At 33.4% G+C, this 72,089-nt stretch overlaps 1 pseudogene; it reads left to right on the forward strand.

Annotated features, from left to right (window-relative positions):
* Nucleotides 1-13,124: 13,124 nt before the first annotated feature.
* On the forward strand, nucleotides 13,125-40,639 carry LOC149552987 (metal tolerance protein 11-like; annotated as a pseudogene).
* Nucleotides 40,640-72,089: the final 31,450 nt, after the last annotated feature.

Below are 72,089 nucleotides of genomic sequence, written 5' to 3' on the forward strand. Positions count from 1 at the left end.
TTTCGTCCAAAAGTGAAAACCTGGCAAACAGGCGCTTTGGGCAAGTACCATGGTGAGAACCTGGCAAACAGGCGCCATGTGTAATCAGTGTCACTCCTCCATCTATCAGGATTCCATCTCATCTTTTCCCCCTCTATAATTCCTTGATCATATCCTTCATATTACAAGACATCCTTGGTCCCTTATCATGGCTCATGAACTGGTTAATGTCCTTTGTTACCTTGCCTAAGCATCACCAGTCTGCACACACACTCTATCATTGGCCTTTGTACATAGTTTGAATCTTGTCTGGGGGCATATTACCTACATGGTGCATGAGTTTGAATTTGAACTGGGGGCATATCCCTAAGTTCTTTCTATCCATTGGACCTATCACATAACGGATTAGAGCTAACACTTGTATATGCTTATACGATCCTGAAAAAAATCCCTAAAAATCATAAAATTTCTTGAGAAAAATGACTAAAAATCACATAATGTCCTAAAAAAATCCTAAACATTCTTTTACGATCCTGAAAAAATCACTAAAAATTGCATAATGTCCTGAAAAAATCCTAAAAATTCAAATACGATCTTGAAAAAATCACTAAAAATCATAAAATGTCCTAAAAAAACTTAAAAATCATAAAATGTCTTGAAGAAACTAGTCACGCAAAAACATCAAATATCCTCAAAAACCCTAAAAATCAAAAAACTCATCAAAAATTTGCAATAAACCTTGTACATATTCACTGTGGATAACCATCCCTTTTGCGTTCACACTTGCACTTTGCAAATTGAAACTCAAAGCACTACACTTTCAAGAAAATCGCCCTATCTAGACAATGTGAACCAACAATCAATCCAATAGATCACTATGAACTTATCAACTGAATCCACAAACATTGCTATCACATTATCAACCTATTGAACACCATCTAAACACCTAAAACATTAACAAGAACATAATAATGGACAAGGATAGCTGTTGGCTCATGCTATTTAGTGAGTGATTTATTTTTTGCTTTGTTTTTCTTTGATCATGTTCCTATGCCACTCAATGATATAAAACTAATCTATGAGAGTGGCCAAGATGGTTCATGGTCATCTTTTTCTATTTTTGTCTATCACAATGTACCTTTGAGAGTCTGGGGCATGTACATATGCCTTAGGAAGGACAAGGTCATTTTTTGTCTACATCGTGCTTGTTTACGCAAAAGGTTTGCATTTGCGCTTTGGCCCTTTATGCCATGATGCGTTGCATTTCCTTTGCCATATCAAAATAAAAATCCATTTGACATATAGTGCACTTTATAGAAGCAAAAGTCTTTCCATCATATCTCATCATCTCATCTTTCTTCTTCATCTCATTCTCCATCACCATGATCATGTCTTCTAATTCACCAAATCATCTTCATCTTGCATTCATGCATTCTTGCATCATCCTACGCTGTCAATCAACTTTCTATGGCTTTCCACCTGGTTCAACCTTATTCTAACATTTGTCTCATCATATTTGATCAAATACAACCATTTTTGATGATTTCCCTCATGTTATGACATCTTTTCATCATTTTGGACATGCACGCACAGTTTCGGGTCTACACTCTAAGCCTCATAACTTTCACATTTTAGCTCTAATTTTCATTCCATCAATTGCTAAGGTTTTGTCTTCTCATTGTCGATAAATTGACTTATCATATGCTTATCTTAGTCAATTTTTTGAGGGGGCACCCATACATATCATCCCTACTGGGGCATGTTGTAGCTTTCTCATGAGTTATTCTTTGATACAACGCTCTAAATCACATTGTATCAAAGAGGGGCAAAATGTAGACGCTCAAAAATGGTTCACATCTATGACCTCATCAATTCTTCATACTAATTTGTTCCATTTTCTCATTCTAATAACTTTGATCATTTGGCCAGATTGACCATATTTTGTCATTTGTATCCCCTTTTGTACCAATTTCATATCAACTCAGAATCAAATCAAATCAACTTGGAATCATATCAAATCAAGTCGAAATCACCCCAAATCAACTCGAAATCATATCAAATCAACTCAGAATCATATCAAATCAACTCAAAATTGGTCCTAATCAACCCAAAACATATCATACATCTCAAATCAATCATCATTTATTCGCTCCTAGGCATTGTTCTGGCTTTCAGTGCCTTGGAAACCTATCAATCTTATCAATTTGACCTTAGTACTGTCGTGGCTCTCAGTGCTAGGTCAAAATATCATTCATGTCATCCAATATTTGACATTGTTGAGGCTTTCAATGTCAGATAATGGCATCATCAACCATTTTAATAATATTGACAGTGTCTTTCAATGTTATTATGATCAAACTTTATCAATCAATTTCAATCCTGTAGCATTTACAATGTCGGTTAAATATTACATATCAATTTATTCATGTCATGTGTCCTTGGCATGTTATCAATTTTGATCTATCAATTAATTTGACCATGGTTTTGGTCTACCTTTTTATCATCTTATTCAATATCCATCATCATCACATTTTCATCAAAAGATACGGTCGCATTCATTTAATCAATTTGGCCAATCATCTACTAATTTTCTCTATAGGATTAAATAACCCATAATTTAATTCTATTATTCTCACTAATTATTCTTCCTGATTATCATCCTCAATTAATTAATTTTATTAATTATTTGATTCATTATCTGCAAACCATGGAAATTTACAATTTCCTAAGTTCTATTTTTCATCATTAATTCCATTTTCTACTAATTCTTATTTTGTGGAATAAGAGGATTTTTAATTCAAATATTCCATCATCATGACACTTGGATGTGACACCTCATGGATTCTCCTTTGACACTTGGCTGAGATTTGTCATAATCAAATATTCTTATCTCTTACGCATGTCCCTATTTGGCTTATTTGTCATAGATTCTTGGCTTTAAGTGGGTTGAGGTGTCTTATGATGTGTCATAGATTCTCTTCCAAATTTGACTCTCGTGTGTCATAGAATCTTAATTTTGGCATATTCTGTCATATGCGTCATAGGAATTATTATTACCTCTTACGCATGTCTCTATTTGGCTTCTTTGTCATAGATTCTTGGCTTTAAGTGGGTTGAGGTGTCTTATGACGCGTCATAGATTCTCTTCCACATTTAGCCAAGTTTGACTTGCATGTGTCATAGAATCTCACAATTGGCATATTCTGTCATATGTGTCAATCTCTTTCCACATCGCATATCTATGGGTGACAAATCCAATGCTCTCACTTTGAGTGTTGATTATAAAATGAACACTCTTTCTCTCATTTTGGAGTCTCTTGATCCTAGAATGCTGAAGTCTTGAGTCTCTAATTTGCATTTTGCATTCTCTCTCGCACATAAAATCACACTTCAAGTATTCTCATGGCATTATCACTATCATAGGCTTTTGATTCAATTTTGTGTGCACTATAAGCAACTTTGGAGCTACAATCATTTGGAGAAGAAAGAAGGACATGCGAGCTACAAACGAAAAAGGGAGTTTTTGATTATGTTTGCTTTCTTTTGTTTAGTTTGGCTTTCATGGTAGACTAGTGGGTGCTAACACATGATTATTGAGTTTTGTGATTTTCTCATAGTGTGTTATGCATTTAACCCGTTTTGCTAGTCCTACACAAAGGTTTGGGTTGAGGAGATATTTATTAAAATATTTTTAATAAACATGAGGATTAATATTTAATCTTAATTAAATATTTTGAGTTGGGATTAGGGGTAGGAAATGATGGGATTAGACTTTAATCGAAATTAAAGAAGGATTAGAAGATTTTGGAAGAGGTTAGTGGTTTTAAGGAAATTGGCCAAGTTTTGGGTAAAAAAAATTTTAAATTTTTTTTTGAGTTTTTTGGTCAATTTATTAATTAAATAATTAATAAATAAGGAAATAATGTTTAAATACGATTTAAACATTTTTGGGAGGGATTCCTTAATTAAATATTTTTAATTAAGATAAAGGGATTCAATGGCATAAAAATAAATAAATAAATTAAATAAATAATTAATTAATAAATGATGATGTCATCAGGAATTTTTTCAGAAAATAAAAGTACTTTATTTTCTATAGGATTTAGGTGTCTACAAATACCAAGTTAAAGATATGACAAAGATAATTTCAATTCTATGCAATGCTTGTATGGATAATACATGAAGCCCCTAGGCTAACTCATTTTTGTGGTATGTTATATTGTTAAGGTCACATATTTTTTGTCTATTATAGTGCTTACTCATTATTGTTGTATGCTTAAGTTGCACATGATAATTGTACATGATCCAATTGTCAAATGAAAAGAAAATCAAATTGAATAATTGAGAAATTTCTTTTTTGGTGTTAGTTTTGAACATAAATTGACTGCATAACATTTCACTATAGCCTTCATATCCTATTACATAACATACTCATGATAAAGGCCATGATGTGCATTATAGTGGTGGAGGTATTAATTTAGAATTTGTAATTAATTATGCACTTATGAATACAATTTAACATCTTCAATTGCAATTTGACGTGTAACCTTTTTTTGAATATTTTAACCATGTTGAACATCGTGGTGAAGGAGTGGAGCATGTTACAAGTGTTTAGCATGTTGATGTGCTAATGGATCAAAATGTTAATACCCATGATGTGGCATTGTCAGGTAAGAAAAATGCATGTTATGTTGTACTACTTAATTAAATACTTGTAACAGTTAAAAAAAGAAAAAGAGTATGCCAATTTAACCCATTTACTTGTTCTTACAACAGAGCCCCCTTTAGTGCAATAGCCTCTGCTCCTCAAAAGAGGAGGATGCATCATAATTTAACATTACATGTGCCATGAAAGGAGGAGAATGATGAAGATATTGATGTTCCTATCAACCTTTTTCTTAATAGAGCTTAGAAAAACAAAAAGAAGAAATGTTTTTTTTTTTTAATGCTCTTTGATAAACCTTGTTTGATAAACTTTGTTGGATAATGAGAGAAATTTTGTTTAAGTAACTATCTATGAATGTTGCATATTAATATTGATTTTTATTTCATGTTAATGAATATTGTTATTTGTTAATGAAGTCTTGATTAGTATTATGTATTAATGAATGTTATGTGATTGTATTGATTGAATGTTATAGTTCATAAATGGATAAATGAATGAATGATCTATGTAATTAGATGATAATGGGTAGTTTAGATTAATGTTAGGGGGAGGGTGGTGAGGCCAGATGAGCTTCCACCTTCATGTGGTTGGCCTTGTTAAGTAGAGAATATTAAAGTATTCTTGAAACCAAGTGAAGCTCAAACTAACATACCAAGTACATTAAACCCAATCCATCTACCTCTCATCTTCTCATCCTAGTAAGTCATATTTTTTGCCACTTTTTGCATATTTAATATTCTATTATTCAAAATATTGATAATGGTAGCCTCCATCTTGTCAGTAAGTTGTTCCTATCCTATCCTTTTATTTTTTAAAATGCATCTATTTCTCTCCTACCATAACATGCATATGAAAATAGTTTATGTTGTAGTCCACAAGCCACCATACAAATAGTCCTTATTTTAAATAGGCCAAGCTTGAAACATGGTTAGGATTGACCTTCTTGAACTTGCATATCCTTTTTCTCTAAATGTATCGGCTATAAGGATTTCATTTTGTAGCACTAGCCATGAGAACAATCCTAGCTTAGGTAAGAACTTTTTATCCCAATACAGTCATAATTAGATGTTTGTCCTTGGTCTTAGTTTTTTTCTAATTAGGTAATTATAGCCCTCCTTGGTGTTCTAGTTTCCAATATTCATTTGACAGTTTCTCTAAACACCTCATGTCCAACATTGGTGCCATTTACCTCAACCCCAACAAAAATCCACAAACCATAGTTGATGAAGACTGTTGGAGCAACCTTCATTACTACATCCAAACCAAGTTAACCCAATTACTTTATATTTGTATACCGTGGAAAGACTTGTAAACTTGTATCCATATTCCAACTTTATTAAAGTAATTTCTTCCAACTTTATTAAAGTAATTTCTCCTCTTTCTCTTTTTGTGCTCAAAATTGGCAGAGAAAGCAATGTGTGAGTATGTGATGTTTAAAGGTAATCTTCATTTGATAACATTTTAAATTGCTTTTGATTTGAAAAATGAGCATATTAACCCATAATTGGGTGACAAAAGTAATTGTTGTTCTTAAAACTAGATTTATATGACACATTTTAGATTTTGATTTGTTTAGATGATTATGTTAAATTATACTAATAAATAAGTTTTATTAGAGAAACTATTATAATTTCATATGAATCTGTTAACAAATTAACTTAAATTTGTGTAGTTCTAATAGGAACTATTGTTGTCAATCTCACCATTAGAAAAGAATGAATATTTTCTAGCATTTGGTCAAGTGCAGGGATTAATCACCCGCATGAAGAGTGCAAGCCTACCATCTTCCATAGAGACATTAAGCCTAGCAATATCTTGGTTGACAATGAAATGGAAGCAAAAGTATCTAATTTTGGGCTTGTGAGGGTAGGTCCATTAAGTGATGAGTCACATGTGAGAAACCTTGTTAAAGGGATACCTAATTACATGGATCTTGACTACTATTCAAGTTACCATATTACACCATTCTGTGATGTCTATTGTTTTGGTGTCATTCTCTTGTAGTTGGTTGCTACAAGACCAGCCATTGATCTTACCAAAAAGTAACCTCACTATAACATCATTGACTGGGTGAGTTATATGTTCATGCCATATACATCATTCTCTTCTCATGGACTAACACTCACTTTTTTTTTTCCACTAGCATTGAAATTCAATTATATTTTTCTTTCTTGCTTGTGTTGGTAGGCTAGGCCAAGCCTTGTACAAGGTAATTTAGAGGGCATTTTGGACCCTTTTCTTATGATACAAACATATAACAAAGATATGATGTTTTTAATGGGTGAACTTGGCCTGAGGAAAGAAATTGTATTAGTAGAATATTGGTAAAGAATTAAGCTATTGAAGTGGGATGAATCAGAAAAATCTGATGAAAATAGTAAATATATTTGTCAAGCCATGATACTTCATCAAATCTTCAACATAAGCTCTTAAATGGAAGCCATACTTTTTTGCAAAAAAATAGGGCTCCATCACTAGTAACTCTTCAATATTCATCTAAGAGAGGTGAAATTATATTATCAGTCAACTAAAATTCCAATCCAAAAACCCATTTTTCACTACATTTTCCATTCAATCTATTCATAAAATGAATGAAAATGAATATCACATCGCATTTTAGGGGTTTATTCACCTTTTACATGTTTGGAAGAGTAGAAAAAGGTCATAATATGTGTGGATGGTCTAAATTTAGATCCAATTTGGAACATTTCATACTTGGGTTTAGTCGGTATAACATTTGATTTGGCAATATAGGATACTTGTAGTCATTTACAAATATTTAGAAATCACTTGAGCTTGGGGCAATATAGTTTTGTCCTAAATTGAGCTAAAAGGTGGGAATAACTATGGAAAGCATTTTCTAATATATAGAAGTTGGTCAAGTTTTTATCTTTGGCAATATACTAATGAAACTAATTGTTCAGTCCAAATAATTTTTAGGAGCTGAGTGAAGACTTGATTGGTGGGTGGAAAAAGAGTAATAAAAGAGGGAATGAATGTGGATTTTTTTTTTTTTAATATATAGAAATTGGTCAATTTTTTGGTTGTATTCCATTTTCTAATATATTCATTCATATGCATCAATAAATTAATTATAAACTATTTAACATTGTCTCCTTCTTGCCTCACATTAGATCTTATGTAGGTTAAAGTTTATTATACATTAATCCTTGTCTAACTTTTCTATTATCCTTAGCTTAAGAAGTTTCAAATGATAATTTTTGTTGCAACACTTTACATGATCATCGCTTCCCACCTATATAGTTCATATTCCCCACTTTCTTGTACATTTCATATGCATGCTATTGACATAGCTTTACATAGATGTTTTCTTTTTCATTTTCTTGTAGTATCACCAATCCAACATATTTTCTTTGTACAAAAACATCCCAAATAGAAGTAGCTAGGAAGAGTAGCATACATTCAAAGGAGTGCTAAAGAGGCTTGTGTGATTAATGTGGGATCAAGGAAAGATATATGCATCCCAATTTTTCACATTAACAATCAAAATGAGAGAAAAAAAGGGATTATAGAGAGGCTAAATATTCTACTTGGTTCAGTTTTTGACATGGAAGAAGTAGTCGATAAGTAGACTTTTTATGGAGATAGTAAAAAATTGTTGATAATTTCAGGTATTATTATGTCATCTAATTATAGTGCCATCACATCTTTTCCAATAAATCTTCAAAATATAGATGAGGGCATTTGTTAGGGTGTATTGATAACATGCATCTTATCTCTAATGACAATATTATTTATAATTATTGTCCAAGTGATCATGCCCACTTTCTATTTTAGGAAAGTGAATATGTTGGTAGCCCTATTTATCATTTTCACTGCCTACAACTACATTTAAAGTTAAGACTTTGACATTGATGTTTTTTTTCTTTATATGAATGCTATGCTAATTCAATACATAGAAAAATGCCAATATTCACAAAAATTCTACCCATGCATGCCAAAAATTAATGATTTATGTTTCACTTGGCTTGGTCATTCAATTATTTGAGCATTGGCCATAACCTAGAGGAGAAGATTCTCTCATCTTCAAATTTAAATAATATTGCCTTCATTTTCTATTTTTAATGCATGGACTAGTCTAGAATTTGGATAATTATTAAACATTATATTGGTACATTCAGAATAATGTGAATTTGTTTTGGTGCACAGAAATAATTTGTAATACATGAGACCCATGGGAATGCAACTTACCTTTTTCTTTTTAGTCATGTAATTTATTAACTTATTATATACAAATACTATTGTGGAGAATGTATTCTTTTAGTATCACTCAATCAGTTAGATTAACACTAATGGATGATACATATTATGTACACTAATAACACCCATAAATTGTATAAATGCCTATTAAGATGGTTCATTACAGTTACTAAAAAGTGGGGAATATGAAAAATCTGAATTGAATAGCTATGGACATGTCTTGTCTGCTAGTAATGGCTGACAAAAAGAGAGGAATAGACATTACAAATAGCTTACCTCGATCGGTGCTAACACCTGGTAGATAATACACAAACTACCATTCTCTACTTCCATCAATCAAAATCATGGGTTTCTGTAAGCCATAGTTCAAGGATAATCACCTATACATATTCCATTTTCATCATCTGAGGATGCATATTTAATGCTATTATTAGAATCTATCCTTTCAATTGCTCATCATGTCAAGACTTGATCAAAAACATGAAAATGCCTCTCTTTTTTTTATTTATTTGTAGAAGGAATTATCCTACATTATACAAGGCTTGATTGAGTCTTCAAATGATCTCCTATGGAAAAATTATGTGGTATTACTCGATGTAGAACCCTCAAAGTTAGAATTCAAACTTATAATTGGGTGGTGCATGTTTGTGGACTTTACACTAATAGGTGATAGAAGGTTTCTAGAACTTGTGTTCTTGCTCACACCCTACTAATTATTGAGTGTCTTACAAGTGACCCAAAACCACTTATGTATAGGGCTAGTATTCTCTACTCTTAGGACATCTTTCATTTAAATGGACAATTTCATAGAATCATAAAATATAAATGTCTACTAGTGGTGATTTATTCAACCATTATTATAAATTTAAATCACTCAGAGGAGTGCCTTTACCTCCAATAATCCATGTTGATGTAAAAATACCCTAAAATATTGGACAAATATTTCTTGGAAAACATTAGTTTCTATTCTTCCATGCTTTATTTTCTTAGAAGTCTTCTTCAACCATTTTTTTGTTGTGTCTTTTCGAAAGGAATATGAGTCCTTCTAAAGAACAACTCCACCTTTATCAGGAAATGATTCTTCCCTACCTCTTGTATTGTATCCTTTTGGAATATCATTTGTATGGTATTCATTACCTTTTCTCTTTATATTTAAGTATTTCCTAACTAATGTTTGTGGCAAGGAAAACTTGTTATTCTTCTCATTAGTAACTTTTGTTGTTGAGCTAGCATTTATAAATCCCTTATTACCATGTAGACTTCAAATTTGAAAACCTTGATGATAATAAATAGAGTACGATCATGCTAAGGAATCTTCTATACTATTCCATCAAAGAAAAGGGCACCAAAGCCAATTTTTTCTAGCAGGAACAATAGATAAAGAGAAGGAAATAGAATAAGGGCTTTCTAAATCCCCATTTTTGCATAAAGGAGAGAAAGGTATTTATGTGCTCCCTATCTCTATGGTTGCCACTTGACCTCCATTCTACTACTAGAAGACAATGACTCCTTTGCCTTGTCAATTTTATCCAATGACAATCTAGTAGCTTCAGTCACTATAGCTTCAATCACTAGATGTTGTAGAATCCTTGGAATCCTTGATATCTTCAATTGGTGAAGTGGCCTTCATAACTTAATTGGCATTGACATTTTTTGGATTTATCTTTGGAGGCTTGGAGATAATTTGCACAACTTCTCCCATTGTTGGTCTCTCCACACTATACTCCTCAACACAAAGCATTTCCACATAAAGCACATGCATCACCTCATGCAATGGAACACTAGAGAGCCTTGCATCTAGGATATTGGGAACTCCTTGAGTTGTAGATTTTTTCATCTTTCTCACTCATTGAATAATGTCCACTCCATCACCAAATTTTCCAACATTCCTTCTTCCTATAGCTAGCTCTAAGAAAACTGCATCAAAGTTGTATACATCACTCTTCTCATCCACTTTCAAATATTTGTGCATACTCTAGATAAAACATGCATGAATCAACAATTATAGATTGACTCTTAAAAAAGGTACATTGTACATAACTGACCAAGACTTGATATATTAATAATATTGTACTTGAATACTTCACGAACCCAATAGTTAAAAGTGTTGTGCATCAAATCCTATGAGTATTAAAGATCATAAAAGATAGACAAAAACATTTTAAAAGAATATGTGAGGAAGTGTCATGTGAAAACACTAAAAAAAAGTTACTTGGTGCAATGTAGCCATAGGAGTCTACTATTCAAGCCATGCATTTAGATGCTCCAAAGTCTTGTAAATTTTGAGGTAGATAGAACTTAGCACATTGAAGCCTTATGTGTTGATTCTATCACAAAAGAAAGTAGAAGTGGTGAATTTGGTGCAATGTTGCATCAACCATAGTTGGAAGATTATTATGTGTAGTAGAAGACATAGCTATGAGGGCCACTCCACCACTTTCACCCTCATATTTGAAAAATGGGAGGCATTCAGTTAATAGATTAATAACTCACTTCAATGAAGATGATGTCTCCTTGGACAAATAAGGCTCAATAAAATACTTTGAATATTATTTTAAGGTAGTTTACAATGTATAATGCATGAGTTCAATGTAATCATGTTGTTTACAATGTGTAATAGATTGGAACACAAAATGTGACTAGATTGTGCAACATAGAAACAATTGTGATAGTGAATGGAAAGTTTCCTAGCCCCACTATATATGTTCATGAAGGTGATAATCTTGTCATTGATGTGAACAACAACAGGCCCTATAATGTGACTGTTGACTGGTAATTATAAAATACTATGCTCCAAATTATACTACCCATGTCCTTATTATTTTTATTTTTATGAACACTAGATAGATCTTCTATTGAGATTTAATTATTTGTGATTATTACAGGCATGGGGTGAAGTAGTTAAAACCATGCTGGGCAGATGGACCTTCGTACATAACACAATGTCCCATTACACTAGGGAACAAGTTTACATACAACTTTATAATCACAAAACAAGAAGGGACGTTGTGGTGTCATGCACATAGTACATAATATAGAGCCATAGTGCATGGAGTTTTGGTCATTAAATCATGGCTTGGAAAGGCTTATCCTTTTCCAAAACTAGCTGTTGAGTTTCCCATTGTTTTTGGTATGTGTTTCTTTTCATATTGTCTATATAAAGATCAAAATATGTTCTACCCCCTTTTATTGTATTCTCATTTAGATAACATATTTTCATTTAGTTAATGAATACATAATAAGCAAATTTCATCTCTATATATGCATCCCCCCTTTCTTCAATGTAAACTTCTTTTACATTTTATGTTCTCTATCTAAAAAATTTACTTTGTTAAAAGTCATATATTTTTGTTATTCATTTGTTTTGCTAGCATAATAAATGATATAAGAGATCTCGTATCATATAACTGTCCCAATCATTTTAGACTACAGCTTTTAACAAACTCTCCTCTAAAGATTGGCTTATGAAATAAAATTTGTTGATTGTTGAAGTCCTTATCATTGTTGAATTATGAAGTGAAATTGGTTTATTGCCAAAATCTCTTATTGAATGTTGAAGTATGAGCTAATTAAAATGGTTTATCTATGGTGTGTATAGGGGAATTGTGGAATTCAAATGTGGATTAATGGTACAAGACACAACAAGAAAATATTTCCAGTGTTGATTAATGGTTATGTATAGTTAGATGATTGTGAAAATGCATTTTCTATCTTTGGGGATATGTTGAGAGTGGGTTTTTAGCCTGATGTTGTGACTTATAATATCATTATCAATGCATTTTGTAAGCTTGGTAATCTTGACCATGTTGTTATAATTCTTGAACAAATGTGCAAGGAAAGGCAAAATCTATCAACATGAATATTTACCAACATAATTTATGGGTATGCAAAGTCTGGAGATATGAAGATGGCTTTAAAAATAGTTAAATAGATAAGGGGATGTGGTTGCATTCCTACTGTACAAACGTGTAATGTTCTCCTATATGGTTTAGTTCAAAAGAAGCAAGTAAGTTCCCATTCACCTTTGATTATTTGGGACACATTGGTGTTAGAGTATAATATATTCAACCCTCAATTCAAGGTTATAGTAAACAAGTACCAGATATTTACATCATTGAGTATTGATAACTTCTCTCGTAATGCAAGAGACAAATGATTCATTCTATATTTAGGATTTCCACAACTTTCCTCTTTTGTTTCAAATAGAAAAGTAATTAAATTTCCTTTGATAGAACATTGGTACTCTATTTGAAAGCATATGGATAATGCTCTCAAGATTATTGACAACATGTCATTGGCTGGGGTATCTCCAAATGAGCATACATACACCACTATAATGCAAGGTTATGCATTTGTTCATGAGATTGGTAGAGCTTTTGAGTATTTTACAAAGATGAAAAGTGAAGGCTTGAAGCTTGATGAAATATCATATGGAATCTTACTTAAGGTATGCTACAAGGCAAGAAGGATGCAGAGTGCTCTAGCAGTTACAAAGGAAATGAATGTGGTTGGAGTCAAGAAAAATGTCTATATTTACAACATTTTGATTGATGGGTACTTAATCTTTATTCCTTGTAGTCCATATTATTCTAAATTTTATTTTGTTAGGTTACTAGAAAGACAATGACATTTAGTTCACATTGTTATAGATAGTACTTTATAAAATTCTTAGAATATGATCAGATTTCTTTATATATAATTCTGTGAGGAGGGTATTTTAATGTCAACTGTGACTCTTTCTTTTGAAGAATTTTTTCTTGGTGAAAAAGCATCTAGACTGTGACAGTACAAGAAAATAACAAATGTTGATAGTATCATTATTTTTTTATTGTATTTTTGGGATTTCATTGGTAGCATTCACCTAATATTAGTTGGGCATATCTAGTTTAGGAAAATTTCATTTAGTCTTGTTCCAAGTTCTATTGATGTGATTCCATATCAGTTGTTTCCATTTTTTTTTAGTAGGAAAGAGTTAAGGTTCTTTTAGGGCCATTTGTAGTGCCTTAGGAAAATAATTAGGAAGCATCTATGAATAGGAAAAAAATGCTTTATTGTAAATCCTTTTAATGAACTTCTTAAATGTTAGCATGATAAATTATTACCATTGTAATGCACCTTTTTCAACAAGATGAGCTCCTCTTGCAATCAAGTGAAAGCCTACAACCTATGAGCACGATAGTCCCATGAAGACACATGTCTTGTAGATATGTCAGCCCAATGAAAAAACCATACCTATAGATGTAGTGATCCAATGATAGTTTGAATTTTGGTGATTGTCACAATAATGATTCCATTTATGTTGAAACCTTATTGTCATGGAAGATCTAAATGTGCATCCTCATGATGGTTGATTATTTGAAGAGCCTCCCTAAGAATATCAAACTTTATGCCCCTAATGGTTCATGGATTCAAACTCTACTCTTAACGATTCATCTGTGGTTGTTGATGGTGCTAATAGCTCTACTTTGTCTAATTAGGCTTGTACAATAGAAGCTCCCCTACTCACTTGCACAAACACTCCAAGTGCTAAAGGTAAGCTCCACCCTTAGCATCACTTTTCATATCACTATAATGACACACTAGAACAACAACCACTATAGAACCACACTCCCAAATTTGTGCCAATGGAGTGAGAAAGAAAAGCATCTTTAGGGAGTCACATATATCAAATGGGTTGTTTCTTCATTCTACTCTTATAGATATGATGTCATTGATTTAATTTGGAATCCAGTATTGCATTCGTTATGGATCCACTTGATTGCCACAAGAAGCTTCTGATAACAAAAGCTCCCTTATCACTTGTGATAAGTAACCCAACTACTAGATGATGACTCACCCTTCATATCACTTTCCAGGCAACCAAAATGACACATTAGAATGATAATCATTGTCAAACCATTCCGTAAACTATGCCAATGAATTTGCATAGAGATGACTTTAGGGAGCCCTTGCATAGCAATCATGACGCTTCATGGATCTCCAATAGAAATGATGCTAATGCCAATATTCAAAATCTAGAAAACGTGTCTTTCTTGAACACCAGGACTGATTCTATTGGAGGGTCACTAGGAGCTTTCATTATCAAATCTCGCATTAGCCATGATAGGTTCATAAAAAATTTCTAGAGTTCCAAGTAGCCACCTAATGCTAGACAAGGGCTCAAAATTAGATCAACTTCAAAATCACTGAATAGACATGTTATAAAATGGAAACCACTACCAAGCCTCTTTCAAAATTGCATTGGTTGAGTGATCAAAGAAGATGGTCTAAGAGAGAGTCCACGGGTAAGCATTCATTGGGGGATTCACAAACATAGAAAATTTCTCTAGTAGCTATGTAGCATATTGATTGTAATCAATATCACTACAACTTGCTGTATTTTTTTAAAACAAATTAGTTTGGTCAAACTTTTGACCAACACTTCAAGATATTCCACCCATAATTGGTCAAAATTTTGACCAACCCTTTGGTCATGACCATGGCATCCTAGTTGTGGGATGAGCTAGAATTGGTCAAAATTTCAACCAATTCATGAAAGTTTTCCACCAAGATTTGGTCAAAATTTTGACCAACACTTTGGTCATGACCATGGCATCCTAGTTGTCGGATGGACTAGAATTGGTCAAAATTTTGACCAATTCTTGAAAGTTTTCCACCAAGATTTGGGTGATCAGTTTGACCAATAATGAAAAATTAGGCTCAAAATAAATATAACATTTTCAAGCAAACTGTTGGTCAAATTTTTGACCAACTTGAGGTTTGGTTGAAATTTTGACAAGAAAAATTGTGATGTATTGCTTGGTCACACTTTTGACCAACATGGGTCAAAATTGTGACCAAAATTCATTGAAAATTGAGTCAAAATTTACTAGTGTAGTTATGGTCGAGCTTCAAAATATTCAAGTGGCGAGTAAACTACTTTTGACATATGATTTTCTAATTGTAAAAACACTTATGTAAGTCATTTTAGCTGACTTCTACACAAAATTTAAATATTGTAGAGACATTTAAGAAGGAGATTACACATTTTGTCAGAAGACATTAATCCCAAGAAAAGAAGATTAACCAATCAAAAAATTAGAAGGGAAAATGATGAAATATGGATCATTGATCCTAATCTAGAACTTTCTATAATTATTTATTTAAGAAGGGTTCCTACCCTAAGATAAAATAAAAAGATGGTGAATAAGGGTGATGGAGTGAATAAGATAAGTACAGAGTGAAGGAAGGCTAAGTTTGAAAGGTTAAGACCTAATAGTCTTAAATGCTCTTGGTAGGGAAGACCCCTCATAGGGTAGATCATTGGACATTATCAAATTATAGCCCTAACAGGTGAACTTTGTTGTTGCAGTAGTAGAGATTTGTGGGTTTCATCTCCACCCCAGTTTTACCTTCAACTTGAAGTGTTTCTAGGTTACCAAAATTATTGTGTTATGTGTTGATATTTTACATGGATTTTATGCTTAGATAGATTTCATTTCAGAATTAGAAGTTTATGATTATATGGTATGAGATCTAAGATATGAGATGGATTAGGTGTGAATATATTTAATTATTTTATTAGTGAAAAGTTTTATAGGTCCTGATTCACACCCCCCCCTTAGTATCTTGTTTCCCATTAAGATTTCAAACAATTTTTAAATGAGAGAATGAGGATTGGAATTGACTTCCCACGTGTCTAGACAAAAAAAAATTTAATTTTTTTTTTGAATTGTGTACGAATTTTTATGTATATGATAAAAACAATAGTACACCAATAATGTAACTATTTTCTCATGTGTTCTAAATTTAATTGTATAAATAATTTTGTATCAATATTAAGCATCACCCTAAATGTTCTCTTGAAATGAAACATGACTAATAAAAGGCTCTTTTACCATGCAACTAGAATGCACCTAGAGATAATGTAAATATAAGGCACTTTAACCATGGAAAAATAATTAGCATTGTCAAATTTCTATAATCCATTTGTTAACACATTTATTTCTACTATTAGATTGTTTATATTTAAGTATGTCTACACAATTTGAAAAATAAATGTACTACTAGTAGTGAGATGCTTTTGTGTTGTTGGGACTCAAAATTACACATTGATTTTGAGTACTTATTACAAAGCTTTTGTAATCAAACCCCTACAAATGCTTTTTAGTTGTATGTATTTGGTTGTAATTTTCAAACCCATGAGTTGTCTTTCTGGTAAAACCCTAGCTGATAACTATAGGAAACAACTTAAAACCTAGTGCATTTTGAAGAGTTGGTTAAAACCCTTGTTTAATTTGAAAATATTGTGAAAACCCTTCAAATGACCTTTTAGTCTTATAATTTTACATTATCTTTTATGAGGATCATGTCTTCATAGAGTAACTTAACATGTGTTCCTCCTATTAGACTTGTTAATCTTTTTTTGTGTCCTCCGCACATTTAATCTTACTAATGTGTTACGTTGTTTCCATAAAGTAAAAATCCTTTTAGTGATGAGGTGTTACCACATGATTGCCATGTTTTGGCATTTTAGGAGTCCAAGGAGGATTGAGGAGAAAAGGTAAAAAGAGGCCCGAAATGTATTTGCAACCATCAAATTTTACTAGATTTGATGGTGGGTGCTAATCTCACAGGGAAATGGTTTTAGAGTAGGAAGAAACATAAAGGTGCCATGTGGTATGGGGGGCACAGGATGTCTAACAAGAAGGGTGATGAAGCATAGAGTTTCCATGTGGTAGAGGGACCCAATGGTGTTGACATCATTGTGTTACATATGTCATGACTTTGGAATATTTTGGAGGAACAAAGACAAAAAGGCTCACAGAGGTTCTAAATGCTACCATAGCCATCAGATCTTCCTAGACTAATGGTGGGTCCCATCTTAGAGGCAATACCATCATATGTATAGGTATCATGTTTTCGGGCTTCCTCTTAATCTTCTAACTATTTGACCCCAAATTGCCCAAAATATGTAAGATTATGATGTCTAGCTTTAGATCAATGGATGGTATTTGAATTTATGGAGAGACATAGATAAGGAAAAAAAGCGGAAACATGGTTAAGCAGTGGTTATCACAAGGTCATTGATCAAAGATGCAGTAAGAAGATGGAGACGCAAGGGTGTGAAAGGAATTAGTGTGTGATTGTGGTAGTTTGTGCATGGTTAAAGATAAATGTGGAGATAAAGAGATGAGCCTCATCACAACTTCATAGTTGTTATCTTGCAATTAATGAAAAGGGAAAAGAAGTAGAGATAAAGAGAATCTTCAACTTCTTGACATCTAGGAGACACTTGGAGGCTAAGGTGGAGATGCAGTAGAATTATGACATGTAGAATCTAAGTAGACTCAACTAAGGTTTAACCAAGCATGTTGAGGTATTTAAATGCCCCATTCATGACCAAGGAGCTAAATTTTCAAAATGAGCACCAATGGGTAATTTTTGTCTAAAATATAGTGTAATACACTATTGGAAAGTGGAGAAGTTGATGATTTCAAATTTGTAGTCAGAATAAGTGCAAGTCATCATGGGTAAAAGTTATCATCAAAATTTCCCAGTAGGGGCATGTTTTCTTAACTATTTTTGTTAGCTTTCCCACGATGGTTCAAATTCATTTATAAAGAAAGTGTTGAGTTTCAGTTGCTAGTATATTTTTCCTCCTAATCAATTTGTTGGATCTTTTAGTAGCATTTTGGATGCTTGTCTAATATTCCATGAAAGGAGGGTTTTATCATCATTTTAAGGAGATTATTTTGCAAGTTTATTGTGTCATAATGATGAGATTTGATTTTTGGTTTAGGAGAGAAGAGATAAGTTCTACAATAGTAGGTGGAAGAGTTTCAAGTGGATACATGGTAGCATCAGATATGATTTGGGAATTTTTCCTCTCTATTTATTCTCTTCTTTTCTCATTTTAAGGGTAGTTGATGGTTGGTTGTTTATTTAGACTATGGAGTAGAGCTCTATCTATGATCCCACCATTAATGCCTAGTATTTCTTTTATATGAACAATAGTTAATGAAATACATAGATAGTTTTAGTCTATTCAACTATTTTGCGAGTTAATTTCATGCATCCTCATGTATTTTTTTCAAGGAAATCAATAAAAGTGTAACAATGGATTATCTTCAATTTGATTCTTGTCTCATATTCATGTTATCTATGATTTTTTGTGGTTTATGAACAAAGAGCTTAAACCTAGTTGCAATTCATTAAAGTTGTATGTCTTGAAAGATTTTGTTGTTGGAACAAAGAGCCAAGTAGATGCTTGATGTATTTGACAGGATTTTAGATTTTATAAAATGATAGGTCGATTATGAGGTTCAATCTTGATGCAGATGTCTAATTCACAAAGTGATAGGATACATATGAAGTCTTGATATATGAGATATGTTACTGATATCTAGGGATGTTAGTAACTTGTGGAATTTCCCAATAGATAAGGCACTGATTAGCTACATTATCTATATGTTTGTTATTCATATTTGGGTTTTGCTAATAATTAACATATTATTCAAAGTCTTTTCCCTTTTATGTTGAAGAGCTAAAAGGATTTATTGGCACTTAGCTTATCAAGTTCATAAGTCATGTTATTAGCTATTTCATGTCTTGTTGTTTGCATAAGTAATATAAGAGTTTTGGTTTCAATCTATGTTATCCAAATTTAGATATATGTTTTCAGAACTAGTATCATATCAATGAATATGAGGTCTACCCGCCTAGGTCTTGTAGAGCCTAAAGAAGGAGTATAGCCTTATAGTTGGCCCTAATGTGTGAATGGTTATGTTGAACATGGGAATTTGTTTCCCCTAGATATATTTGTTCCTATCATTGGTTTATTCAAAACCTGTCATTTAGAGCCAACAAAATGGAGACTCCACTGGGGACTAGGTTGCAAAATCCTTGTGATGATTGTTACCTATGGGCATATGCATACTTCTTCTACCTATCTTGAGTAGTAACCATATGCTCTCTAATATAAACAATCCACTGCTCCATATCCTAAAGCACTTGTGGACATAGAGGTACTTGGTCCTCCAAATGGTCCTAACTCAAATGGGTATGACATGGTCTACCGTACAAGGCCTGAAAAGGTAACATGCCAAGAGAACTATGATACCCATTGTTGTATGAAAACTCAACAAGGTATAAATAATCCTCCCACTTCACCTACTTGTTCATAATATACATGTGAAGCATATCATCCAAAACTTGGTTCACTCTCTTAGTCTAACCATTGGTCTTTGGGTGATAAGCCAAACTAAAATTGAGTTGTGCACCCAAAGCATGTTGGAGAGATGTCCACAGTGCTGAAGTAAACACTAGATCCCTATCTAAAATGATCTAATGAGGGATCCCATGCAAATGAGCAATATCCTCCAATTTTAAAACATGCACTACAAAAGAAGCTATATAAGATGTTCCAATGAGTGAAAAATGCGCTATCTTGAACAACTTGTCCATTGTCACCATAATACAATCATGTTGGCGTGATGACATAGGCAACCCTATGATAAAATCAATAGATATCGTATCAGATTTCCACTTTGGAATGGCATGCAGCTGAAAAAGACCCACCGGATGTTGATGCCTCCTTAAGAGAATTAAATTTTTCCTCACATTGGTTTGACCAAACATACTTCTTCCCTTTTCATGAAGAGAAGTGATGGGATGAGCTATACATGAGAAATCCTTCACAAGGCAATGGTAATAACCCACCAATTCCATGAAACTACAAACCTTTGAGACATTAGTAGGTACCATCCAATCCATGATAGCTCATATTTTCTCTAGATCCACCACGATACCCTCACCAAATGATATGCCCCAAATACTTTACCTCTAACTAGAAGAATTGACAATTACCCAAGTTACCATATAACTAATGGTCTCTAAAGTATTGCAATACCTAGCGTAAATTGACCTCATGTTCCTAAAAAGTATTCAAATAGATCAATATGTCATCCAAGAGTACAATGTCACATTGATTGATGTAAGTACAAAATATTCCATTCATTAGACTCATTAACATTGACGGTGCATTAGTTAACCTAAAGGTACAACCGTGAACTCATAATGCCCATATCATGTATGAAAAGTTGTTTGATAAATGTTAGCCTCTTGGATACAAAGCTGGTGGCATCTCAACTTAAGATCAATCTTTGAGAAGATTTGTGCTCCCTTCATCTAACTGAACAAGTCATCTATCCTCGGTAAAGGGTACCAGTTCTTCACTGTCACCTTATTCAACTACTGGTAGTCAATGCATAAATGCAGTAATCCATCTTTCTTCTTCACAAAGATGACTAGTACACCCCATAGGGATACACTAGGATAAATGTTGCCCTTGGCCAACAATTCTTCCAACTACAATCTGAGCTTACTCAACTCTTGCATATTCATGCAGTAAGGAGCTTGTGAAATCAGCTCCGCTCCTGGTACAAGATCAATCCAAAAATCAATGTCATACTACAGTGGAATGTGTTAGAGTAATAAGATATTTCCTTATTAATCAAATCATTTTGATTTAATTATTAAGTCACTTATTATCTCTAGTTTACTTAAGCTAACCTTTAGGCATATAATAATTAATTATTTTATTAATTATTATCATGCAACCTAGATTTTATCTGTTAGGGTTTTGATCTCCTTTTATAAGGATAAATCTCTTTGTAATTTTATTCATTCACATTTGAAAATAGTAATCTATCTTTTTTCTCATCAAGAATGTCTCATGTATGGATTTGACAATTCCAGCTGGCATAGCTTTTTGCTTCTCTCTTTTTGATAGGGTTTTGATCTCCTTTTATAAGGATTAATCTCTTTGTAATTTTATTCATTCACTTTTGATATAGTAATCTATCTTTTTGTTCATCAAGAATGTCTCATGTATGGATCTGGCAATTCCAACTAACATAGCTTTTTGTTTCTCTCTTTTTGTGATAGGTGTTTCCATGCATGTGATTCTTGGGAGCTATGGGGTTGATCTTTCATCAACTTCAATAGCATGCTAGGTATCTCATCAAGAAACACATCTGCATGCTCATGAAGGAGTGGGTGATCATCAAGTGTTATTGTATAGCTCTCGACTTCCTCAAGATCACTAATAGAAATTTTTTTAAAACATATGACATCCCTTCTGCACACTCTATTTCAACTGATTAGTTGAGATCATCCAAAGTGAGATTGTTCTATGGATGCCTAATAGTTCCACCCACCCACCTATGTCATCAACATATTGAACCAACTTATGATAGAAATCTATATTTTCTTGATGGTTGGCTAACCGATCCACATCCAACACAATGTCAAATGATCTTAGAGGTAGGATACAAAGATCTATTGTAGTGGTGAAGGTACCAAAGTTCAAACTACAACTACTAACTAAGGAGTCTACATCCAATTTAGAACTCATAGCTAAGTCAACTTGCCATCTATCGAACTAATGTGCTACCACTAGCAGACATCACTAAACAAGAGATGGTGAAAAATAATAATTTGAAGCACTTAAGTCAAATAATACTAAAGTAAAAATACCATGCAATGTACCTATAGCCTTTACTATGCTACCTTGATACTTATCTCAACCAACTACTATAAAGACTCAATGACTCCTTCCTACATCTCCCACAATAAGCTCTGGTCTAGCTCCACCTCTACTAGTTCCTATAAATGGTTTAATAAGACATCCCAAAGCCTTATGGCCAAGCTAGCCATAAGAATAATAGTTTCCCCCAAAGCTAGATCCAGTTCCATGACCACCTTGAGTAGTACTAGAATATAGTACACTACCCTTGCTAGAGTTTTGTTGACTACTCTAAGGAGCAAAATCTCGTTGGGGCTTCTGTCCCTAGTTCTGGTCATCCACCTTATTCTCTGAGGCACTTGAAGACTATCCACCCTTGTTCAAAATATAATTTTGATACTTTCAACAATGTCCACCTTGGGAGGTTGTTGACTAGGTTTGGCCTTTTCCTTAGGACTAAGTGAACTAAGCATCTTGCCTTGAAGTCCATGCACTTTGGTTTTGAGAACCTGATTTTCTACTGAACCCTCTAGCCACATTTCTCTCTAAAATTCTTTCCTTTTCCATGGAAAGTGCAAGCATCCTTCGCTAGTGAACATGAACATCCCCAATGATAGAGTCTTGAAAGCCGGCCCTAACAAAATGCTAAGTGAGAAGTGCTTCATTATGTCAATAACTCGAATACTTCCTCAAACCAAGGAAACAATTCTCATATTAGTCCACCATCATATTCCCCTACTTGAGCTCATGAAACTCATTAGTATAGGCCTCATGGTATTATGGAGAAAGGAATTTCTCTTGGAACCTCTCCTTGAAGATCTCCCAAGTGAGATCCACTACATCAATATGGAGTTTCTCACTCTCCAAATCCCACCAAATAGAATCATGTTCTCTCAACTACATGATAGCACAATGAGCCTTCACATTTCTCCCATAATGTAGTAAGGAGAAGAATGCCCCATATCCAGTAACCAAATCTTAGCCTTGTGCCATGTTCCATGGCCATCAAACAATGGTGGTTTAGACCTTTGTAGTTCTGACATCATCTCCACCTAGGTGAAATAATCATCATCCCAACCATAGCCCCTCCATTAGTTTATTCTTCTACTAGGTGGTGTATGAGAATTTTCACACTCATGGTCACATCCCTCTTCTCTATGCTCATACCTATGGGAATCTCCATGATGAGATTCTTCTTCCTAGTCATTGTTGTGTTGGTTTTCCTTAGCACTAGGTCCAAACCATGCTAGAACCTCTTGTAACACTGGCATCAGTGCCCCAATGCCAACCTATTCATTATTACCATGTTCTCACTCCCCATCCTAACATTTCTCTTCATGGTTATTTCATCAGTTACCACTCCAACTACTAGGTCTATGTGTAGGAGGCATCACTGTGGAAGCAATAAGATAAGGTCAGAAACATACATCACAAGCATAGAGTCAAAAGCATGGAACACAATGAGATATCAAAATAACAACCATAATATAACAATACAAATACTGAAAAAAATAACAAAGTGGAAGCATGACATAGAGATCCCAATGTTGCAACATGGGTTCTAATACCAGATGTAATGCCCTACCCAGAGATCCTTGGAACAAGAATAAAAGTAAACCAAGACAATTTTTTTAAAAAGTGAATATGGATGCACATGACAATCCACAAACAAGGAGCAAAAAGATTGAAATATAAGACCAAACAAACATCCAACCACCAAGAGATCTCCAAATGCCACTACTAACCAAACTAACATCCCATAGAAGAACACAAATGATTTTGAATCCAAAACATCCCAAATTCAAAAACCAATACCAATGGATTCAAGAACACTATAGAGGGTAGTCAAAACACTTCTCAAAAACTTTTGAACAAACAAAAAAGTGCTAGTTGTCTACCTAGACAGGTTTTCCTACGACCTAGCAACACTTTTATGTAGAGCTGTGTGATAGTTTCCAGTATCATATGATATTCCTTCAAAGGGAATATAATACTTTCAAGGTCTAGGTGATACTTCTCCAAAGGCCATGTGATACTTCATAAGTATCGTACAATGCTTTCTTAAAGGGTGTGCAATACTTCCAAGTATGACATGATAGTTTTCCTATGGGCATGCAATACTGTCTAGTATCACATGATTCTTCTTCTTTGGGCATCTGATACTTTATAAGTATTGCCTAATGCTAGCACATTGTCACCCAGGAAAAACAAGAAATGCTCCAAGGACAAATAGGGGGATAAAATAAGAAGTCATAACCTTCACACTAGGGAGTACCAGATCAAAAATTGAGGCTTAGACACTCAAAAAAAAAAACTACAAGATAGAAAATGCATCTAACCATCTAAACATAGTAGTGAAGGGAAAGTACTGAAAGTAACATTGCAATGTACAAAAATGAACATAAGAAATCTCATGTGTGATTCCTCACAACCATAGTAGCATCATGAGACCTCGAACATCCTAGTCATCCCCATGCATAACATCCCAAACTATCAACTAGATAGTCCAAGTTGTCTTATGAGGACTTCACTACTAAAGAATAATAACATCATAAGAATATGAAATCTAACATGCTAATCCAATAAGCAATAGATAATTGAACCAACCAAATTACATCATCTAATCATATGCTAAACATCATAATATATGAATGCATCAAAAAAATTAACATCATCTAAACATGATATCCAAGCATTCTAATGAAAGCATAACTCACAAGAAAGCATACTCTAAAACCTGAAGTACCAAGTAAAAACATCTAGCAATGGTCACACTAGGTCAAATAGCCCAGCTAGTATTGGTAGCTCACACTTCCCAACGGAAGGAGCACTTCCAGAATCTTTTTATTATCTAAGTTTTATTACCACCCAATATTTTATTTAGTTATCACTTGATTAAAACTTCAGTGTGCCAACCCTCGAGAAATAGTAACCAAGTTGTAGAAAACTTAGCCCCCTCCATGGTGCTACCCCACCCTACCCATGCTCATCCAATGATGAGTGCATGTAGGTATGCACATTCCCAACCCAACTCCAAATGATCATAACTCCTATAAGTAGCATGAAAGATCAGGACTTGTAAGTCACCTAAAAAATGTGTGTGCACATGCTTGTGTGTGGCACACCACCATCATGAAGATCATAACACAAAGACCAGATGAGAACACAAGAAAAATACAACACTCAACTGAATAAAAGCTCAGGAGGATATATACAACATGCATCCCAATACAATATAAAAGTGTAACAATGGTCTGATTAACATCCTATGGATGATCCAAGTCTACAACCAACATCATGCCAAGTAAACCCTAGAAAAATGGGTGGCATGCAAATTGAGGTAAAAGTCTCAAAACTCAAAAACTTTGAAATTAATGCTCATTTTGGCTTAGGGCACAAAAGCCACAAAAATAAAAAATAAATTGGTTTTGAGCACCATATGCAAAAACAATCAACATAACAGTGCAAAACCCCAAACCCTCACCTCAAAAATTGGGAAAATGTCCATACCTGACCAACCAAGTAGAACTAGCAAATAGAAATGGAGGGGAACACTAGTTCTCAACCTCCTATCAAACAAATACTAGAAACATAACTTGAAACAGAGCTGAAACACAAAAATGGGAGAGCCCTACCTAATAGCAAAACTGGCAGATATAGGAATCAACACTGTAAAATAAATAACCCACAAAAGCTGCCAAAAGTCATGAGAAATAAAGTGCTCCCCAAGTTGGATCTAATGAGATTAATCTCGCGAAGATCTCACATCTATAGCTCTCACAATGAACAAAAACACAATCTTCTAGAAGAGAATTTTGGGAAAAAGCTCTGAAATTATCAATTTCCAAAAGTGAGAAGTGAGGAATTAATTTCCTCTTTCAAAACTTGTTCACTTTTCAAGTGAATAATTGATCAAGGTAAATAACCATCCAACCTAGTTAAACCTCAAATCAACCCAAATGAAAATAGGCTATTCCAAATAATTGGAATTCATCTATCTCAAAGTTGCTAGAAATTAAAAATTAATAAAATAAAGCCCGAAAACCCAAAATCACTAAAATTTCCTTAACAACTTCATGATAATGCAAAACTCTAAAAGCATAGACACATTTACTGGTCTAGTCAAATAATGCAAATGGATCTAAATTTATTAGATCATCAGAAGGTTTAAATTAAACACTTAAATAAGATACGTCAACCATATAGGGACAACATTGATAAAATGAATGGTTGAATCACTAACTCCATGTGCCACTGCTAGGGATATAAATCTTGCACACTAAAACACATGATCAAGTGTAATTGCATATAATAATAGAGTCGAGACAAAAAATGCATTAAATCACCTAATATAACCATTTATTCAAATATACTAAAATAATCCATTTACATCACTCACTTTCACATAAAACATAATCAAAGCAAGAATGAAGTAAATCACCATAGCATTAGATCCACCTAAAACCAAATTAGAGATATGTCAAAATGTCAGATAACTAGATATCATCATTAAACATATTGTGATCTCAACATGGCACCAACATGAAAATATGATCAACTGAATAACATAGCAATCTAATAGATCTATGATACTAAAATCAAAGTATAGCATCCAACCCTTAGGTCATCTCAAATGTAAACAATAACATGAGTAACAAGTATCTCTTGAATCAAAATATAACAAGGTACAGACTGCACACATGAGAGGAACTACAAATCATATGTTCATGATGGTTCTTCTGATATAATTGAGCATGTTGATCTATATGTTTATAGTGAGCATTTTGTTGAAATGGTCCCTAGTTTTTATATCCACTCTAAAGATGAAGATGTTAATTTGATTGGTGAAACTGATGAAAGTGATATTCTACTCTTACCTCATGAAAATAGAAATGAGAATCAGGTATTTGATAGAGGTAAGAGGTTTTGTTGATTTTTCAGTGGCTCGGGGCCATCATCTATATAGTTTAGGAGTAGTTTTCTTGCTTTCAATAAAGATGTTTGAGAGAAATTCATGTATGTGGTCTACTTAAACCAAAAATTCTGAATTCTTGCATGTATACAAGTTATCCATCATCCCCAAAAAAAGTCATTTTTGGGACTCAAAATTGCAAGTTGATTTTGAGCAATTATTATGAAACTTTGCTAATAAAGCCCCTATGAATGCTTTTTAGTTGTATGCATTTGGTTTTCATTTTGAAACCCATGAGTTGTCTTTCTGGTAAAACCCTAGCTCATAACTAGAAGAAACAACTTAAACCCTACTGAATTTGAAGAGATGGCTAAAACCCTTGTTTAATTTGAAAATATTGTGAAAACCCTTCAAATAACCTTTTAGTCTTATAATTTTACATTATCTTTTGTGAGGGTCATGTCTTGTGGAGTAACTTAACATGTGTTCCTCCTGTTAGGCTTGTTAACCTTTTGTTGTGTCCCTCATGCATTTAATCTTCTATTAATGTGTCGTGTTCTTTCCCAAAAGTTTGAATCCTTTTAGTGATGAGGTGTTGCCACACAAGTGCCTCATGTCATCATTTCAAGAGTTCAAGGAGGATCAAGGAGAAAAGGTACAATGAGGCCCAAAATGTATTTACAACATTTAGATCTTCCCAGATTTGACGGTGGGCTCTAATCTCACAATGAAAAGGTTTTCAGAGTAGGAAGAAGTGTAAAGGTGCCATGAGGCATGATGGGCCCAGGATGCCTAGTAGGAAGGGTGATAAAGAATAGAGTTTCCATGTGGTAGAGGGACCCAATGGTGTTGATGTCATTGTGGGAAAAATGTCACGATTTCAATACATTTTGGAGGAATAGAAACAAAAAGGGTTGCAAAGGTTTGACATGATACCATAGTCATCATATCTTCCCAGATCTAATAGTGGGTCCCATCTTAGAAGAAATAACATCATATGGATAGGTGTCATGTTTCTAGGATTCATCTTGATCTTCTAATTGTTTGACCCCAAATTGCCCAGAATATGTAAGATTATGACATGTCGCCTGAAATCAATGGCCAATGTTGGATTTTGGGAGAGACAAAGATAAGGCAACCAAGTGACAAAATGGTTAAGCAATGGTTATTGTAGGGTCATCAATCAAAGATGTTGTTAAGAAGATGGAGCCACGAAGGTGCAAAAGGAATTAGTGTGTGATCATGGTAGTTTGTGTGTAGTTAAAGATGAAGATATGAGCCTCATCATGAATTCATAGGTGTTATCTCATAGTTAATGAAAATGGAAAAGAAGTAGATATAAAGAGATTTTGCCACTTCTTGGAAGCTAGGAGATAGTTGGAGGTTAAGGTGGAGATGCGATAAAATTATGACATGTGGCATCCAAGTGGATTCAACTGAGGTTTGACCAAGGATGTTGAAGGATTTAAATGCCCCGTTCATGACCAAGGGCCTAGATTTTAAAAATGAGCACTAGAGGGATAATTTTTGTCCCAAATATAGAATGTAATACACCATTATGAGGATTTCAAATTTGTAGTCCGAATATGTACATGTCATCATGGGTAAAATTTATCACTAGACCTATCTAGCAGGGGCATGTTTTCTTAACTATTTTTGTTGGTTTTCCCATGGTGGTTTAGATTCAATGAAAAAGAAAGTGATGATCTAGGTACAAACCAATATTGAAGAGGTTTCAATTGCTGGTATATTTTGCCTCTTGATCAGTTTAGTAGAGATTTTAGCAGCATTTTGGATGCTTATCTAATATTCCATTAAAGGAGGGTTTTCTCATCATTTTGATGAAATATATTTGCAAGTTTGTTGTGCCATAATAATGAGATTTGATTTTTGGTTGAGGAGAGAAGAGATAAGTTCTACAACAACAGGTGGAAGAGTTTCAAGTGGATGCACAGTAGCATCAGATCTAATCTAGGAATTCTTCCTATCTATTTATTCTCTTCTTTTCTCATTTTCTAGGGCAGTTGATGGTTGTTTATTTATCCAGACTATGGAGTAGAGCTCTAGCTATGATCCCACCATTTATGCCTAGTATTTATCGTGTATGAACAACACTTAATGAATTGTAGGGATAGTTTTAGTCTATTTAGCTATTTTGTGAGTTAATTGCATTCATTATCATGTATTTGTTTCAAGGAAATAAATAAAAATGTAGCAACGGTTTATCTTGAATCTGATTCTTGTCTCCTAATCATGTTGTCTATGATGTTTTGTGGTTTATGAACAAAGAGCTTAAACCTAGTTGTAACTCCTTAAATTTGTATGTCTCAATACATTTTGCTGGTTGAACAAAGAGCCAAGTAAATGCTTGATCTATTTAATAGGATTGTAAATTTCATGGAAGGATAGGTCAAGTATGAGGCTCAATCTTAATGTAGATGTCTGATTCACATAGTGATAGGATAGATTTGGAGTCTTGATATATGAGATATATCATTGATATCCAAGGATGTGTGTTGGTAATTTGTGGAATTTCCCAATAGATAAGGCACTGATCAGCAACATGATCTATATGTTTGTTGTTCATACCTAGGTTTTGCTAATAATAAACATATTATTCAAAGTCTTTTCCCTTTTATGTTGAAGAGCTGAAGGGATTTACCCCCATTTAGTTTGTTAGGTTCATAAGTCATGTTATTAGCTATTTCATGTCAATGTTATTTGCATAAGCAATAGAAGAATTGAGATTTCAATCTACATTATCCAAATTTAGATATATGTTTTAGGAACTGGTACCATATGAATGAATCTATGTTCTAGCTGCTTAGGTCTTGCAAAGCCTGAAGAAGGAGTATAACCTTATAGTTGGCCCTATTGTCTGAATGGGTATGTTGAACATGGGAATTAGCTTCCCCTAGATGTATTTGTTCCTGTCATTGGATTATTCAAAACTTGTCAATTCAGGAGCCAAAATTTGCATGCAACAATGAGCTAATAGGAGATTTGGTTTTCACTTATTAAATTCTATGGCCAAATGAAGAACAACTTGTGACAAGAAAATGACCAACAATTTCATTTTGATTGGTACAAAACCTTACAATACATATCTTCATATATATATATATATATATATATAATTACAAAATAACATTTTTCTAAAGATGTACCTCCATTTAAATACAATTAAAGTACTTAAAGTTTATAGTTTAGTTTTTGAAAAAACATTTTATATAAAATATAGACCAAAAGCTATAATGAACATGAGCCTTAACCTTAAGCACTAGTGGAACTCATGAAGAGTTGTGCATCTTACCAAAGAATATGGAGACACCATATTTATAAGATAGATAAATTTAAGAGACATAAATTTGTTTTTTTTATAAATTATATATATAATCCATTATTTGTTGATATTTATGTATTCATGTAAAGCTATTTATATATTAGAATAATTTTGAATTTGGAAACATCTTGTGATTAAGATAAATAATGGATTGGATTATATGTATTGATTGATATGTAGGGAATAAATCAAGAAATAATAGTAATAAAAAATCAAACATAACCTCTGAGTTAAAAATATGAATCATTTTTAATTTTTCTTTCCAATAACATTAATAATATGGATACACTCATCTTCCTAATTTAAATTTATTATTGGTTGAATCCTTCAACATTCTCCACCACTTAATAATTTCCAACTTTTATTATTTTAGTTTTTTGGTGAAACATTACATTTATAATAATAATAACTGGTTCAAAATAGCTCTTGGAGAGAAGAACCAAAAAAGAAAAACTCCAGTCATTACTTGATACAAAAGGATGCAGAAGAAGAAATACTACATCAAGAGAGAGTATCTATCAACGCTAATGAATCTTGTCCTTGTGATTCCTATATCAAGAATATTTTGATTACAAAGAGTCCAAAACTCATATGAATACAATTCATTGTTTAGTTTCGGGGACAAAACCAAGAGCCAAGCCTAAAACTATCATAAAATTTCCCATCATTGATCTTCATCCAAAACTCCAATTGAGACCATGATATAGAAAGCCATCTGATGCAAGTGAAATCCAAGACTCTGAACTACATGCAATATCTCAAAAGAACAAGTGAGATCCAAAAAAGTAAAAACATGTGAAATCACAGAGGAGTGATTTACTATCAAATAGTATATGAGAAGGGCTCAACATTACTGTAAACATATTATGTTGTCATAATATTAACCAAGTTAGGGAGATCGAGGAGGTTAAGTGGGGAAAGTAAAGAGTTAATATAAACCCCATCAGTACCTAAATTAGCCAGACAATTAGCCAAAAGATTGCCTTCTCAATTTTCAAAATTATTTATATGAACATGCTTTAGAAAAAAATCATTAAATGCTAGAATTTAATTTCTTGAACCACTGATTTATGTAGCCTTTTACTTAATAAAAAAGTAGGGTAGATATATTAATTAATGGTGGGATGAATTTAAGATGAGCCATCAAAGACCCACACAAACAAAGTACAAAACAAGCTAGAAAATACTTTATATCAATTATAACTTAGCACAAATATTATAAAGCATTTATAGAAGAATTAAGATACATATAGAACAAAGATAAAATTAAAAAATTAATCGATAACCTAATAAGATATATTAAATTTCTAATTCTAATATGTGTATTAAAATATCATAGAGGTTTGAGCTTATGAATACAATGAATGTAGGTTTTGCTAAAAATACCTATTGAAGAGCCTCCAAATGTAGATAGAAGGCCTTTCCTTGTGTGGGATTAAAAAAATTGTCAAAGTGAGTGTTATTTATTGGATGAGATATTGGACGAAGTTCATATTTTTACAAATCTATCAAATTCCAACAATTCTATTTACAAAATCTATCACCTATGTGGCTACAACTCTAGCAAAGATAGAAAATGTTTCTCTTGTGATCTGCCTGATTATAAATCACAAGACTTTATTAGATAAGATATTCTTTTAAGATCATATCTTAGCTAACATACCCAGTAGATGTTTCACAATTTGAATAAAGAAGAAATTGCAATACATTCCATAACATACTTTGTCATAGTGTTTTGTTAACAAAGAAACACTAAAATGAAAGATAAAGTTGAAGCACTTGAAATGTGGAACTAACATATGAAAGTGCCATGTAATAGCCATATTTGTCAACATAAATCTTATTGTGAAAAAATTAGAAAATTCACTTACTACAACATTTGGGGTCAACTTGTGACAATAATTTGCGACGGCAGTGTAATTTGTGGTGATTTTCATGTTTTTTTTTGCAATTGTCCCTAATTGCGTTGCAATACTAAGGTTGTCATCATATTGTGATGTTTTAGATTAAGGAAAAAATAAGTTTTGAGGGGACCTGAAACCCCTTACAATAAAAAAAGATATGCGGGAAGTATCACCAAGTTTTACAAGGACCTAAAACCTAAAGTTCAAAACAATACATCAAAGCAAAACTATATTTTACAGGGACCTAAAACTAGAATATAAATAAAGTTCAAACCCAAGTTTTATAAGGACCTAGAACCTAGAGTAAACTATAAAAAGAAGGAAAAAATAGTGACTTCAAAAAATAGAACCAACACACTGACTAGAGACCAGACACTTGCAAGCCAGGCCAGCAACTAGATTAGCTCTTTGATGACATTTGCTAATTCCTTGCTCACCTTCATTGTACTCTAAATGATTTCTTCCATAGAAAAACCATGAACCTCTCTAGTTTCCTTCTTGGTACTATATTTAGTTCTCTTACTTGGCCCATAGGGATCTTTACACTAGTACATTTGAGGTCATTTTTTGACCATTATTGGTCAAAATTTTGACCCAATTTTTGACCAAATCTCGAACAAGTTCGACCAACCCATTGGGAAAAAATTTTCTAGTCAAAATTTTGACCAACCTACTAGTTGGTCAAAATTTTGACCAATACATTTTTCAAAACCTTTCAAAAATGTTGACACAAGTTCTGCCAAGCATTGGTCAAAATTTTGACCAATGCTTGGTCGAAAACTACCAAGTATTGGTCAAAATTTTGACCAATGATTGGTCAAAAATGGCCATGCATTGGTCAAAATTTTGACCAATGCTTGGTCGAAAACTGCTAAGCATTGGTCAAAATTTTGACCAATGATTGGTCAAAAATAGCCATGTATTGGTCAAAATTTTGACCAATGCTTGCTAGAAAATTGTTAGGCATTGGTCAAAATAAATTTTTTTTAGGCTCACACTTGTTGAGGTCCAGTTCAGTAATGGCCCTTCCTGTGAAATTGTTCTGTAAAACCTTTCTAATGAGATAATGTGTTATGAGCTCTTTATCAATGGGATGGAATGTGAATCTAGGAGGCAGTTGTGCATCGCCCATATCATGACTGTAACTAAAGTTAAGAACCTCTATTATTGAATACTCTTAACTTTAGTTACAGTCATGATATGGGTGATGCAGAACTACCTCCTAGATTCAAATTCCATCCCATTGATGAAGAGCTCATAACACATTATCTCATTAGAAATTTTTTACACAACAATTTCACAGGAAGGGCCATTGCTGAACTGGACCTCAACAAGTGTGAGCCTCAGGGAGGGTTCAATTCCCTCCTTTATTATTCACTATGCACATAATCCCACACACCCATTTGATCTCGAATGATGATATGTACTGAATGCTAAGTGTCTATGCTGAGTGCTCCAAAATGATCCATTTCATGCCTTCATCTATACACAATGTCTTTCTAGTTTCTTTCTACTCACACGCCCATTTCATTTCATATGATTATCTAAAAATTGTGTCACTCTAAGCTCTCAAATGTTTCCTCTTGATTGATCATCTCATAACTATTGAATGAGATCTTTGGGATAAGCTATAGGCATCCATCAAAGCATAAAGGATTTTCTAAAATGATGTAGATGAAGTAGTAGCATTTGCCTTGGGAGACATGCTTGCAAAATGGAAGCATAGATAAGTCATGTGAACTATTTGATAGGATGCCTAAACGTAATGTTGTCATCAAAAGCCATGGTTGTTGGATATGCACAAAATAGATATATTGAGAGAATATATTTTTTTAATTTGCAACTACCCTGGTAGACATGCATGCAAAATGTGGAATCATAGGTAAGGCATTTGAACAGTTTTATTTACTGCCTCCATGAAATGTCATCTAAGGCAAGCTCTCCATGTTCTCTACACCCCACAAGCTAATCTAATCTAATAAAAGAGGTAATCAAAAACTAGTTCACTTTGCATTTGTAACCTTGGGCAGGCTCTTAGCAACATGCTCGCATTGAACCTTTGACGTAAAGGAGAAATAGACAAGCTCACAACCCTCAAGAAGGCTTTCTTAGATAAGAAGTTTCTAAGAAAACACAAATCCTCACTAATAATGCTGCTACAATTTTCTTGTTCAAATCCAAACAAAGTTGTATTATCTTGGGTAGAGGAGACTACTATTTTTTGTGGTTAAGAATCCTTTAGGTTAGTAGAATCACATACAAACTGGATATGACATTGTAGTAAGCAAACTGTAATAAGAGCTAGGAGCTTGCCTAGTGATTAGGGCTTGAGACTGGACACTGCATGAAGCATTTGTAGGCATTTGAGTCTGAAGCATCACCAGCACAAAATCAAACTGAAAAGGAAACTTGGCAAATAAAACTAAATAAAAATAGTCCTCTTGAGTAAATATCAACATTGTATGAACAATTCCATTACAGTGCACTATACTTGGTACAAATATATTGTTGGCTAAGTCCCATGACATAATGCCATTTCTTAGGTACATCAATATGCCTACTTATCCAAGTATATCATTTTCTTACGGAAAAAGGACAATCTACTAAAAAAAGAAAAGACCACTTTTTACAAATTCACATAGGTATAAACCCATTCATATTTTAAGGTAATGCTCTTACTACTACTTCACCCCCAGTAAATTTTTTGTAAGTTCCCAAGTGATGATAGCTGTAGCATTAGCAGGGAAATCTTTCACCAATGTAGGCCCCAAGCCAGCATATAATCCTCTAAAATTGAGTTCTCTATAAATCTGTCAAACATAGAATTGGGAAATGGTTTCATGTTCATTAATATGAGCACTTCTTGCTTTTAAATTCATCTATTGGTTATCTAAGACTACTTAGTAGAATAGATCCTAGACAAAAAGGTAGAAGCTAAGTCCCATGGTATTTGAATATTTAAATTTTAATTTTTTAACCCAATTCAATAATCCAACCATCAATCCTAATAGATATCCTAATTGTTGTCATAAGAGTCCAATAACCTTGTAAAAGCCTAATCAAAATCTTTATTAAAAATTAATTTAAAACATTTTTTCTAGAGTGGAGTCCATGTAAAAATGAAATTTTATGTCCTACCATCCTGATTGTGTGTATAGGATTTCTGCTAGCATTAATATTTGGAGTTGTTTGAATATAGGTTTTTGCAACATCGAGAGGCAAAATAGCTGAGAAAAGGGAATTGTTACATTAAGTACCATGGTATATTCAAAAAGAAAAACAACATCAAACATACCTTTCTTCTTGTGGCATTCTAGAATGAATGCAGATTGATGGAAGGTTGCACTCCACAGGAAGCTTGTTCAACTCTACAGCTCTGTTAACACTCTTGACAAATATCACAACTTGATTGAAGTCCAATGCATCAAGCAGATCATTTAGCTTCTAGTTCTTCTCCAGCTCACTCAATCTGATGTAGTGTTGGAAGAATCTCAATACATAAATACCAAACACAACAAAAGAGAGAATTGTTACTATTTTATCAGACATTATTAAATTCAAATTAATTCAACATATATCTCCATAGGCTGTAAATGAAAACAAATGTGTGTAACATTAGGTGGTGTGATCACCATCAAGAGCCAATAGTGCTACAATAATCCACCTCATATTTGTACCAAAAAAAAGAAATAAACATAGCTAGTGCAATTATCATCAAAACTTCCAGAGGTCAAGACATGATTTGTGCCCTCGAAGAATGGTTTATCTAGTGAACCTATCAAGATAATTATAGAACAACTAAAGAGAGAAATTATACCTACAACAAATGAGGTTTCCATATGCCACTTTATTCACAAAGCTAAAGAAAATCTAGTTAGAAGATGAAAATATGAGTTAAGCTGTGACTATCCATTTGAGTTAGGTGACAATGAGATGCTGCAAAACATACCAAATTAGAGTTACCAATAAATAATGTTTGCAATTCACACAAGTATATTTATTATTTATAATTTATAGACTTACTATGCCAAAAGTATTAAATAAGAGAAACCAGTGAACAATATTGTGTTGTCTCTTGCACATAATATTAAGTTCTAGCTAAATTGATAATCTTTTTTTGTTTAAACTTATTTACTACTAATCTAAGCATTCCATTTATCTATCCCAATTCTCAAACTTAAAGTAGATAATCATTTAGCTCTTCCCACTCATATTTATTGTGCCTAGGTGGATGTGTACCTAATTACTATTAATTCTTTAGGAATAGACTTTCCCAACTCTTGCAATGTAGTCACCCATGCAAGGGAAACTTTGGACTTCTAATCCTGCATCATATCCTAAGGATGGATCTCATACACAATGTTGTCCAAGAACATTTTTTCACAATGTTATGAACCATGGAAACTAAATATCTTTAAAAGTAGGCATTGTATGACTGGAAAAAAAATAGTCAAAAGGATATTGAGAATAAAATTTGGCATGAAGTGCAAGCTTCTTCAATCTTCATTGTTCTTCTATAGACTTCAAATTTTTACTATCCTCCAAGCTATCATTAACTTTGTCTCCATATTTCTCTCCCATCTCTAGATCTTCAAAATCTCCATAGGCAGAGTCATCATCTTCATCACTCTCATCCATTGCTTCACCTTGGTGAGCAACCTTTGACCAGTCACTAGTAACAAAGCAGTCGCAAATGCTTTCAATTACATCCTAATTTAACCAATCACTTAATTGTGAATCACCTACCTATGACTTAGTGTAGTCATCAACATTAGGATCTTCAACATTGAGATGCACATCATGTTTTTTATGTCAAAGTACAAGCAGAAAAATATTAAGTCTATGATGTAAATAATTGCTTCTAGAATAGAAAACGTGCAAAAACAATAGCAAATGGTTTTCCATCACACAATTTTCTTGCTTCATAGTAATTGTGACCCGATTGGAGGAAAAGAATGAATGTGGATAGGTTTCAATAAACAATGAAGCATTACAATACATATAAATATCATATCATTCAACACACTGTATGAGGTGGGAATAGCGATAAATCATCAAACACTTCCAAGTTGAACCTAGCTTATATCTGCACACCAAAACCTTGAATCTAGTAGCCATGAGAACAAGTTTGGGAGGGTAGAGAAAACTAGGACAAGCTACAGCTTCCGAAAAATTGTAGGAACATAAGTTTTAAGCGAGTGCATCCCCTTTTTGATTTTTCTGCATCAAACCTTTTCTCTACTACAATGCCTGTTTTTGTATCTTGAATATTCACCAAAATGCTCTACATAAAAATTAGGGAATCAATAACATGATATTAGTATCAATATTGTTAAGGAACAAGATAGATAAATATCATCACCTAAAAGGTTAGGTATTTAAATATCATCACCTAAAACTTATGCAACTTTGATGGTTATTAATTAGGTTTACCACTTGTTAGTTGTGCTTGTTATATATTATGTACTTTAAGTTCTTCTCATGGCCTCTTGACTTCTTATCCTTTGGTTTCTTATTTGAGATTTGATAAGAGATCCCATGTAATAGGAAGCATCCATATGGGAAACTTTTTCATTACAAAATCCAAAATCCAAAGATGTTACTATTTTTTAACCTTAAGCTTTGCAACTCGATGTTTTATTGTTTCAAATTTCATTTATGTGCTACCCTGCATCCTTAGTAATGGGGTTTTCATTTTAGTTTATGAATAATATTAGGATGAGACTCATTAAGATCTTTGAGTAATTTCATTGTAGATATCAATATAACTGAAGATGAATTCTATTCTTGATTAGTGTAAGAAATTGTTTTAGATTGTTCATTGTAGTTTGTGTTTTCTATTGCTATGGTTACTCATTGATGTGTGAATGTTCATATTCTTTTTGTCATGGTCTGTATTAATTGCTCAAAGAATGAGCATTATGAATTTTCCAACACTAATTTAGCGTTAATTCATAATAGAATGCTCCATGTGCAGGGAATTCTAGTTTTTGCTTCAGTTATGGTTACATTGGGACTGCAGATCATGTTAGAGTCTGTTCGATAACTTGATTCAAAGGTAAATTCCCCATTCAAGGATATACCTTTAAGAACAAGATATATATTTCCCCCTAATGGTTCTCATGATGATTTGAACTTTTCATGAACATGGAAGATATATTACATGCTTTTTTGGTCACTTTTTTAGCTTTGTATCCTATCACTGCAAATACAGTATATTTTATTGGACATAATTACAACCATAGACACAATTTTGTGCTCATGATTTAAATCCTTTAAACAACATGATTTTGCTAAGTTAAAATAATATTCAAGTGTTGTAGGCCATATGTATGTTCTTAAATACAACATCATTAGGAGAGTGTTAATATTTTGAATTAGTAAACCCCCTTCACCATTTTTGAAGGAATTACAAGGTATAAGTGGCTTGAGCTCTGGCTTTCTATTTTTGCCAAAATTTTGTAAGTGGATACAAATGAAAATACTCATACAAATCCTTGATGTTGAGTTTTACTTGGCCTGATTTACATGGTTTGATAGTGATGCAAAAGTGAAAAAAATGAAGGCATACTTCCTTGTCCTAAAAGTTGAGTTTTATACTTGTTTATTATGATCATTATTTTGGAGCTATAAAATATTGAGCTTAAATGTGATATGGCGTATGCTTTTGGTCTGCTCTTTTCCATCTATTCCATCATTAGTGTATTGTCTTTTAAATGAGATACATTTTATAATATTACATATAAGTAATACTCTTACACCAACTTCATTCCTAAATTATGTAGAACTGAGGTGTATTGTTTGAAGGAGATAGGTGGTTATGGGTTGTTGGAATCATGGTTTCAGTTACTGTTGTGAAGTTGGTCCTTGTAATCTATTGCTAGACTTTTACAAATGAGATAGTAAAGGCATATGCCCAAGATCATTTCTTTGATGTCACCACCAATTCAATTGGTCTCACCGCTATAGTTCTTGGAAGTAAATTTTACTGGTGGATTGATCCAGCAAGAGCAATAGTGGTAAGCACTTCTCTGACCTTTTACTTTACACTGTAACATAGGATACTTCACATTTTGATTTTCTACAATAATGCCTACGTAGTTAATAAAGCCAAATAATGTCTATATATGTGCTCCTAGCTAACTCATATAACCCACATCAAACATAGAATATGTTTCCACTTTCCACTAATTAGTAGTTGTTTTAAAGAGTCCAAGTAGATGTGACCATTTGCATTACTTGATTCTGGAGATCTTATTTGTTTAGAATAGTATTGGGGTTTCATTTCCTCAGAGATGATAGTAATGACTACTGCAAGGCATATGTATGTATAAAATGCATTTAGAACACATGACTGTAGATAATACTAGTTGGCTCCTTCAGGATTATCATATCTAACCTCTCTTTGTATATACATATAGGGATACAGACTTTTGTCTTTATAGATGGTAACATTGATAACAATCATTTAGAATGCTAGTGAGTAATAAAAGCTACAGGCATGAACAATAACGAAGAGGATGTATTCTTTTTTATTTAAACTTGATCATTAATGTCTATCAAGTTATTTGTGTCGTGGTGGTAGCAAGAAAGATGTATAATCTTGTGATCACTAAAGCCAAAATATAGATTACCAGGCTTCCTTCGAGCAGATGCCAAGTATGCTTCAAGTTTATATTAATGTGTATAATTTGAAATACTAAAGCTGATAGTGGGTCTTTTGTGCAATTAGCACTCTGTACAATCAGGACATGGTCAAGCACAGTTTTGGAGAATGTGAATTCTTTGGTGGGGAAAACAACGTCACTTGATTATTTGTAGAAATTGGCATATCTCTGTTGGAATCATCACAAAGACATATGTCATATTGATACGGTTAGAGCTTACACATGTGTGTCTCATTTCTTTGTTGAAGTTGACATTGTGCTACCCAGTGATATGCCCTTGTAGGATGCTCATGACATTGGAGAAGCACTTCAAGAAAAATTGAAATCTCTTCCTGACATAGAACGGGCTTTTGTGCATCTAGACTATGAATATTCTCACAGACCTGAGCATGGGAACGAAAATTCCTAGATGTCTATGATAGGTTGTATACTTTAACTAACTTTCCTAGCATCTTCTACCCTTTTTATAAACCTATTATGGTCAAATAGTACATTTCTTGCAACATTATATGTAACCACTATCAATGTTGTGTATGAAGCACATGCCATCAAAAATATCTAAATGATTGTTGACCAGGGTATAGACTTATTTAAGGCAGTTCTCAAAACTTTTCCCTATATGGGGAAAAGTAGTAAAATATTAACACCTAAGGCTTTCTTACTATGAAATTATATCGAATGAATACAAAATTATTATTTTCCTACCTACCCATAACAGAGGTATTCCCAACCTTAACATAATAGAGTTGATTCTTCAGACAGATGGGAAAAACTTATTTAGTCTGAAAGAAAGAGCATAAAATCCTATTGCAGTTTTCTCATATCCTTACCATTTTGGCCATTACGTTAAGGAACTTTAATCATAGGAAGGAGGATAAGGGTGGTTATGGAAGAGGGGAATGGCTATGGATTCCTCACTAGGTACACCCACTCAAATGGATGGTAAAGGGCCAGATGAGGCCACAAGGGATGGTATCCACTCTTGGTTCTTAGGTAGAGGAATGATTGGATATGGATTTTTCACTAGGTACACCCACTTGAATGGATGGCAACGGCCACAGGAAACCAAGACTGGTGGCATTTTCTCTTGGACCTAAGGTAGACGATTGATTAATGCACCATAATATGCCCCTTATCCTACCTCTCCTATAGTTGAACTCCATTAACAAATTCAGTATTCCATATGATTAAATTAACCATCCTAATCCTATTTGGAATGATATATGCTTTAATATCGCAAATAAGGAAGATCGATTTGTGGATTATGTGTCAAAGGTTTCCTAATATGTTGCAGGACCAAGTACATGATGTTATGCATTCTATTCTACTTCACGTTCTACTTGGAATATTTGATTCAGAGAAAATACTCAAGCATTTATAGAAAGGGGACATTACATACAACAACCATATAAATCAAAGTCTTCCTAAGAAAGTAGCACTATGAAAAGTATATGAAAGTTTTTTGTATAACATCAGCTACATGTGTAGTATAACATATTTTAATTAGTCATTACAATAAATGTAAACAAGAAAAGATCATTTTTCATAAGGATTTGATACCTCTCAGAACATATCAGATCGATAAGATGGATATGTGCAAGTTAATTGTTTTGTGACTAGCAGTCATACAGAATTTGAAAGCCTAGCAAACAACCCAATCATAATATATCTACACACCACTACAAAAAGCACATTTATAACAAAATAAATGCAGCATATTTGATTCATAAAAATGTACCACACCTATTCCTTAAAGTAGGCAACAACACGTTCTGTGCATATTTCAAGGCTTTCACCATTTGGGGGAGGAATGTCATAACTACGACACCATTCATGAACTTTCTCCTTTCCATATCTATCAGTTGTTTCTTGTTTGTTGAGGCCTTACAATTCTCCATACCTGCATTGCAATTTACATTTATGGAGTAATCATTATAAATTTATATTATGCACAGTTTGAAACTATTAATATCCAAGAATTGTTAGCATTAAGATTTTACATGCACTCATTGAGTTGCCAAGCTGTTATGATTGGAATAGAGTGTTTTTGAGTATCTTTACTGAATATCCTGCTCCATGCCTTGGCCTACTCACTCTCATTATGTATTATTATTGGTACTTGCATCACACGAAATTCAACTTCAACCTTTAGTCCTATTTGACAAGTCATTATATAAATGTTGACATCCAAACCTAATCACTCATATTATAGATGTGCTACTGAGACCACAACAATAAATTTGAATTTAAGAACTAGAACGACATCCTAAACACCTCAGCCTACCTGGGATAGTCATTTCACAACTACCTCCAATGAAATGAATCTAATATTTTATTCTTGTTTTCATTAAAAGGACCTTTAAATTTATACAAATTGTATAATCATCATTTTTTAAAATAATAAACACATGGCTTTGAGATGATACTCAAGTTCAAGTCTATCATGAGAATTGACCAGCAAATTGTGAACACAGGATGATTATAGAAGGATGTAATTATATTAACCCAATGCAGATTCCAAATAAAAAGAGAAAGTCTTGACATTATTCAAGAAATTTTAAGATGCACAAATCACATTAAACCAGGTGTTCGGTGCATCCCATGGAAGCACATAGTTTTCTAGCTTTAACATAAGGTAAGAGGTTTGATACCAGCCTCTATAGCTCTAAACATTCAAAAAATTGCTCAAAATGTTAGAAACTCAGAAGTCAACTATTGAGAAGTGGCTTAGAAATTGGTTGAGTAGCAATGGCCACAATAACCTTTTAGGAATATGAAGGCCTCAGAAAAAAGCATAATTGGAAATTCAGAAGGCTCCTACCAAATGCAATTTATCTAATAAAATCACCCCCTCATTTTTCTTAATGAATAAAACTCCGTCTATGCATTTGTCAAATCTTGCTAGATACAGAATTTAAATTTCCTGAGAATTGATGCTAAACTCAAGTAATAACCATTTAAACACCTGCCCTTGCATATATAGAGAAGCAAAGTAGTTAATGCTAGCATAAACATAAAGTAAAGATTTGACTAAAAAACCTTTTTCCTATGGTGCTAATTCATCGCAAGCATAACAGTCATCTAAGCCCAAACCAATGCAGAAGTAAATATCAGATCAACTAGAATGTTGCTAATCCTTTTTCTAGCATCAACAACCTCTTCTACTCCTTTTTGAGTCAGGGGTACATCCACACACCCAGTGAATAATTTTTTCTCATTCCATAATGACTCCCTATGATGGATCAAAATCAAGGCTGCTTTAGCTGCAATAGAAAAGATGATAGAAAATTGCATTATAGATAATAATGTATTTTCCTTATAGGTCAATTCCTAATCTTTTTAAATCTGGGGTTACTAGGCAGCTTCCATAAGAGCATATACAGATCAATGCCTTGATAAAATGGATAAAATTAATAGAACTAAATAGAAATGAATAAGTAGAGGTACTAAATAGACATGAATAAGTATGCTAAATGAGATTGAGTAAGCCCTACACAAGGCTAAATCAATCACCAATACAGAAGGAATAAATGCTAGGTGAAGATTATTAAAGCCTAATTTGTTGTTGAATGCAAAACACAAGCTACTAGGGCCGTCCTTGAAAAAAAAAGTGGCTAACTTGATATTTATTTTAGAAATGTTGTTAGGACCAACAATTTTCACAATCTAGGGACAACTATTCTCATGACTCCTTGATTCAAGGTTAGACAAGTAGGAGGTTGTGATTTGTCCAACAACTCACAATAAGGTTTAAGCTAATATTATAATTTATTAACTATAAACTAACACTATGGATCATAAACAAACAACAGACTAGTAGACTGAAAATGTGTTCTTAGCAACAATAGTTGTCTATTCATTTAATGTGATAAGAATGTATTCAGAGCCAGGCATGACAATCTCAAAAGAAGTTTAGCCTTCACTATTTTACTGTCATGGCTATACTAGGATAACTGTGGTACAAGGGGTGAATTGATAAATCTGTCCCTACAATTGGGACTAACAATAGCAACAAATAAATAAGCAATATTTGAGAGAGATTTAAACAACATAGATCACTTGGAAGGCTCTTAAGGTTGGTGCTAGATGACAAAATCAGAGGTTTGAAAAGCATTATTGAATTACTAGCCACAATGGGAAATAGAGGCTTGTTTCCTACTACTTGGAGAGCTAATTGTGATCTATCACATTTATTCATTTGTCTATGATTTTCAGAATTAGAATAGACCTCTGTGCTTAGATCTTTGTTGTTGCTTTCCAAACTATTGTCTATCTCTATCACTAGCATGCCTTTTTGCTTGGATATAGGACATAGAACTTTTTATTTTTTCCTTACTTGTGTAGCAATCCTTGAAACCTCTTTTGCATTCATTCAAGCCAGTGCCCAAGGGCTAATCTTTACAGATCCTTTATTCTTTTGCTCTGTCTGTTCATTGGGTGTCCTCTTTATATTTTGATTATCTACCTTGATGGATGGCATGACACTATCTCTTTGCAACACAGAGAACTACAAATCACCAAACTAGTGTAGTAAGTTATATAGATTTGTTGACATAAAATATGAATAACATGTGCACATTGCATTTGTCTCAAAGATTGTAGATTCAGACCTGGTCCTCTACAAAAAGGCGTGGTGGAGTGCACCAAGACCCATGGTGTAATGCACTCATAGAACTTGAATGACTCAATCCTGACACTAAACTTGTCATTGACATTTGTGGGCTTTGTTCTCCTCCCATATTTTGTTGCTCTTGCTCCCTCATTGAAACAATGTAATGATATGTGTTGACACCCTATTATTGGCATTTCAACCAAAGGAAATAAGCATAAAATACATTCATCATATAACAGAAGGAATACCAAAAAGTTGAATACAGAAAATATTAATATTTCAAATCAAACTTTTGACAAGATTATCAACTTTCTTATGAGTAAAACATGGAAGAAGAAAAGTTTTGCAAGAGGAAGCATTGCAATCATAGACAAAATAGTGCATGAACCCTGTAAAATGACCCAATTGAAAAGCTGAACACTACGTGATAAAAGGATTGTTTTACATAACTCATTATCACTTCAATGGGAAATATTATAATTCTTATTTGTGCATAAATTTGAAAATGAGAGGGAAAATATGCAAAATTGTTGCACAACTCACCACGACAACAACAAATGGTCCCAATGAGAAACTACTACCCAGCTTAGATACAATCTCCACATCAAAGTGACTCCGATTAAGGAAACATCACACTATTACAAAGAGTCCAATTGACCACTAAAGTATAAGCTACAATCTAAGCCCAAGATGTACAAACCATGTACCTATCAATAATAAGTGAGAGCCAAAAGAGCTAAATGATTGCTTTCTATAAGCTAGAATAAAATTTTAGACGTTAAGGTGGGTTTGAACCAAGCAGAAGGAAGGCTCAATCAAAATGCTCCTGGATCTGGAGTAGGATGGTTTAAGCACCATGTTGTAATCAACTAAAAATTAATGCAAATATGTTGGCCACCTATTCTTAGCTTAGGTGCAATGCAAAAGGATCAATCGTGTTAGTGTTTTATTGATAGGACTACTTATAGGATTGATATTATCATCATCAACTCTTGCAATGCATAACAAACAATGTAAGCCATTGTCATCCATAGTGCCCATGGACATTCAAGGTATTTGTTTCAGTACCACTTGTTAAGTGTAGAAACTTTTAGAGCTTGACATTCAAACACAAACAGCCGAAATAAAATTGTACAGTTCTTTGGAGACTAGTTTCTTCTTATTGAATATATGATAATCAATTGCTACAAACTATAAGAAATGAACTATTAGATAAAAAAAAGCCCCTCATAATACCATCTAGCTTTTATTAACACAAGACACTCCAAGATAGCCAAGATACTATCTCTATATATTTTGAGTCAGTAAGCAATATTGAACTCAATTTGGCACATTGTAAAATCAGAAAAGACTCATATGAAGCCAAAACCAAAATTGGTAAAAAAATTCTAATACAAGAAACTAGTGCAGTGTTGTAAGAAAGCTGATCTTTATACAATGGTAGCTAATGAAAAGGGATTGAGAACTCTTTTAGCTGCCTATAATTTGCTCACTAGCACCTTCCATTTCACTTCATCCTTCTTGCTTTGTTGTTTCACTTTTTCTTTAAAATGCCTGCATGAAGATATACTCTGATCATCTATAACAAAAAGAAGTATGCTTCTAGAAAATGTAATAATACCAATTGTACATTTAATAACAAAAGTCCCATCTATACCTGCATAGAGGAACCTTGCAGACATCTAGCTCATAACACATTCTTGAATGAAGTTCAAGAAGTTGCCACATTCTTTTACAATGAACACATCCACCAAGGACTCATGTCTTGCACCCAAAAAAATGTCTAACTAAAGATTCAAGGCCTTTGCATGCTAGGAAATTGCAAGGTCCCATAGTATCATCTAGGTCTTTGTCATGGGGTCCTATTGTGCAACAACCATCTCTGCAGATGTGAACAAGTGCTTCCATGGCATCATATAATTGTAAATATATTCTTTTCTCCTCTATCTTGTGAAGCCTTTCTTGTTTTTGTTGTGAATACAAAGAAAACAAAGGATCACAAATTAAAATTATATCAATCTCAACAAAACTAAGAAACTACATTGGTATCAATACCAGCTACTTGTGAGAGATTTAGCTTCAAACCAAGTTCTCTACTTTAGTGTACTCCAAACATCTTTACCTTATTGGATGACTTAGTATTGATTCAACTCTACGACAATTTTTAATTGCTTAAACCTCCTTGTATTTGCATGATAACTGGCAATCTGCGCTGATATAAACCCTCTTTTAATCTATAGATACGCAGTGACAATAGTAATCTTTCACCCTTGATATATCTAAGAAATTGCAACAAGGACTAGAACCATTGAATATTAAATGTAGTAACATAGTACATATCAAATAGTAACATTCAAAAATCAAAATTGAAATAGAAATTCAAGTACCTGTCCCAACGGTGGCTTGGTTGCGGAATGGTGTAGGTGGGGCTACTAAGATACTCCAAGTACCTAGTGTAGGGATGTCTTTGGCACAACTTCTTTGAGGTTTAGGAGGGTTTGCAAGTCCGCATGATACACTATGTGCCATAGAATATCTCAAGAAATTTCAGATCTGCAACAAACCTATAATGGTATGTTTGTTGGCATTTTTGAGTACATAAAAATTCATTGAATTGATGCTTTCTTGTACATTTCATCTATACTTGCATTTTCACTTCATATTTCTTTCTATTTCATTTATACATTGCAAACAACTAGGAAAACCAAAAAAATACAAAAGAACAAAATATTGGAGATCCTTAAAAAAATCAAAAAATTCAAAGAAACAAAAAAAAATGAAAACTTGTAGTTGTCAGATCAAAGGTGAGCTTTTAGTATAAAGAGGCAATAGGAATTTTTGTGCTCATAAGGTAAGTGTATGTTAAGCTAGACCAATAAATGAAATGCTATGAGTATCATTACTAGGTCTACACAAAGCAATAGCCTAGCACATATCTTATGTCAAGTGAAGTTCTTGTCCTGATAGCTTATGGATTTGACTGTGTGGTCAATTTCTTCATCATAGTTCATTGGAAACTGTGCATGGTCCTGTGGCAAGAGAAATATAGTGGCAAACTTTGGCAAAGGATGGAATAATGTGTGGATCATTGCACCTTTATTGAATGCAATATTAGCTAGCTTCCTAGAGAGCTTGGTTCTTAACTTTTCAAGATGTTTGGATTTGAAGCAGATTTCCCTCCCATGAAGGGTTTCAATTGAATTCATGAAAGAAAATGGAAATCTGTAATGTGCATCCTATATGCACGAATTTCTTTTGCACTCCCTTTCTCTTTTCAATGTTATAGTATTCAGGCATAGTTTCAAATAGTTTGCTTGCAATATTGAATGCTTAGTTTCATGTTTGCAAAGATGATGATGTTTGTTCATTTTTTTTTAGAGAATGATTTGAATTTAAAATTGTTATCACAGTTCCTTGTAATTTTGCCACTTTTCTCAAACAATGGAAACTTCAACACATACAATTTGAAAGATAATAAACGATTAATAGATTGCTGATTGTATAGTAGCAAGACTAGAAATAATGTCAATTGTTTTAGGTTGGAAAATTTTTAATAAGCCTATAAACAAGACCAAAAAAATTGATTGCTCTTTTCTATACCCATCCCACAAAGATGTTAACATTGACTAGCAACCAGAGGAATGTTGTTGTAGTCTAAATTTACCTCCAGTTTAAAAAAAAAAGACTTGAGTAGCCTCTTCCTTAATTGCCGTTACTTTCCTAACCTCGACATCCATCCATTATCTCATTAAACCTGCCCTTTTCTACCTTCAAATTCCAAATCTCTATCTTTATTCTTCATGCTAGCAAGGAGGGAAGTAAATTCCCACATCTTAGCAGAAGTCAGGGTACAATCTGGGTATATATATATATATATATATATATATATATATATATATATATATATATATATATATATGAAGCCTAAAACTTCTATATCCATAAAAAGCTAGAACCATATTAATCTTTTTAAACTATATTAATAAAATACTATGTCATTATTCATATTAAAATGGTAATGTAACCTTAAAACAAAGTTTAGTGCCTTGAATCCTAAGGTTGAATGTAGATGGTAGAATAAAGAGTTTAGCTTGAAGCTTTGAGCTGGATATATTGACCAAATATGTGGCATATATATAATATACACTCAGGGTCTTTAGTCTTGTCATATTAGGGCCTACACTTGACATACTGGGGATAGGGTCTTTGGTATTAATGAAGCCCTCTAATTTAGTATATTTGTAGAATATTCACAAAAAATTCACAACTTGATCTATTTTGTATTATGCTATAACTTATTGACCTAAATATTACCATAAATTATTAAAATTTGATAAAGCTATTATCATATTCTGAATAAATACTATTGTTGATGTCAAGGGTAGTTCCAACAGAAGAAGTTCGTGATCAACACATTTAACAAATGAGTTAAAACAAACTCTCTACATTGCATCCACAATAGTTTAACATTTTCAACTAGTTATCCAAAATATAATCAAGGGAAACAATCTCATGAGTAGGACAATTCTAATCAAAGATTTTAAATAGACCTGGCCTATAAACACAATTCACCTCAACAACTAAGCTAACATCAAGAGTAAAAACAAGAGACATATAGCTATAGAACCTAGCTCACTCACAAGCAAGCATGTGCCCTTGTCAGTAAGCTTGTCAGCATTCTTCCCCAAAGATGGAGATGAATTTTTGATCAACCATTTCTATTAGAATGATATTGTAGTATTTACCCATAATGGTCATTTAAGTCACCTAATGCATAGTTCAGAATATCATTATTGACAACTATTGTTGAGGGCCAAAAAAAAAGGGTAAATATATAAAGGGAACAAAATGATCAAATATCAAACATTGTAGGTAGTAACACATAAATCCCATATCACATTTGCATTGTATGTTTTGGGCAGCAGTAGTTGTGGATCATTTTAGACCTACGACATGCAAAGTGTCCATTTTATGTTAGTTTGAGCTTCACTTGGTTTCAAGAATACTATAATATTCTCTACTTAACAAATCCAACCACATGAAGGTGGAAGCTCATCTGGCCTCACCCCCCTCCCCTTAACATCAATCTAAAGTACCCATTATCATCTAATTGCATACTTCATTCATTCATTCATCCATTTATGAACTATAACATTCAATCAATACAATCACATAACATTCATTAATATGATATAAAATTCATTAATACACAATACTAATCAAAACGTCATTAACACATAACAATATTCATTAACATAAAATAAAAATCTATATTAATATGCATCATTCATACATAATTACTTAAAACAAAGTTCTTTCATTATCCAACAAGGTTTATCAAAGAAAATTTTTCAAACATCATTTTATTTTTTATTTTTTCTGAGCTCTCTTAAGAAAAGTGCTCATAGGAGCATCCATATCTGCATCATTCTCCTCCTCTTCTGGCACGTGTAATGTCAAATTACGATGGCTTCTTCTCTTTGGAGGAGCAAGAGGTTGCTGCACTAAAGGGGGCTCTGTTGCAAGAACAAGTAAATGGGATAAATTGGCATACTCTTTTTCTTTTTCTAACTATTACAAGTTTGTAATTAAGTACAAGTACAACATAAAATGCATTTTTCGTACTTGACAATGCCACATCATGTACATTAACATTTCTATATGCTACTGCATCAACATGTTGAACACTTGGAACATGGTCCACTCCTTCAGCATGATGTTCAACATGCTCATAAATATTCAAAAAAAGGATACATGTCAAATTCCAATTGAAGATGTTAAATTGTATTTATAATTGCATAATTAATTTCCAATAGCCAATTAATACTTGCACCACTATAATGCACATCATGGCCTTCGTCATGAGCAAGTTTTGTGGTAGGATATGAAGGCTTATGCACATTGTTATGTAGTCAATTTATGTTTAAAACTAATACCAAAAAAGAATCTTCTTAACTATTTGATTTCATTTACTTTTCATTTGACCAATTTACCTGTGAGATATCATTTGGTGCACTAGATTCTTGGGCAAGGCTTACAGATTCTTCACGTAGGTGTGCAACCACAACTTTATAGCCTTCCTTCAAGGCAATTTTTCTATCATCATTTGTGACCTCCACATTGAAATCTGTGCCCTGTGTTTTTTGCTTGATAACGTCAGTTTTCCATGTATGGTTTCATTAAACAAAACTATTTGCAACATTATATTTTTTTAAAAAAAAATTCATTGCTCTACTTACAAGTCGAGACTAGAGATTCATATAGCCACCAGAGCCAGGTTTGTGTTGGCCAACCTTTTCTACGCTCGTTTTTGTAGCCACGGATGTGTCCTGCAATCTATGAACAATTTCAAACATCTTAGATTATATATTTACAAATATCAATAATTAGTACATGATTACAATGTACTTAATACTATAATGACATACCTATTTTTGCCCTATGCTGCTTCATTATCTCTATCTTCACATAGCCTTTTCTCCTTTGCATCTTCTATTATTTCATTCCACTCCATCGGTGGAATCATAGGAGGATGATCGTACTTTGGGTTATCCTTAAGAGCCCTTCTATATTGATCCCCCACAGTTTTTATATGCTTTGCTGCTCTTTTCATAAGTAGTCCAATGTCAAAAATATTTTTCCCAAATTTCTCCTCAATAGATGCAATCAGCTGATTTTTTAATTCCATAGCTTGTAAATTCCACCTTTTTTAAAAGAAATAGATTGTTAGATCAATAACTTTAATATATTACAATAAATAGTAGAAAAGAAAAATTATGTAGCAATGATATGAAACTACGTACCTTTTATGTATGGTGGGTCTAAATAGTCTCAATGTCATATGAAAAAGATGTTCAAAGAAAGCATTATTACCTACAAAAACTTAAAGGATTTATCAGTCCAAAATGAGTAATGTAAAAGTAAACTAAATTTACACTTTAAATAATATCAATTTTAAAGCACCTAGAAGCTTTCGTTCTTTTAATGGAAACATAGTTTTCTTATTCAGCAACAATGTCCCTTCATATGAACTAGTACTAATCACACGAACTGCTCTAGGAAATGGATCAGCTTCAATAGTATTGCTCTCTATTGGTCTATCAACTGAAACATCATAACAATTAAATGACAATTTTAGTACTACTCTTTGTTGGTCTACCTCCCTGCCTATGTCCATGTCTCTCTATGTGTGGGTATATATATATATATATATATATATATATATATATATATATATATATATATATATATATATATATATATATATATATATATGTATGTGTGTATGTATGTATGTATGTATGTATGTATGTATGTATGTATGTCTGTGTGTGTGGTGTGTATGCATGTGTTTGTGTGTATGCAGGCTTCTGTAGACATCATTTAAGCACTGATATGCTACTTCATTGTTCATCAACTTGTAGAAAGACATTACAAAATATAGCACATTACAAAATATAGCAAAACAAGGTTTTTCCAGTTCTAGTGGGCATAGATGATGATGTTTGCATGGTCCTTGTTGCTGACAATGCAGCAAACAATAGTGGACTGCCAACTGAAGGAGGAGTTTGCACTTCATCATGAGCTGAAGAATAGAATATTGTTAGCAAAGACATTTGCAATGAATAAAGATCAACTGGGATACTAGCGAGAAATGTCCACAAAAAAAAAGGTAATTGTTATAATGTTGATCAAAACAAACAAAGTGTTACTTACACGAAGGTACTGCACAACAACCTTGACCATGTTCACCACATGATTTTGCAACTGGCACATATGTCTATACAAGAACACATAAAATTAGAGATCATGATCCATAGGATACTATAAAGTATTAAAAGCTATTGAACTTTTATTACTTCTTTAGTCGAACTACTGCTTACCTTCAAAGATTGGATTCTAATGCCAAATTCTATTCTCAGTGCCTCTTTCTCCTCACTTCTGTCACCCTTGATGATAATGTTAACAAGTTCATCAATGTATCTTTTTGTAATTTTTTGGGTGAGTAATACAGGGTCAGTATTAAGGCCAATGTCATGTAGATATGACAACTGTATTTTAGATTGCATTTGATCAGTGATTATTGTAGCTTTTTCCTATCATTTGTGACATCAAATATTCATATACTTTCATCAAAATAACTCCAAGCCATAAAGAAAAGAACATAATAATATGACATTTGTTTCTATATTAACATTAAAATTTACAATAATTAATTTTTACCTCTATTGAAGGTGTCTGAGATGGTGCATCCATATCGCCCTATGAAAAAAAATAGTAAGTCTTAGAAATCAGCAATGAAATTAAAGTAATAGACTTACCAAAAAAAATATTAATAATAAAGTAGATTGTATATGTAAATCATTTGTCTTAAATTCAAAATTTAGCATAACTAATGTTTATATCTAAAAAAATATTTGACATGTTCTACTTAATGTTTATATGTGCACATATGGTTTGGAAAGAAATATTTGGTCATACAAGACCCCATCATAGTTGACATTGATCCTACCTAGACATTTCATTGATCATCATGATCTTCATCCATGTCATCATCATCATCATCATCATCATCACCATAATCATACTTGTCACTTTGATCATCGTCATCACCACCACCATCATCATCCTCTTGATCACTATCATCATTATGACCATCATTGCCATGATCATCACCATCTTCATCACCATGATCATGATCATCATCAGCATCATCATCATCATCATCACCATTATCATTAGCATGACCAAAATCATCACCATCTTCTTCTTCTTCATCACTGGGTAACTGTCGTTCTTGATAATTATTTACTTCCTCTTGTGCTTCTTCAATATCTTATTCTTTGATCACATTATACTTTATCAACCTTCCTCTTGGGTCATGTCTAACAACAAATGACCAACCTGGTTTGTGTGGAACACAAAAGTAAAACACTTTCTCGCATTGGCTTGGAAGAACATAGGGCTCATCTCCGACTGGCTCAAATGACCTTGTATTAATCATAGTAAATCCACTATCATGTTCAATAATAGTCCTATCAGGATCATTTCAATTCAATCGTGACCTAAACCATTTGACGACAAATAGAACTATTTTGAATGAATTAAATTCACTCTCAATTATATCATCCAAAATTCCATAGTATTGATTTTTAGATTGTTGAGGATGTATGTCAGTTCTAGATAAAATATTGGTGACCGCGAAGGCAACACTTATCCCAGAATCACACGTTTTCTTCATTTCATCTAACTTTTTTGTGTAGAATTTATAGCCATGGTAGTACATAGCTTTGTGGTGTTTGACCTACAATTATTCAAACATCTCAAGAATCTTCTCATTGATCTATGAGTTGATATTAAACTTATGTCTCATGATTAGTAATCTTATGCATACCTTTGTATCTCTTAAGCCATATATTAGATCAAGTACCATTGGCGTAACATTGGGATCTCCATTACGATGAACTTCTTTAACCAACAATGCAACACCATCCCATGTTAATGAGAAACCATTTTTTTGAGACTTTGAATCCATATTGTCATCCAATCAAGATTATTTGCAATATACAAGTGTAGTGCATCAAACTCACGACCAACTATAAAGAAGACAATTACATCGGTTAGAAACAACTTATATATATTGATGATGGATAAGAATTGTTAAATTACAAAAAAAAACTTATAATTACCTCCCACCATCCTCAATCTACCTTTCCCTGTCAGGTACTCCCTTTTGAATTTGTCATTACAGTTGGGATCCCAAATGCGATCTACATGGATACCTGCTGCAAACTTTGGAAGATATTCACTGATATACACCATGGTCTGGTATATCATATATCCCTCTATCATAGAATCCTCAAGACATGCTTTTTATCGAATCAAGCCCTTCATGAATTTCAAGTGCCTCTCAACCATCCACATTGATCTAGCTTGTATAGGTCCACACAATTCAATCTCCTCAACTTGATGTATGAGATAGTGTTCTTGAGCATTGAAAAATGTTGGAGGTAAACACTTTTGCATTTCACACATAAGCTGTGGAATTTTTCTCTTCCAATATTTTATATCTTTTTTATCAATTTTTTTAGATAATAACCACCTAAAAGAGATTCAACATGCAAAAACACATAAAGGAGATTTCAAATAAAATTATACAATAGATTTCAGAGAAAAACCTACAAATCTAAGATAAAACACTTCTAACCTCATGTATTTTCCAAGATCATATATAACTTGTTTAATACTATTGTCAAACTATTGTGGAAGGGATAGAGGTAGGACGAACTACAATCATTAAAAAATGATCATTTCAATATATTATTAAATAATGCAATTGGTACTACATTCAATATTACAAATATGTTGTAAATAGAAAACATGACTTACCTTAAGGAAGGTATGCCAATCATGTGTTTTCAACCCTAGCCCAAAATCACCTTTCTTTGATAGAAGAGTGCTTATATTTGCAGCAAATCCTGTTGGATTTTTATTTTTTTTATGACTTCTTTTAATGCATCACTTTGTTGCTCTGTTAATAACCAAGGAAGGGCACTTGTATTTATGCAGTCTCCATTGCTATTTGATTCAATGAAAACTTTTAGTGCATGATTGGATTCATGAATGTCAGTACAAATTTTAGCAATTTGTTCTTTGTTACACCTTCCATCCAACATTTTCCATAGTGTCTCTGTTACATTCTTTCCAATATGCATAGCATCAAACAAATGCGCGATTGGGAGATCCTTGTAGTATGGTAACCTACTAAATTGAGTAGGATAACTTTTCATTCCTCTGGGAAGTTGGTCATTGATGTCTTGATGACCTTCACGAGCATCAATTATAGCATTAATAAATATAAGACAATATCAAAATACAAATTGTAAACTTTAGATGAAAATTTGGACATTACCTTTACGATTTAGTCGATTGTATTCCAACTTCCATAAATGAGGTGTCATTCTTCATGGCCTTGATGATGTCTCTTCTTTCCTATTGAAAATATATTTTTCAGCAATTCAATATCTATGATTATTGTGGAGAAAGTGTCTAAACTCATCAAACACCTACTTTCCTAAACTTCTCAAATGACAACATTTCATCTTCGAACCACAAACTGGACATGCAAATTTTCCCTTTGTCTGAAGACCTAAAAGATCATGTATAATTGGATCATGTACAATTATCAGGCGCAACTTAAGCATTCAATAATAATGTGTAAGCACTATAACAGACAAAAAATATGTGATCTTAACAATATAACATACTAGAAAAATGAGTTAGCCCAGGGGCATCATGTATTGTCCATAAGCATTGCATGGAATTGAAATTGTCGATGTCCTATCAGTCTAGAGATGTCATACATAGTGATGCCATTCCATAACTTCAACAACTCATCAATTAGGGGCTCAATATACACATTCATATCTTTAACTTGGTATTTACCTAGCAATTTAATGAACATAAACATTACGTAATTATTATAACCATTTTCATGCACTATTTATAAATTAATTTAGATAACTATAAAATAAAAAAATTCTTGGCACAATCATTGACAACATTATGTGCTCCCTCTTTATGGACATCCAAGGAGGAATGTTATTGTCAATAACAAAAATAGACCATACTGAGTAAACAGATCTCATATCTCCATATGGATTGACACCGTTTGCCGCCAATGAAAGTTTTAGATTATGAGGTTCTTCTTTAAAGTGTCACCATGTTTCTTCTATCTCTTTAAATACAAAACCATCGGCAGGCATTCACATAATGTCATCCTAACTTCTATTGCATGCATGGTAATCCATAAATTGTGCCAAGCTAGCGCATTTGAATAACTGTTCAAGATGTGGAATAATGGGAATGTATCGAAAAACCTTGTGAGGCACTTTTTTTGTCATTTGATCTGACCGATATCTACTAACATAACAATTGGGGCATTCTGTTGCAAATTCATGTTGTTTATGATATTGAATGTGATCATTGGGACATGCATGTATTGTTTGATACTTCATTCCAATCTGATCCATAATGTTAGATAATTCTTGGTATGAATGAGGCAAAATGTTTGATGGTGGTAACAAAAACTCACTAATCAACCTACAACAACAAATATGCATTGTTAATATAATGAATAGTAATTGTATGCTAACATTGAAGATGACAAAAATGACATACCTTAGCATATGTGACATTGCTACATTGGATATACTATTCATAACCTTTAGGTTCATTGACAACACTATAGTCGATAGTAGAGTTGTTTGGGAGCCTTCGTATAAGGGCTCGTGTGCCTTCTCAAGTAAAGGTATATCAAGACCATCTTCATCATTATTATCAGATTTTCTAGTACCATCATTGTGAGCCTCTTCATCACCTGCCCCAATACCATCTTCTTCAATCATGTCCTCTAGCACATTATTATCTTCTTCCATGGGAGTGTTATCCTTAGCTTGGATATTCACACCTACATGTTCCTCTAGTAGGAAATCCACATTCAAAAATGGATGAAAATCATGGCCCCCTTCAACATGACCATATTCCCTACAATGACTCTGGGCTGTTGTGATTAGAATTCTTTGATTCTTTAAGCCCTTACACTTTTTGCAAGGACAATAATATTTATCAGGTTTTCTTTGGAACTGAGCCCACAATGCAGCCATTGTCTCATTATTTTGTTTTGGGTTCATATTTTCAGGCGTGGTCTTTCTTCACAGGAAAATATACCTGTAAATAAATTGGACATGTTGTAGTTAATGTTTATATTTGCACATATGGAAATTGTTGATTAATGTTTTCAAATGTAACTAAAATGATCCTATAATTTCTAGAAGGCCTAGATGTTTGCAAAATGATATCAGCCCTTCAAAGGTAGGCTAGTAATATAAGCCTATAAGTAGTCTTGAGAAATACTGTAACATAAATCAGAAGCTTTGTTGAAATATCAAAAGGGAAAATCTGAAACAATAAAATTTGGACGATATAGAACGTCAATAGAAAAACCACCACATATAAATCAGGATATTTTACTTTCAACATATAAATAAGGAGCGAATGTTTTTTATTTAAAAGATGATCAAAATGATAGACAGTTATCTATCAATCTTCAAATTTAATTAAATATTAATTTTTTCCTTCATTCGAATTTAACCGATCTCTCCCTCTCTCTCTCACACACACACACACATCCACACATGTGCACACATAGACATGTATATATACATATCCAAATTGTCAAATCCAAATATGGCCATCTATGGACATGTGCTAAAATTGACCCAAACTAATCAAAGTACATGTGGTTTGAAGCGTGCCTGCATGGGCATGTAAAATTTAATTTCTGCTTTACCTTTGTAAGATTTTGCTTGTTTAAGTTGTCACAGGATTATGCTTTTTTTCCTGAATGTGCTACCCTTTGTTCAATACCACTACACCTATCCTAAATGTGGCATTTTTAACCTGTTACAACTTGTTTGAGTTGTTACAGGATAATGTTATTTTCTGAATGTGCTAGTGGAAAAGAAAAGCATGCTATTTCTATGCTAAGTTAGCAATCCAACCATAAACGGAAAAAAATACAATATCAATAAAAGAAAAAGTTGAAAAAAAGAAAATAGACAATTACTAGTATATCTTCACAAGTATATCATACTACTACCTCAATGTGAATGCCAAACTTATTGTAATGATAGATATTTATTGTGCAATGTTTAAACAATAAAATTAGTAATTAGCGTCATATGGGTCTTTAGAAGATTAGCATGGGTAAAATGATATTTGCCTTAGTGTTTAATATATTTTGCTTTCAATAAAAATGTTATTGTACTTGATTGAGGATATGTGGCACACTTTGCTCTTATTCTTATGTTTGATTTATCATCTAACTTTTAAATTTTTATTGCTCTACTATATTTGTATTGTTGTGTCGAAGGGTGTTTGTTATAATTTTGTATTATTTCCTTATACCTTTCACCTTTTGGTGCCTAAACTGTCAAGCCTAAATCAATAAATAAATGAGATGTCAAATTAAAATTTGGCACAAGAGCTTTTACATAATTAACATTGATCAAACTAATTTATTGTCAAGGTAATCAATCTGCAAAAAGGTCATGTAATCTGCCAAGCTAAAAGCATTACAAATTCCACATAGTGACTGATTTTCATAGTTATGTCTGGTGGCAATACAAGACATAGTTTGGTTGCTTTGGTGTAACAACCTCAATAATTGGGGTAGTGCCAAATGTGTATGTTGTGATTTTTACACTGCTTTTGCACAGGGTTGCTTAAACCAACATCACCAAAGTGGCAGAAGATGCCATAGTTGTGGAAGAAATCTTGGAAGGCAACCAAACCAATGTTTTAGCCAATATCTTCAAAATAGGTTTCTTTAATGTAGAAGGCACCAAAAGCTGGTACATAGGCATCTGTTATGCCAATTCTCTAAGGAGGCAGTTGCTTGGATAGTCAATGTGGACCACCCATTAAGGTTTGTAGAATAGAAGGGTTGTTTGGTATGACCCATTTGATAGGACCCTGAGAATCTCCATGGTTGAATTGACCCAAAATATGGGTGTGCAGGCTAACATACCATTAATATAGTTTTTAATGCTTCTCACTAGCAATAAAGCATGTTTTATTAGCCCATTATTTAGCTAGTTCAACTTTATTACTTCAAACAATCTAATCCAATGTTTGTAATAGTAGATTTCTATTTATTAGAATATGATACATTTTCTATTTTGGTATGTCCAGGTTACATACTCCATATTCTTAAATAATGGTTCAATTTCTTTTTGTACTAGTCTTCCCATTTTATTAGATGGTCAAAAATTTTGGTCTAAAAATAGGGTTTCATTGTTGTTGTAAGATCTAGCCTAAAGGAGCCTAATAATGGAGGGAATGAATCTAAAAGAAAAAAAAAGGGAATGGTGACTGGTGATTGTAATTTTCATGTATGGACCAATGCTAGCAAGGGTAGAATAAATATTTTCCATTACAGCAAGCTAGTTTGCAGATAACTGTTTATCATTTAATGTGACCACTTCATTTCAGACTGCTATCCTGTAATATTGTTGCTTTGTAGGAGTTTAACTACTTCCTCACTTGGAGGCTTCTACTTGTCCATAATTAATTCCTACACTGCAAGCACTTATAATGGATGGAGAATTTGATGGAACGTGCCTTGAAAAAATAACAAACAAATGTAAGAAGGAGAAATACATGGAAATTTATCAGGGCCCATCAAATCTCCTCTATGCTCCTTGCTTAGGAGGCTCATTCTTTGATGTAATACTTTGACATCTTCTGTTGGGGTCTTGGGAGTGCCTGGTTCTTTGTATGCCTTGTAAGTTTTAGCTACTGTCTTTTTGTTGGTTTGGGGTTGTAGGTCTACAGTGGCTTTTTATTTGGCAATGGTTTGTCTTTGTGGTGTACTAGATCCTTGTCAAAATATGGTGCTATGGGGTTTCAGAGTTCCCTCAAAACCTATTTTTCCTTAATCGAAAACTTTTATAGACTAGGAGAAATCCCATTACAAGTTAATTTAATGTACTTATGAACTAATGTCCACTAGTGGATAAACCAAACAATAGGAATGTTTACAAGTAAAAGATAGTGTTTCTCCGATAAAGCAAAGGGCAAATTCAGGAAAGCACAATATAAAGCAACAACACTAATCAGTTGTACTCTAAAGAAGACATTTTAAGCTCTTGACAATATAAATATTCTATAGGAGATTATTTTATTGTGTTATCTATGTCATATTATATATCCTTCTTGATGAATGTTATCCTAAAGTAGGAAAATGAAATAAAATCTACACTAAATGTTCATTGGAGAACCTCTTGGATCTAGGGGACCACAAAATGGCATTAAAGCCATAGCATTTTTGGATAAATTGATTTCAATTAAAATAATATCTAGAAACATATGCCAAGTTCCATTGAATCCACAATGTACTAATTTAGTTATAAGATGCCTTTAAGGTATCTGTCTGACTTCATGAGGGATAACACCCTTGTTCAATACAAGACTAAATTGAGGCTGTTGCTATATTCAAAATAATTGCCTATACATGAGTGTAAGAGGAACAAACACATATATGACTCTGTATACACATTGGATGGTAAGCATTTGGTTTGAAAGATATTTAGATATGCAATGTCCACTCCTTGCAAGATGTATTGATTAAGCTACTTGCCTCACTCAAACCTATAAAGGGCTAGTGGCTCAGTTGTTAAGATATGGTATTAGAATCAAATGCCTTCATTTAGAAGCTACTTTTACTTTGCAGGCACTAATCTACACAAGACTAGACTAGGAGCATGTATTTATAACTTACCTCCTTTAAAATTATCATCAACTTGATGGTCTAAACCATTGATGATTAAGTACACTTAGCATTGAATTTAGTGGTCATAATGGTAACTACATACTAAGTCAATACGACATTATCGTCTAGTTAATTGTAAGTCTAAAACCACAATAAATCATTGTCAAAAAATGAATGCACTGAAAAATTGAATGAGTCAATATTTGCTCTGCTTTGACCCAAAAAAATTCAATGATAATTTCACTCAAGCATTGTACAAGTCCTCTGTTCTATGAATCTATTTTATAGTTATTCCACAAACAAGATGCCATCAGCCTCTCAAACTAAAGAAAGAATGGTGCTCTGGGAAGAGTGATAGATAAGTAAGCAGTTAAGAATACACCTATAATTAAATAAATATTTTCTTGCAATTTTTATTTCTTTTCAGCCAGCTATGAGAAGTGTAATGAGAACAATCTGGTGAATAGTTCTCTTAGTATAATTATTTGAATGCCTTATGAATTGAAACAACGATAAATAATAGTAGCACTTTTTTAACCACCTATTCTTGGCCGGATAATAATAATAGAACACAAAGATCTCAAGTGTTGAACTTGGTATGTAAGGCTAATTAAAAAAATTGCATCAAAGTTCTTCAATAAGACCTATGGAGATATATAAGAGAATGTTTTGATTTTAGTATGCTATATTATGTTGCGTCAAGTCTCCAAAATGATTTGAAATTGAAACGGCCTCAATCTCCTCTAGAGACATTGTACCATTTTGAGTTGATATACATTATGTGTAGGATTTGAAACTTAAAAATTATAATTTGATTAAAGATAGATGACAGATTGATACAGCAAGGTTTGTGCCCACAATTCCTGGATGAAAAATGGTCACTAGTAGCTGTGCACTTGATAGAAGCTTTCAAGAACATCAACTACAAGAAATATTTGAAAATGTCATATGACTTGCTAGGGTGTATGAATTGTACTTAGCAAGGCTAGATTTTTTATGTGTTCCTTGTAAGTCATTTAATTTTTAATGGATTCATTCTAAATCATCTAGCTCAAAGAAAACAATGACTTTGACAAATTATTTTGTTGCATTGCAAAGTATAATTTATACAACACAAACAAAAAAAAATTTGTGTATAAATTGAGCGTAATAATTTACCTAGGAATTTTTTTTTGAAGCATAAGCCGTTAAGATGCTATAGTTTTTCGGTCCCAAATTTGCATTCAGATATTCAGAATCTGCAATAGTGTTTTGGTTAGCATGTAGTTTAGAAAACTAGAGGAATTAAGTAAACAAAAAATTCACCGAGCAATGGAAAAACTATCTAATTTAGATAAATCAAAACAGAGAAATGAATATTCATTGGCATAATGTAGAGCATACTGTCTGCATCTAATTTCTACACTCTGCACATATTCTCATTCAACAAAAAGGCATTACAAACTGTCTATGAAGGGACAACATCAACTTTGAAGCAAACCTGCGTAATTCTAAGGGTATACAAAGCAAAGAAGAGCTTCATAATATGAAGGATCTCATTAAAATCATAAACCTAACTACACTAAAATGGGAGCTTTGTAATATGTAGCAACTACCATAATAATGTATGAAAGACAAAGAAGCATAGATGAGGCACGTAAACTCTTTTACATAACACCACATTGAAACTGTCCTGCCCTCCATGTTCTAGACATGTGCCAATCTTGTTTAATAAATAAAAATATTATAAAATTATTTCTGAAATGCAGAGCTCTACAAGCTTGCAGACAAAGTTTATAGTATACTTTGAAATTCCCCCCTTCTCTTACATCGTGAGACTACAAGTCTCTGCTTCATTGAATGAAGACCAATAATAAACTATCAAATTTATCCTTAGTTCTTTTGTGAGCACTTTATATCTCTAATATTTCAAGTACATATAAAGAAAACTAAGAGCTGATTTTTTATTGGAAAAGCCAAACAATTTTAGTCACTTGTTAACTAAATACTAAATAGTTTCCTACCATGGTGATAACTAAATACTGTTAATGTCATGACATCAACACTGTATAATCAAATAAGGGTTCAAAAAATAACCATCACCATACAAAAGGTAGTGTTCACCCTGCACGCTACCATTTGATTTTTTCAAGTAAACAGGATGGCTTAGAATCTCTAGATCACCAGACACTTGAAACAGAAATGCTTTTAAGAGATAGAAAATGAAACCCATTCATTTATATAGATTGCTTCACTCCTAATCACAAGAATATTTTCTAGTTTTGAAATGATAGAAGCAAAGACAACAGGTAGTTTTTTTCACCATGGAAAATTTTGAGGCGAAAATCTAGTACAACTAAAAAAAATTGTTATTGCAAAACATCAACAATTTTCCTATACAATAATGAAACTCTCTTACGTCATTTTTTAGCATGTGCATATATAAATAAGACCATTGTAAGAAGTATTACACATTGCATGAAATCTTGCAAATCATGGACATAAATGCTGAATGCAAACATGAAAAGAAAGAAAATTCAAAATAATACCTTTGTTTCGTTGTTTTTGATCAACTTGCGAGACTGATCTCATCTATACTAGTAAACATGGAAACATCAAGGTCAAAGTACCGAGAATACTCTACCGCCCACATGCGTGTCAAGGATATACAATATGGGCATCAAGAAATTTCCAATTTGTAAGTCAAACTATCGAGAATACTCTCCTGCCCGAGTGCCTGTCAAGGATATACGATATGGGCATCGAGAAATTTCCAATTTATAGGTCAAACTAGCGAGAATACTCTCCCGCCTATGCACATGTTAAGGATATTCAATATGGGCATCAAGAAATTGCCTTTTTACAATGATAATGGGCATTGACAAATTGCCTTTTTACTTATTAAGCTCGTGTTGGTCAAAATTTCGACCAACATGGGCATGTATTGAAAAAAAAAAGTGTTTCCTTGCATATTCTGACCAATTCGACTCTATTTTATTAGATGGTTGAAAATTTTGGTCTAAAAATGTGGTCAAATGTACTAGTGTTTTAAGATGCAGTGAGGGGACACTTTCATTTCTAGTCTTTTTCAAAGCAAGGCTACCATGCTGTGCACAATTTGTTCATTGCAATATTTAAAAGAAAATAAAAGGAGCTCAAAGTCACTCAAAGATGGTTCTAGGATTCTTGGAAAAATATTACACTCTAGAAATTGATATTTTCTTAATATTAATATCAAATTAAGGCTCTTCTTAGAAATCATATTCCTCTCCTTTTCCTGCCTACCATATAGTAATAAGAAAAATAATACTCTCATATATAGTGTATACAAAAATTGATGTTCTCACTTTAATCATTTGTATACTTCAAGAGGTTTCTTGACATGGGCCATAAACCATTACATTGCAACCTAGAGCATAATAATGTCATCAACATTCTAAAGCAAGATTATTGCAAGACCAAACTTGCTCGTGCTTTATTCGACTTGTAGCTATCCTTCCTGTATATTACTTATAAATTGAATATTTTTTACATTTCCAAAGTTTCTCCATACTTCAAGAGATTTCTTGACATCAGCCATAAAGCATTTAAGATACACATCAAAGCCTGGTCATATCATCAGCATCAAAAAGGGGGAACCACTGCAAGAATAAAGTTACTCGTACTTGTTATGACTTGGGAGCTATTTTCCCTACATATAGTTTATGAAATTGATTTTTTTCATATCTAAGCCCCTCCAAATTATCCTATACTGTAACAAATTAGTGCTAATAGGGAGCCTTATATGCTCTTTAAAATTAAGCTCTCAGTTATTGTTCAACTTCTTAGAATTCTTAAAGCTAGTACTTTCATCCTATGGTCAGAGGCCACTTAGATAAAAATAGTAGCAACTTCAGGACTATCAAATACAAAAATTTAATATTTTTTAAGCTTATGCTTTGATATGAACAAGATCTAAACAATGATAAATACATTTTGAATAGAGAAACCAGCCAGAATTCAGAGTAAATTGGATATAAGTAGTAAATAATTCAATTTATCATAAAAAAGATCATGTAATCTCTATTTCATTCTTTGTCCTGCTAAAAAACCTATCAGTCATCATGAGAAAGTACCCATAAACGTATATGATCAAGCTTGTGTGCGAAATGAAATTGGGGTTATATAGAAACATCTACCAATTTAAGCTTTGAAGCCATGGCAGTTGGTGCAAAACCCATAATTCTCGATTCCCGCACTTTTGCTTGTGTATTCAACTAGCATGCAGCTCCCACACACGGTCAAATTGGCCACATGGTTAGACAATTATAAGGGCTATACAATAGGGTAGTCGAGTGTGAATATTATCTCATATCCAAATTAGGGGCTCTGGATCCATGTAGACCAGAGTTTAACACTTTGTGGGTATGCAAAAAATTACTTCAATTTATACCAGTATGCAAGCCAAGATAACAACTATAAAAGAATAAAACTAGCAAAGATATCAATCGCCAGTGTTAGAATCAATAATCGATCAATCAAAAGAGTTTGAGACTTACTTAATATAGGATTTGCCATTGTTGACGGATCTAGATTTCTAATTATCACAGCTAGCTAAGGAAACGCGGATGCCCTCACTTCCTCTATAGAAAAGATGTGTGTTTCCATTTTCCCTAAAAGTGGCATGTTTGTATTCGTGCATTGAACCTCAGACTAACAATGAAATAGGGAAAAATCGACCTTTGTATCCCGTGTTGGGAAAAATTTGAAAGCCTCTATTGTTAGTTCAGCTGTTATGCATTCAAATCAAATGCCTCCAATGTCTATCCACCAGCCCCCTATTCCCTTAGTTGGAGCACCTACAACAAGTGCTCACCTGGATTACATGGGCAAACAACAACAAGTGTGGTGCACCCATAATGCAATATCCATTTCACAGTTTTGAATCAGTGAGAACCTACAGCATCAAATTATGTTCTTGGCAGCAACAACTAAAGATTTTGTGCATGGCCACACATCTCTTGAAGTGGCACGACTCTACAATATTTTTATTCTACATCAACAAAGTGGAAAATGGACTTAAAAGTACAACACTTTCTTTGCACCTTGCATGGACTCTAGAAAGGTGTTCTGCCAAATGGTTGAAATCTGTTCCCTCATATGCAAAACCCTTTGCTTCTATCATTTTTGTAATATAGCATTTGTTTCAAGTGTACCAATCTAGCCCTCTATTGAATGTAACAAATCCATAAATACATTTTCAACATTTCTAATCTACCGATTCCTTTTATCCTTATGATGGGAATATATGTTGCATAAATAACAAATGGTTATTAAAATTTTAGGGCCACTGACTCAGCGAAGGCCAAGGTTTCCATTAGAACCTGGATTTCTAAAATTTGGTGTTGCTTTTGTATATTTACTCTTACAGGGATCCTTAGTAGCACATTTTAAAAAAATATTTTTCTTGAAATCCATTTGGTGTGGTTCTGATCAATGCTATGTGTCTGGTTGCAGTTGGATTTCCTAATATATTGTAATTGCCGATACTATGATAATTTAGTAAAATTTCAAAAGCATGCCTTATTTAAGAAGTTTTCTGAATCATTACTATGAGTTTGTTGCATTACATCCTTGCCCAGCTGCACTTCTACTATGTAAAAAGATAGCATATGGGTAGATTTTCCTTCTACAACAAACTCATTGTCTTCAGGATCAATGTGTCTTTAATTAAAATATTCAATAGGATTTAAGACATGCTAGGTAATCAAATGTTTTTTGCTTTCTATTGCTGGGAAATAGCATATTGACACTCAAGATATGGTTAAAATTGGCTTCGGCTGACAATAGTAACAAAGTTATTTTTGGCCAAGTTGGAAATGCTTTAGTGTCTTTTGGTGTGTAGTGTTAACTATTGGCTCCATTGGAGGGGTTTGCTAATCTAGAAGAAATATGGGATCGATGATGGTGATTCCTTGTATTAAGTTGCACACAGGATCCTCCAAGTTGGAAATGCTTCAGTGTCTTTTGGTGTGCAGTGTTAACTAGTGGTTCCATTGTGGGGGTTAGCTAATCTTGAAGAAATATAGGATCAATGATGGTTATTCCCTGTATTAAGTTGCACACAGGATCCTCTAATTTTCAATTGATTGATTGCAACAAATAAAATATTGCTCTTTTTATGTATTGAAATAAGGAATTTAGTTGAACCAACCAAGAAATGTATTCAATAAACACTTGTGTCCTACTTCAAATTCTAAGAGAAATCAACCAATGTTGTTCTTGCTTTAGTAGATAGCCCCTTTCACGTCCTCTATTGCCTCTCTAATTAAGTGAATACTCGCAGAAGTTGTCTATCATGAGAAATGGAGCCATGGGGATTACATTACTGCCTTAAAATTCAATAATAAACTAGATGTTCCAACTATTCATATATCTTCTATTCATACAAGTTTGGAAATGGTCCTTACTATCAAGATAATTCGAATGGAGATTGGATGTGAACATTGATTATGAAGAAAACACCTACCTGAATCAACTCAAAGTAGCAACTTGATAAGGCACAATAAGCTTGTCTCCCAAAGAGGAATAATAGTTAAGGAAATGCAAGGCTTAACTGATTTGATAGCATTGTGGAAGCATTCGGGCCTATTCAAGCTTCTTATAAGGAATCAACTCAGAGCTATTCAAGAAGACAGTATTGTGGAAGATATCAAACTTAAACACCTAAAGGAGTCAACCAAAGCCATTCAGAATTGATTTGATACCAAAGAAAAGAGAATCAAAAAATTACCTTGCATGAAACTCCAACTAAATTCTTTTCATACCAAACACCAATGCTGCAAAACTATAAAATAAATAACTAGATGAAGAATTTTCAAGTGAAAAGACAAAGCTAAGCCCAAACTTAAGCCTTGATCATCCTTCAAAATGCACGTATGTGTTGACATGGATTCAAAAGAATTATTTTTTAGTTCTTTGTGACAGTGCATGATGGTAGCTCTAGAATATTAATTATGTTAGGCTAAGACTAACACATAGGCCATTGCAATATTTTGAGTCTAACATATTTAAATGACCAGTGATGCCTACGATTATGGTAGAATTGTCAGTGGATATGTTTTACATCTCCAAAGTAGGTTTTTTTTAATGTGTATAACCCCTTACTTTATCTTTGGGTAGGACTATTTTTGATATTTAGATCTTGATATTGTTGTAACCCTTGTTAGGAACCTGTGTGTTCCTTCTGTTTATTTTGTTAGAGTAGAGTTGTTGGACGCATATGCTTTGTAAGTCGTCCCGTGAGTTTATTTTATTATCCCACATGTATAGGTAGTATTACTTTTCTAGATCGTACCCAGTATATAAGAATAGGTTGAGGCCCTTGATGGGCACGGACGAATTTATTGTATTGAGCTTGCTCAAAGGAGGTTACCCCCTCGAAGTGGGCTGCGATCAGTAGATTTATTCTGAGTTCTGCTATCACTTTGTATTCTGTTATTTCGAGCATTCTCACGATATTGCTATAAGGAGGTTCTTCTCATCTGGTATCAGAGCACTCTCTTGGGCTCGCTGGGTGGAAATTACATCAAATTTTTTTTCTGTCGTGGCCTTCAGGTTCCTCTCACTTCTAATATCTCTTGTTATTGCAATAACTCTTTTCAGTTGTTCTATCTGTGAGTGAATTTTTCTAAGTCGACTGTTCAGAAAAAAAAAAAAAAAAATTCTGTTTTTTAGTCGTAGCTTCCTTGTTTGCTTTCTGTTTCTGCTCATACTTCCGCAGAACGTCTGCAATATCATTTCGCATACTTCCTTCCTTGGCGACCCAACCCCAAATTTTACATATCAAAGCCCTAAATCCCTCATTTATCTAATTTTAGGGTTTGCCCTATCTTTTTCACCTCTCATCCAATCGCCACCAAACTGAGCCACAAGATTCAATTCCTCATTTTGCTCCCTTATCCCTCTTGGACTGTTCGCCTCATTTCGCCTCCCTACCCTTGAAACCCTCATTTTTCTTTTTCCCTTGTCCCCAGATAGTCTCCCACCACCCGTCGAACACCCATTTCCTATATGAGTTTTACCCAAATCCAAGTTTGCCGTAACTAAAAAAGTTTTTGTTTCTCATCTTCTACCCATTTCAAAAAAAAAAAAAAAAAAAAAAAAAAAAACCTTGTTTTATGGTTGTTACGCGTACAGGAGCAAAAATCATGGAAGAGGAAATTGCATCCCTCAAAACCAGACTTCAAGATCTGGATGACAAAATTCTAGGTCTTAACTTTCAGCAGTCAGCCATGAGCCGAAACCATTCAGGAGATACTGGGTCCTCTTCTGGCAATTTCCGTGGACCAAAGCTTGATTTTCCACGCTTCGATGGTTCTGATCCGACTGGATGGATCTATAGGGCAGAGCAGTATTTCAGCTTGCATAATACTTTGGATAACCACAAAGTCTCCCTTGCATCTTTTCATTTGGAACATGAAGCTCTTCAATGGTTCCGTTGGTACATCAAGGCTAATGTAGGCCCAACGTGGAGCGAATTGTGCACCCTCATTTTGGAGCGCTTTGGCCCTAGTTCCTTTGATGATTTCACAGGAGCACTCACTAAACTGCGTCAAACAGGCACTGTAAGAGAATACCAGACAGAGTTTGAAAAATTAGCTAATCACACAGAGGGCTTGTCTGATGAATTCTTCCGTAGTTGTTTTGTCAGTGGTCTGAAGGATGCACTTCGCTCAGAAGTCAAAATGTTTCGACCTACTACAATGATGGAAGCCCTTGGGTTGGCTAAGTTAGCGGAAGACAAGATTAGTGCTCTACAACGCTCCAGATCTACTTTTGTTCCATTCAGAAATACAGGTTCTCACAACCCTCCAGTCATACCAGCTCCCAGAACTACTCCGATCAAGCACTTGTCTGAAACAGAGATGCGAGTTAGGCGAGACAAAGGGCTTTGTTATAATTGTGATGAGAAATGGTCTCGGGGCCATAGATGTGTTCAGCAAAAGCTCTATCTCTTGGATGTGGATTCTCCACCGGAACTGGAAGAATATGTAGATGCTCAGGAAACAGTGGATGCTGAGGTTGAGCCTCACCAGCCTGAACCTCCTTCCCCAGAAGCTCCACCCTATTCTGATAACATACAAAATGTTGAAGATTGAAAGGAATTTGGAAGTTTTTGGAATCCAAAGTTGGCGCTTTGTTAGTTGTATCTGAATTTGTCAAGAAGTCAAGCCCTTCGACGAAGCTGTAAATCATTTAGAGTATCTCAATAATCATTAAAGCTTGTCCAAAAACTATTTTTCCCAAATTTTTAGAAAATTAAATTTGAAGCCTTTTGTAGTCCCAAAATGGGCTCCAAAATGTTCAGTTTTTTTAGCAGAATACAAAAAGAAATCAATTGTGAGGACTTGCAAGAGAAATGCGGAGACAAACTTACAGATTCTAATGATGGACTGAATTAGAGAAATGAAAGGAATGTTGACCAAAGAAGAAAAAAACTATAGGTATTCTAGTCCACCTTCAATCCATGGCATGATTTGAAAACCCTAAGCAAAACAGACGGAACAACAATGTCCAGTATAGCCACAAAAATTTGTGCTAAAACAACCAAAAGAGATCCCAACATTAGCAAAGTAAACCATCATCTCTACCCTTACCATATTTTGGCTCATCCACAATGACCATACATAGCAGATTCCCAAGTCTTGAGCGTCCCTCTCACATTTTTGTACAAGTTTCTCATAACAATGAAGTAGGGCACGAAATTGACCTTTTTACATTTTAACATATGAAGCTAGTGTTGGTCAAAATTTTGACCAACACGAGCATGGATTTTAAAAAAAAGCTATTTCTCCTTGCAAATTTTGATCAATCTAAAATATTTTAATAGATGGTCAAAAATTTTGGTCTAAAAATGGGATCAAATGCACTAGTGTTACCACCACAGTCTTAGGAGACATAATCTCCTCGTTGTTCTTTTTCCATAAACTTGAAGCCGTGACACATAAGTTGGAAGTAACCATCTCCATTTTTTTCCCACTATCTTTGACCAACTACCAAAGTTCCATTTCACACTCTCTAAATCTCTCTGAAAGATTCCCAACTTGATTTTTCAGTTGGGTTCTTTTACTCTTTCCTTTTCTAGATCTTTTTGCATATCACACATTTTCCTCTTAAGCATAGATATTTCATTATAGAGCTAAGAATCAACTTGAAGGGTAGCATCTACTTTCATCTTAGCTTTATGAAGGAAGGAAAGTTTAATTTCATTTGTGATCTCTTCACTAGAGTTTTTACCAGGAATCAGTAATCATGTCCTAGTTTTCCTTAAGATAGGTTTTATTTTTAGATTTAGTGCCCTTGTTATCTAGAATCTTCTTTTGATTCTAATTATTCAGGTTTGATATTTTATAACAAGGGATTTTCCTTCCTTATTCTTCTCAATGTCAATATGCTCCAAACTCTTAGTATCAGAAAGATCCTTTTTAGTGGGATACGCTAAACATTCTAGTTTTCCTCATTCTGTTCTGAAGCTTTAGTGAGGTATTTTGACTCCATATTCCTATCTTTACTACTCTCTTCCTCAAACTTAACCTCATAAATTCCTTTGCTACCAGAATAACCATCTAGATTAGAGCTCAAATCCCTCATTTTTGTATTATCCTCTTCCTCACTATTTTTCTCAGACTCTATATTATCCTCACTAATTTTCTTCCTTTTTTACCTCTTAATCTCCTTCTTAGCACTCATGCTATCACTGAAACCCTCCTCGGATTTAACCTTGATTTTCTTAGCACTCACCTTTTGATGAGGCTCATTACCAAATGATTTATGCTTCTTCTCCATTAAAGGAGAGGGTTTCATGATATTACTCTTACAGTAATTTTCAATTAAAATAATAAACCCCTCATGGAGCACAAGTCTAGATTCCTTCTTCCTATGGACCTTAAGACTATGAAGCAGGGAGAACCTCAAATAAAAAGGA

Source organism: Cupressus sempervirens, chromosome 6 (genome assembly GCF_028749045.1).
Source record: "Cupressus sempervirens isolate cs-2001-9-10 chromosome 6, ASM2874904v1, whole genome shotgun sequence".
NCBI classification, from domain to species: Eukaryota; Viridiplantae; Streptophyta; class Pinopsida; order Cupressales; family Cupressaceae; genus Cupressus; species Cupressus sempervirens.